The sequence below is a fragment of the Magallana gigas genome, chromosome 1 (assembly GCF_963853765.1).
Source record: "Magallana gigas chromosome 1, xbMagGiga1.1, whole genome shotgun sequence".
NCBI classification, from domain to species: domain Eukaryota; kingdom Metazoa; phylum Mollusca; class Bivalvia; order Ostreida; family Ostreidae; genus Magallana; species Magallana gigas.
Window position 1 is genome coordinate 10,132,972 of NC_088853.1, and position 72,089 is coordinate 10,205,060.

General features: G+C 33.7%; 3 protein-coding genes and 1 long non-coding RNA gene across 4 annotated transcripts in view; 1 reads left to right on the forward strand and 3 right to left on the reverse strand.

The window, feature by feature from the left end:
- LOC105333714 (ankyrin-1) overlaps positions 1 to 2,395 on the reverse strand; it is an 8,504-nt gene extending 6,109 nt beyond the window's left edge. Inside the window, exons 1-2 of the mRNA XM_066082549.1 lie at positions 2,251 to 2,395; positions 1 to 438 (exon numbers count right to left, since the gene is read on the reverse strand). The exon at positions 1 to 438 is cut by the window's left edge and continues 63 nt beyond it. The gene's annotated coding sequence lies outside the window, so the exon portion shown is untranslated. The remainder of the gene's footprint in view (positions 439 to 2,250) is intronic.
- Positions 2,396 to 8,267: 5,872 nt separating this feature from the next.
- On the reverse strand, positions 8,268 to 11,759 carry LOC136274847 (uncharacterized). The gene is made up of 3 exons (XR_010713271.1): positions 11,410 to 11,759; positions 10,918 to 11,017; positions 8,268 to 10,509 (listed from the first exon to the last, which is right to left on the reverse strand). It is a non-coding gene; the product is annotated as an uncharacterized lncRNA (long non-coding RNA).
- Positions 11,760 to 22,818: 11,059 nt separating this feature from the next.
- Positions 22,819 to 39,815, reverse strand: LOC105333716 (uncharacterized). The gene is made up of 23 exons (XM_034463470.2): positions 39,675 to 39,815; positions 39,153 to 39,241; positions 38,084 to 38,161; positions 37,748 to 37,831; positions 36,954 to 37,062; positions 36,340 to 36,460; positions 35,659 to 35,731; positions 35,085 to 35,279; positions 34,528 to 34,648; positions 33,871 to 33,996; positions 31,680 to 31,774; positions 30,452 to 30,573; positions 29,758 to 29,903; positions 29,141 to 29,257; positions 28,836 to 28,930; positions 28,342 to 28,474; positions 27,773 to 27,954; positions 27,021 to 27,093; positions 26,771 to 26,890; positions 26,092 to 26,189; positions 24,700 to 24,826; positions 23,591 to 23,766; positions 22,819 to 22,977 (listed from the first exon to the last, which is right to left on the reverse strand). Exons 1-23 carry the CDS (start codon positions 39,760 to 39,762, stop codon positions 22,876 to 22,878), a joined length of 2,670 nt encoding a protein of 889 aa, XP_034319361.2. The 5' UTR covers positions 39,763 to 39,815; the 3' UTR covers positions 22,819 to 22,875.
- Positions 39,816 to 53,651: 13,836 nt separating this feature from the next.
- Positions 53,652 to 57,794, forward strand: LOC117682327 (uncharacterized). Its single transcript, XM_034449632.2, has one exon. The coding sequence runs from the start codon at positions 53,652 to 53,654 to the stop codon at positions 57,792 to 57,794; it is 4,143 nt and encodes a 1,380-aa protein (XP_034305523.2).
- The last annotated feature ends 14,295 nt before the right edge of the window (positions 57,795 to 72,089 follow it).

Here is a 72,089-nt window from a genome sequence, read left to right on the forward strand (position 1 = left end):
AAAACAATACCAAAGTCGATTGTTTAAGCTACTTATGACAGTTTTAAGGTAAGGTTCACGTCTTGCACATTTAAATACTCTTATTTTGCATATCATATTCTTACCGTTACAAAGATATTTGTCAAAATGAATGAATGAATGTTATGTTTATAAGATATTATAGTTTTAAGCAAAATACCGGTATATATTTACTTATCAATTACCTCACCATTTTTCAGTATCATTTCACATTGTTGTATAAAATTTTAACTCGTATTTTTAAATATTACACTTCTTATGTTGGTGAAATTTTAAACAAAATATGTCAAGTTTTTATTAAAGTAAGCATCCCTTGCCATTGCTTGGTGTACAGTTGACCGAGGAACACTCTTTCAAACATGTGTCATTTCTCAAACACACTGGTAAATTTTCAAGAGAGTTGTAACCATCCATACGGTTCTGTAAGAATATGATAATCATCCTATAAATAATATGGATAATAAATAACTTTTACAGTGTATTGCTTTAATTAAACATGGAATGTTTATTTGTTGTTTTCGTTGGTCCTACGTTATACCAGGTTCAATTTGTCTCTGCGGTCTGGTGTGCAATAGGTACGACGATATTTTTTATGCTTCCATATATGTTTATTTAAATGTTTATTTAATCGTAAGAAATTGTTTAACGTGATGGTCGTTTACAGACTTTAGTTAACAGAACAATATTTATGTTTTTTCGGTTGATTTTTATGCAGTTTCATGTATATTATTTTTTGTTCTGTTTTGTTTTTTTGTTTTTTTTCTTCCCATTTTTTTTTCTTCTTTTTTTTGTGTACTCTTGTTCTTTGAACCTACAAGCCTTGAAAAAAGTCAGTAGATATATTAGTGTTTATACGGTCTAAACGTCTACCATGTAAAAAAGTTTTTTTTAAATTTCATTTTAACCACTGTTACATCGGATATCGTCTGTCCTCTAGGATACAATGTCATGCAGGTAAAACGTATTCCGTGCGTTATCTTTGTGTGAAAATTTTTCCGCACAGCCTTAATATTACAGGTCAGACGACAACCAAAAATAAGCGTATAATTATATTCTTATTGGTTTTTATTTGTATTGGCTAACGTCGCTTTAAATCCATTATATTTGCTTTTTATAAGGAGTTTAAATGAAAAATAGGACATCCATTCCGCTGTTAAAAATGAAGTGCAAAAACATTCCTAAAATTGTTTTTTTATGATTAAATCGATATGATTTAACAATTATTTTTGTCATGTTTCAATGATAGGTTCTCGTTTATAAATAAAGTTTTATGCTTTATTCCGAAAATTATGTCAAAAATTCAGGCAAAAGAAATTACTGGACCTTTCTCCGTCGAGATTATACATATTATCGATTTATGAATGTGGTCGTTTGGTAATTTGTAAATAGAAAAATATAGTACATTTGCAGCGCAATAAATCATATATGTATTTGGTACATGTAGGACGTCGATAAACATCACCCCGTTTCCCCAGATGCATTTACATTAATTTTTTTATAAGGGAAAATATCTATGCTTGTGCATCCAGTAATAAATAGATTGTGTGAAAACTCAAAAACAGATATTTACATAATACAAATTTATTCGAGGAATGGTTCAAACGGTCTAATGAATTATAATTACACCAACAGGGAATGTTCTGCTTTATTTAATAAGATGACGATTCGTAGAAACTGATAGAGCTACAATCTGCATAATCTAGTTCTAACCACTTTATCAATAGGTCGAAACTCCTATAAACCAAAAAAAAAAAATTAAAATAACGGACTGCACAAACTTCATGGAGATGTCAGACTCAAATCCCAATTGCCACAATATGGCTATTTCATTATTCTTATTTACATTATTTAGTTACCTTCACTTACTTTTTTAGATCATTCAATAAATAACATACAAAATATAAGCAAAAATATTTTCTTTACTAGTTCATGCGGGTAATAACGGTTGCGATCATTGCAAAATATTTTTCATAACCTACTCTACATGGTTATAATATATAAAAAAAAAATACAGGATCAGGAAAACAAACCTTTACAGCTTCAAAAAACTATGATGCAGTTTTGAAAAACATATACAAATTTATTTGTATATTATTTATTAGATAATATGTTATGACTCATTTAAGTTAAAATTTCTCTACAAGATAAGAGCAAGGAAAACACCCCAGTAAATTTCAAAAGCAGCATACTCATATATACGATTGTAACTATAGAAGTACATTTGATACTCACCAAGTCATATGTAAGGAATAGGAACATAAGTATCCCCAATAAAACTAGAAGGAAGAACCCCTTAAATACCATATTAAATTCATGGACAACACTGCCTGATATCAACAGAAAAATGACACACTTTCATTCACAGCAAAGTTTAAATGTTACACGTCTAAATATAACGCAAACCTCATAAACTTTACCACCAGAGTTTAATCGTAAATATTTCAATGCATCAAAGTGTATTAATAGCATCGTTGGGAATTTTAAAGTTTAATTTAAGACGTGACCTTTAATGTTTCATTGATAAAAAGGTGGATAAACCAAGTAGAATAACATGTATAACGGTAAATCCTTGACCGATTTTATGTCTCCAATTTAAACACGAGGGACAGTGCATCCGCCCTTCACGGTTGACTATTCTTCTGCTATTTTTAACAAAACACCCTACACCATAAAAGTGCGCAAAATTGAAACCGATGCAAACCACTAAGAAAAACACAAAATAACCCGAATTTGTATTTACCAAATTAGGTCTTAAAGTACGGAAAATCAATCAATATTCCTTTATTTGGATTTTTTTCTTATCAATAAGGATCAATCAGGTTTTATAGTTTCAGATCACTAGTTAATTCATCATATAGATAAATTAAATTCAATATGATATACACTTGTTTGTCTGCATTAAATATCAAATGCGTTTAAATATGCAATTTTGTGTGAAAGAAGTCGCGTAAAAACCATTTTGGTACATTTATTTATTGAAAAAGAATGTACTCTTTGCAAAGCATTGTCTGCTTTGACATAGTTAAGGTGGCATTGACAGATACACCGGTTTAAGTTGGTTTGGGTAACGATGAAATCATGCTAGTTTCCACGGGTCACCGATTTTCTATCTGTATAGCTGTCCATTTTTCCCTTTACAGAACGACCAACATCTGCCCAATATTTTTGTTCAATGTTCAAGTTTGCATAACATTAAATTCTTGCCTGTTTATATTTAATGCAACGTATAATCAAATATATCAGATGACAATTTGTTTACAGCTTACATTGAATAATTCGACCTTGATCTCTGGATAAGTTTTTAAGTTTCTTTGATGTCGTCGTTTAACTTTTAAGCTTTAACAATCGATGTGAAAGTTTTTTAAAGTAATGTATGCAATTCCTCAACAAATAATAAAACAGCCTGTCAAATAGTAAAATGTGTAAATATTCATAATGATTGCATCACTTTCCATATAAGGTATCATAATACAATAATTCTTTCGACCACAACTAGATGAAATCTTTGATAGAGAGGTGTTTTGCACATTCAAGTGTTAGAATTAAATAAGAGTAATATGCATAGAGACTTATTCATGTTGTTTTTTTTTTCACTTTTACACTTCCTTCGCCAGAGCGAAGGTCCTACACATTTAATGACACTTAGGTTGTAAAAATGCATTTACTGCATGATAAATAAAAATCATTTACATACATTAATCAGATGCTCATATTAATTCTGATAAATAATTTTGTACAAATATCCATAATTATTTTTTTATTCTGAAGATATGTATATGAAATCATGTTTACATAGTGACAACAATATAAGACATGGACAAATAGATATGAATTCCAATCCAAACCGTCCCTCAGCTATATGCAATGACAATGATGGCTAGTTACAAATAATCAAATCCACAATGTTGGTTAATTTGTTTTGACTGCGTTAACTGTCTTAGTCCAATATCTGTAATGATTAATTTACTTAAAAGTAAAAAAAAAACAACGTAGAATGATATTCGTTTTAGATTGGATTTACCAAGGGGAATACCTTGTATTTTTTGTGACTCAAATTCCATTGCCGACCTTCTTCAAATAACGACAGTATTGTGTTATTAGGTCTTTCCACCTTTCAGGTGAAAGACCTCTTGTTTTCTTTATGTTTTTTATTCTTCTTCTTTTTTTCTATTTAGCTCGGGGTGACTTTTTTATTATTAGAGTTATCCAAATAATTTAAACTTTAGGTAATTGCTCATTAAAAGTTATGGTACCAATTGACCCTGTGTCAAAGAACTCCCAGAACTTACAGAGTTATTGCCCTTTGAGAAGGAAATGCTTGTTATCGCTACTCCTCTGAAACCATAAGAGATAGAGTTTTGAAACTTTTACCAATGTCTTCATTACACTTAGAGGGTTCTTCAATCTATTCATACCAAACGGATTCGAGGCTCCAGTGTAGTAGTTATTGCCCCTGAAAGTATTTAAATTTCCATAAAATCACTTCCAACTTTTTTATTATTTATCATAGAGACTTCGGACCAATTGGGATGGAAGCGTCTACCTTGGCCGAACAAAATGACATAAAGGTCAAAGGTCAAGGTCATTTGACAAGCTGTTAATTAACGAGTTTTTATATCTCTTTTGTTTAGGGTGGTAGAGAAAAACATTTTTATGGATGTAGTAGGACATCTTAAGACATTTTAAAATATAGCCCCTTGGCTCATACCTTTGAATAATTACAGAGTTATAGCCCCTATTGTACGAAATGCTTGTTATCGCTACTTCTCTGAAACCATAAGAGATAAAGACTTGGAACTTTTACCAATGTATTCAGTACACTTGGAGGGTTCTTCAATCTATTCATACCGAAAGGATCTGAGGCCCTCTTCTAGTAGTTATTCCCTCTGAAAGTTTTTAATTTTCTATAAAATCATTTCCAACTTTTATATTATTTGTCGTACAGACTTCGGACCACTTGGAATAGAAGCGTCTACCTTGGCCAAACAAAATGTTATAAAGGTCAAAGGTCAACGTCATTTAGAAGTCTTTTAATTAATGAATTTTCATATCATTTGAAATACAGAATTATAGTAAGGGTTTCAATAGATTGCTGGATTGCGCAATAAGGTATTCAATTGGGTCAGCCAGGTATCACATCAAGTCCTGTGGTTACTCAAGTGGAACTTGTTATTCATTTCGTACAAAGACAGCTAGCCTGTAGAACACTCTCTTCTATTGTTAGCTTTACTGTTTATACGATTGTGTAAAGAATATTCACTTGGCTCAGTTTTGTTCATAGTAAGTGGAAAAAAATTCAGAAAAGTAATTAGATAAATCTTTACCGATATATACAACATGGAATTTTAAAAGAAATGGCTTGATAATAATAAAAATAAAAATTCTCTTTTAAAACCATTTATCAATTAATGGCCTTGTGGTTTTCCCATTTTATAGTACAACATATATCATAGGTATAGTAATGTTTTGTATATCTTATTGAGCAATCTAGCAATTCATTAAAATATTAGGTGGAAAGACCTCTAATTGTTCTCGAACAATTAGCCTACTAGTTAATGTCGTTCCTGTGATATCGCAGACAAAATGGGTTTTCACCAAACACAATATGTAGTTGTATTGGTTGGGTACAGGTATTCATATATCTGATATACCTAGATCATTTGAAATATGTTGACAAACTTACATCTTAAATATAATACGTTAATGTGATCTAAATATCCAAAATATGGTTCATATTGTGACACGTTAAGAAAAGCATCATGAATTACCCATCCGTGAGAGTCAAAATGATGTCTTTATATGATAATTACTTTTATGTTTGATTGTAATATGGGAATTTGATTCAGCGAGAGACTGTTTCTGAATAAATTTGACACTGCAAATTATTACATAATGGTTTGTAATGTGATAGGACTTATCAGATGTAATTCTTTTAAATCAGTTTGATGAATTGATAAGCCCCTTATACCGGTCCAGTAGACTATCGCTTCAGCAGTGTAAAGAATTCAGTGCAGAAGCGAACAAGGAAGTTTAAATACCCGCGAAAGTACATTTTAAAAGTGTAATAATCTATTACACTTAATATATCAAAACACAACCTGAACGCCCTACTTTCATACCAATGTTTTAATTACAATGAATAAACGTGCATTGGGTGTATTTCACAATAATGAGGGTGCCTCTTGAGAATGAGTTAACTGTTATTTTAATTAATTCAATGAAATGCATTGATTCAACACCCTAGCCATAATTTGCAAACTTCACAAAGTTAAAAATAAAGGTTTTTAATTAATACACTGGCTCGTGTAAAGGGTAGTATAAAGATTACATGAAATAAACATTTTATTAACTTTAAAAAAAAAGATTGAGGTTAAATTTAGTAAGCACTGATAGGCAAAATATTTTATGTACAATATGGAAATATCATGTAATAAAAGAACATAGAATGAATGCAATAATGTTAGAGTCCATCAGAGTGTTTTCTGATCTGCAGCTAATAATATAATTTATGAAATCTCAAGTCTACCAACTTTTTAAAATAATAATTTACTAATTGCAAAAATTAAAAAATAAATTGATCAAAATTATATTATATATAATATTATATGTACAATTTGTTTCATTTCATTTTGGAATTAAATGGGCGGACCTCTTACTTTTTATATTCTTTGCTGGAGTTTATTGTTCAGTCAAGTTAAAAAACAATTTTTCATAAGAAACGTCAGTACATTTTATACTTAGGGTTCGATGATTTTGATGTTTACAAGCAACGAAGCATCTACCCAATACACATATACATGTACACATGAAAAAAACGTTGTGTTACTCAAGTTTTCGTTAAAAACGCTACAGAAAAACAGGTTTTAAATGGATTGTCTGACATGAATGTTGTCGAACAAAAGCGATACAGAAAATGTCCACCGTGTATTTCAGCTGAAAAAAGTATTCAAAATGAATAGTCGATTCATTTTAGGAGTTAATACATCCTTGTTATCTTAAACTACGTTGCAGTTAGCATCAAATTGTCACAAGTTATACAGTTTATATAAGCTTCTTGCTTCCCTTTTAAAATAAGTTTCGAATTATGAATGAGACTAAGTCATTAAAATGCAATCCGTAAAGTAGTGAGGAAACACACGCATATCATTACGTACTTTCCTTCTATCAATTTTCTAATTTATTTTTTCACAATATTGATTTCCGATATGTAATTTAATAGCTTAAATCTTTATACATTTTATGCATCAAATGTTGAAAAAGACTATATGCATATCTCGCCGCCCCCCCCCCCCCCACCCCCCCCCCCCCCAAATTAAAGTTTCATAAAAAGCTTGAAAAATAAGGTGGAAGATAGTTGTAATCACATTGAAAATAAATATGTAAAAGGTTATGACCACAGTGACGTCATAATGTAGAAATGACGTCTTGAAGATTGTTTAATTTGATATATTTATATTTTGTAGCAAAATATGCGTGTTTTCCGATGGGTTTTCGACTTGGAGACATCGAGCGCAGGCTTCCTTTAGTACCATTTTTTAGTATGATGTGTATAATTATATGAACAAAAACAAGCGTTAAAATCGTACTTGAGTAGACATGCGCTCTATACTGCCGACTGCAAATTATAAAAAGAAAATGACGATATTTTCAAATGTTTGCAAAATTGCGGGAATAAGCTCATTTAGGTGACGTTATAGATAAACAGCAAATGAGCGATGCTGACTAAATTTAAGATTAAAGTGATAGGCATCCCCTGTATAATGAATAATAAGAAATGCATTTCTAATGATCAAATAAAATTTGAGAGTCATTCGTAGAAATGTAAGCAAGATACAGGGGTCACAATTTTTAGTTATGTAAACAAGGCTCGTGTCCTGTTTTTGTTTACATACGTGCAATATACCAGTAAAAATCTTTTTCCAGCATATTTGTCTATCTTTTTATTTATTTTAAGCATAAATTAACAAATTCTAATGTTTAAAACATTCGTTTTAGGTTTAAAACTGAAAATTTCACTTCAGCATTTAAAATGTAAACAAACGCTTTGTTTATATAGCGAAGAGTTTCAAGCTCTGTAACTCGCTTATAACTCAACAAATGACTATAACATTTCGGTTGCCTATTAAAAATGCCTTTCTGACACTGGATGAAATATCTGGTTTCAGCGCTGCGGAAACCCTTTGGAAACTCTGCGGAAACTTAAGGTTACTTTAAGTTTCCAACAGGTTTGAGCACGGAAACTTCAAGTTTCATTAAGTTTCCGCAGTGCTGAAACTTAGGCTGTCCATGAATCCAAATGGTTTCCGCAACGGAAACTTACTGAAACTTGAAGTTTCTGCATAGTTTCAATCTCCATATACGTTTGGGATACATATTGTTTACAAATGGTTTCCGCGACGGAAACTTACTGAAACTTGAAGTTTCTGCATAGTTTCAACCTCCATATACAATTGGGAAACATATTGTTTACAAAGGGTTTCCGCAACTGAAACTTACTGAAACTTTTTATATTTTTGCTTTCACAAAAGCTGAGCAAGGTTTCTACTTTATGTAAAAACAAAACAATTTCAAGCAGTTCCAAATTTATTTTGTTCAAAAATCTGAAATTGTTTCCAATAATAAATAAAATACAGCCAAGATACAATAATGGAGAAACATCCATATGGCAATTCCCTTATTAGGGACTTTTATTTAAAAAATGATAAAATTGCACAAGAAAAAAAACTCCCACAGAAATCTTTACATTTGTATTTTTTTTTCATTTCGATTAAATGCCTATCAAATCTCCCTTTAAAAATGCAACAAAGATCTTACTTTTTTAAAAATATGAATGCAATTTACAAAATAACTGCACGTACATGAATAAACAAAGAAAACTTCACTGTTACATGAACATGATACACATGTCTCAATTTGTTTTGAACTACAATGAATATGTACACCATAAAATATTTTTGAAAAGTCTAAAGTATCCATCTTTAAAAAAAAAAATACACTACAAGATAGTAGTTGACTATAGAGGTATGACCCAGATTTGATTTGAATATGTCAATAAATTCCAAAATGAGGTCAAAGTGACCCACTTACAAGTTGGGATAAACCTTTTCTTTGTTAGTAATATAATCTAATGTTTTACAATAGAACAGGATTTGATATCATTTTTTTGATAATCCATTAAGTCCAAAGTGAAATTTTCATTTCCACCCATGATGTACCAACTGATCAGATTTTAATATCATAAGCCTGTCAGTATTTAATAGATGACCCAGAGGGAGATATGAAAAGCTTGTTGACCAATAAAAAGCTAACAATGGAGCAGTCTGTCAAATCATGTGCAAAAATATGATGTACACATTTAATTAATTATGCTGATTGTAACACACTTCATTCCTGATGAATATTCTTCTTTACATACGGTTTACCTTCCTACATTTCACTACTTTACCTACATTAATATTTTTAAATCCAAGACATGAAGTAAAATATACATTGTTTATATATGACAAGTATTACTACATGTACATGTACTTGCTTTTTGTAGCATGAATGTATAAAATACAAAGTATCACACAGATCATTCACCTTACAATTCTCATCAATACCAGCATTTGACTTATGATATAAAAGCTAATTCCAATTATATATTAGTTACATAACACAGATTAAAATAAAACCCACATGGAAACAACTTTCCATCCAAGTAATTTTGTTATATAAAAATTGTAATACATGGGGTATATGTTGTCTTTATATACATGTATTTTCATATACGACATAATTGAATATTGTTTGGTGTATTTTATCATTTCTATGACCCATGCATTCATCTCCTAATGCAGTGTTTTTACATTTAAGATTGGTTTCTTAATTTTTCATATATTGCTGCAAATAAAAACTAAGTTATCAATAAATGTTTAAACAAAGAAAATGGAAAAAAAAAGTAGTTAACACTTATCAACTTGGAGGTGTGAGGATATATGTTACATGGAGTCTAATATTTTATGCAATATTTGCAAATATAACAAATTATTTAAGAAAATGAAAGTTAATATCTGCAAGGTCTAATCAATCATTTAATAAGTCAAAACCATGTGATTTTCTAAGATTCTAGCTTACAGACAGACATTGTAAAATACTGGTATTTGATCATATAAAAAAAGTTCTTTTATAGTTTATAGGTTTTTTGAAATGAGAATACTTTACAATTAAAAAGTCTTGTTCTGCAGAGGTTTAGTCGGGTCGTAGAGATGTGTCCATTCGAATCAATAAGGAGTGTCCTTGGCTGTTGTTGATGTAACCCGAGTCGTAGTTTATGGAAATAGGCCTTTTTGGGGGACTTTCGAGCATTGTCCAGACCGATGAAGCACTCATATGATCACATCATGGCTACAGCAGACTTAGTAGTTCTGGACAGTGGTAGCATTAAAATTCTTCTTCTTGCAATGAACTTGTTCCTTTCACTGGGCTGTACTTTATGTCTGTTTTATTTATCTTAAACATGAATAATAAAGTTTCATTTAGATTTTTAAACAATAAACATAAGTCATTCAGCCTAACATGTAATAAAAGCATTCTGAATAAAATTCTGAATACAGAAGCTACTATGCAGTTGCCAGTTGCTGTTTAAACTATGTCATATAATGACTACAGTAGTATCTGGTCTAAAATGTTTCATTTTATGTTTGAAGCTATGTTATTTTCATTTTGATTCAATTATTGTTTGTTGAACAATGGAAAAACTTATCAACAATAAGTGTGTTTCACCCACCCCCCCCCTCCCCCCATCAACCTCCTTTTCAAGAACTTAGACCTGGATTTCCCAAAAATTACTACAGTAAATTATAAACATCCAACACATGTATAAGTTAATGGTGAAAATAATCAATTTCAAAGCAATACCTTGCGTTCCCATCGTCCAGCTGGTCAAAACATTCACCCGAATCACCGAACAGAGGATGCAACTAATCACCGGAAACATTGACTTTATATGCTGTCAATGCTGAAAAAGAAAAACGTGAAAGATTTCATTTTCCGGATTTAATTAATAAAAAAATTTCGTTACATTTGGAGTTTGTAAATTGTATAATGTGCGAAAGATTCACTGTTCGTCTTGTTTACCAACCAAGCATTCATATATTAGGGACGTTTATATCATTATATATGTGTATACCCTGGATAATCTTGATTATCATGCATATAAATTTGGTTAATGGTTAACTTGGCCAAAACGTATATTTAACAGAGATACGGTAATAAAAATTAAAACGCCGAACCAAGTTTGAAAAAATGACGCCATCTTGATTTGATGGCGCGAGATCTCGTTTACAAATGAGAGATAAATTAGAGCCTTGAAAATGTTATTGGGAGTATCTATATTGTGAATTAAGTTACCTTGACATGAGTTCTTCGTTCCTGCATTATCTCCTTCTTGTAGAGGCTATTAATGCTTCTCAATTCTCCATTTTACAACAGCACCTTCTTGTCCATTTTAACCTTCGCTCGGAATCATAAAGTGCGCCAATACTGACCAATCAGAACCCGCTAAATCTTGGAAAAGTGCATCTTGGGATAGTTTAAAATGAATAATGTTTAATCAAAATTATCATTTTTTACCGAATAGTATACTTATACATGTATATTTATTTTAAATAAGAACTGTCGGAGTCAGTATTTCCTGGTTAAATACGACAAAGTATTGGCGTGTGTTTGTTACAATTGTATTTGTAACACGTGATTAACCAAAAAAAAAAATGGCCGACCGTTTGTTTACAAAAGTTTTAATGAGACATATGTATCAGATTTTGTCTTTAACTATATTTTATTTACATGTACTGATGATTTTGCCAAACTAAATATGATAGAGCCATATATAGTTTACTGACAAGTTAGTCTTGACTTGTCCAATTTTCACCGCGATTCTAAGCACGGTCATATTCTTATTCAAAATATAGAGGTGTGAAAATATTATGTTCATCACAAAGCAGGTTCTGCATGAACACACAGAAATCACAAATATAATTAGATGTCGATCAATTAACGGGGTCCGGTTAACAGCGTTCACCCGTACGGTGAATTTACAACTACGATGAATTGATGGCAATTATTTTACAGTTACACATGTGCACTGATTGGTCATGCGATGAACAGTACGTTAAGAATACTTATGAAATTAAAATACAAACGCGTTAAACAAGCCGGGAAGTAAGACGTACACGTCGGACTGATATATAAACAAAATATAATTTTAATTAATTTGGTATACTTTCTATATCAAATGTATACGAATGTATAATCAAATTTTAAAAATGGGATTAAAATCACGTGCTGGATTTTAAACTGATTTTGTAATATAACGTATAACTTCAGTAAAATTATAAATAATGCTTATTATATCTTATAACAGAAACATGTGCATGTTTCATAAACATGTATCAATATCTGTGTTTACAGTACAGAAAGTACATACAAAGTATAGAAATGCACGAATCACATAGGCGTCGAACCGGGGGGGGGGGGGGGGGCTTAGTGCAAAGTTAGACTTAACCAATAGGCATATAGCCCCCCCCCCCCCACACACACACACTTTTTCTCGCCGGAAATGTAATTGTTCGAAAGATTGAGAAGTTGGAGTAATAGGCATACTAGCCCCCCCCCCCCCCCCCCCCCCCCGACACGGATTAGGAATTTCATGATTTTGGGAAAAAAAATTTTGGTAGGGAAATTAATTCTCGGAAGTATATAGTATAGGTATAACCCCCCCCCCCCACGGATTAAGATATTTCTGAGGATTAGTCTAGCCCCCCCCCCCCCCCCTTTCAATTTGCTTCCGACGCCAGTGAATCATGATACAGTCATACATGTAGTAAAGTCTGAAATGCATGTAAATATTTAAACAATTATTATATCAGACTCAAACTCCAAGTGGGTTTTACTTGTTATTATCAACTGTAGAATTTTAAAAAAAAAATTCCTGTGTACATGTGTTGGCGTGGTATTAAAAAAGAAATGAATTAGCTCTAAACTTCAGGTTGTACGAATATTTGGTACGATTTGTAAAAATTTACAACGACTTTACCTTAATTTGTTTGCTTAATTAGTTACTGAACCTCAAGGTTCATGCAAATGATAACTAAATGATTTAAGAAGGAGTCTTACAAAATAGGTATATTAATTTATTTTACTAAATAATTATAATTTACTTATCAGTTTTACTAACTCAGGTACACACAAATTGAAAAAAAATTCCCGCCGGGCTCCAGTTATAAACTCACGCTTCGTACTGTGTATATGTTATGTAACAGTCTTTTGTTCACTCCTGACAGAAAAAACCCTGCAATCCACACAGAATATACAGGAAAATCACAGAGGAGGTCACCTGGACAAAGAATGTATACACATGTATACACGTGCACGAGTACCTAAGATTAATGATTTCATCATATGCATTAAACAAGATCAGACATCAGTTTTTCTTTTCAAATTCAATTAATTACTTAGTAAGGTTCTTAATCGCCTTATTTTCACATTTGAAGATAGTTACATGTATACAAATAGTTTCAGTCACGCTGAAACCTTACTATACATTTTAGTATGTACGGATTCATTATCATTAGGCTAGAATTAAACTTAAACCTGTTGAAAATAAATGATATCACTATTAAACTCAAATCAATTTTAGTAATAGTTTCAGCAATGCGTAAACCATTTGGAATCTTAACTTAAAGTTTCAGCATACTGAAACCTAGCGGAAATGTTCTGAAACTGATTAATATTTCCATAATAATTTACACAACTTTTCACATGATTCAAATTTAGTTTCCGCATTGCGGAAACCATCAGGAATCTTAACTTAAAGTTTCAGCATACTGAAACCTAGCGGAAATGTTCTGAAACTGATTGATATTTCCATAATAATTTACACAACTATTCACACGATTCAAATTTAGTTTCCGCATTGCGGAAACCATCAGGAATCTTAAACTAAAGTTTCTGCTGACTGAAACCTAACGGATACTTGCTGAATCGATATAATGGTTTCCGCATTGCGGAAACTATACATGAAACTTCAACTTCAAGTTTCAGCAAGGTTTCCATATAGTTTCAGTTTTGCTGAAACTTGATTTTTCATCCAGTGTGAAGCATTGTAAATATAAGAATTGGGGGAAAAAAATTGACCAAAAGCGTGACCATTTCCCTTTAAGTGGTTGTTTATAATACGGTTATCTTTCTTTATTTGAGAATAAAACTTCATTTCAGGTTTTAACATTTTCTTTCTGAATGATTTTCAGGACTAAGGGACAATGTCAACTTTACTTTCAGTTTAAAAAGATATGTGATCTCAAATTTCCAAAATAAAGCTACCCTTGGGCTATTTTTAAAACAAAAAGGTGTTGATCATTGTTTGAATACCAAAAAATGCTCAAACAAGAATTGTTTAAAGCGCTTTTGTTTTCATAACAACATTAAATCTAGCCGTAATTAACTGTAATAGCAACATTTACTATATGGGTCAGCCTCCGTCATCCAATTGATTGTTTTTTACGTCACAAAGGAAAACGCGACGTATTTTTTTTTTGTCCGATGCAATTCATGGATAAAGTCAAACGTTACGAATTCGACGTATTTTGCGACGATTGATTGAAATACCGGTATTTCTTTTGTGCAGATTGGTATCTTCACAGATTCATGTAATGATATGATTTGTTAATAAAATAAGAAGTTACACAATCAAAATGAATCCCAAAGAATATTTTTAGTTGAAATTCGGTTATTTAGCGCCTAATGCCACAAAAGTTAAATTTATTGCACATGTTTATTGTGTAAAATAATACCAACCTACAATATTGATCCTCATTGTAATATCAAATGCATCATTCTCTTACCTAATTTTCGTTTTTAAATCGCAATGGAGCATGTTCTAATATTTTTTTCTCAAAATTTATTAGAATTTGTGGAATTTAAGGCATTAAATGATCTAAGGACCATCTTCGATTTCGTCATGACAGCTGTGTCTAAACCTCAAAGGGTAAAGCTGAAAGTATTTGCACATAAAGCTCTGCAAACTTTAACGTACGCTAATATTATACGAAAACGGAAATACTTATTTATGAGTTCAGAGTATTTGTAAAGCAAACAGCTTATTCATGTATTTTGAAAAACATTGACAAATACATGTTCATGCGTTTAATTACCAGTTGCAGTATTTTTCGGTATAATTGTACATATGTAGAAGGAGCATTAAAACATTTTCTTCAATTGTCTTAATTTCATAATTATCAAGTGATCATATAAGTAACATGTATCGAACGTCTTGTCCCAGATGAACGTTAACTCTAAACAAAAAATTGAAATACGTTCATTGGAATGGTATGAGACAACTATATGTTATTGAACAATGCTTAAAATCCGTGCTTGGTTAAGTTTTTAGAAAAAGGTTAATTGTTAGAGCTAGTTTTATCAGGCGGTGCAATCATTTTTTTTTATAGGTCTTGTAAATCCTTCATTTCGTTTACAATAACATTCATTTTTTTGTTCTAGAAATTTTCTACTTTACAAAACAACATTTCATTTAACATGCTCCAAGAAAAACACATTCACTTTGCATTTCTATGGTTTAATAAAAGTTACAAATGATCTGCTGATTCAAAATGAAAGACCTGTATTACATTTTGTCTAACGTCCATCTTCCCAAAAAGTGTCTTTAAAAATTCTTTCACATTTTTTTCGTCAATTTCCATAGGTCAGCGGTTTTTTTTTACTTGATGGTATCACATTTGACTTTTTTATGTTGCATGACAACTAATTCAAACAGAACAATAATTATTCTCAATGATTAACCTGAAAATGACCTAGTTGCTTCAAGATCTTTGTAAAAAAAATATTAGTTATTACTGTTGCGCTGAATGCGCCGTTTCTAACGCGGGCATCGCCAATTTATACAATACAATCAGATATGTCGTAAAAACGTGTAATAATTCTTTTCTTTCCTTAAGGTCAGGCAATAAAGCCCCAAAATAAAAGACCGGCGAGTACTTAAAATATGATATTTTCATACCTGTTAACCTTTCAAAGCTGCTATGTGGGAGAATCTCCCCCTTACCAACTTGGCTAAGGGGGAGATTTTGGGTAAAAGACGTTTTTTCACGTGAAATGCAAATATATATTAAAAATACTGTTAAATACCTTATTTTACCATTGTAATTAATGCATTTGCAATCATTTTAAATTTTATTATTTCTATGACTACCAGTGTGCAATTACAACTTGTGTTGCTGTACATGTTCAGAAAACTATTATTTTGTTTGCAAGGTACAATACAAGAAGTCAATAGTGCCTTTTTTATATTAAGTCTTCTTATTGTTCAGTATTGAACCATCACTGCATGCTGACATCTAGGGTAATTAAACACAGAAAATTTATTTTGCTTATTTTGAATTTGCAGAGAAATGCAGTTAAGAAAATACCAGAAAATAATATTCATTAAAATTATTTTTTGCCTTATATATAGGATAGATTTTTAATTCACAAAACAAGATGTATTTCTCCAGTATCATTTTAAAAATGACCTCTGTTGTAATGTCTATAGCATCCCTGTAATTCATAGTACCGGTACTATAAACTTTAAAAACTCTTGTGAAATGCTTTTACACTTTTGCCTCGGGCTTCACTTTATTGGTAGCTTGTATAAACACTCAGTGTTCCAAACTCACTTTGATTTTTACCGACCGTGCTGGCCAGACAGAATTAGTCACGACTCACTGCACGTGGCTTGGGTGCTTTACCTGTGCACCTGTTAAGTGACACCACTGGCTGTTATTGTTTTCTTTGGTGTTACAGAGTAAAATCAAGATGTTTTAAGCTTTCACTTATTTTTTTTCATAAGGCCTATGCATAACTATTTAAATTAAGTCAAAACCGGAAGTAATCGTAAAAAGTAAACTGGGCTATAACATGTCATACTATGATCACGGTAGACAGTACTTGGATGGATTTTGATATATTCAAGCAACACAGCAGCTTTTTGAGATCAAAATCAGAGAAAATCCCGCAGTGGTTGTTAGAATTTGCATGTAAAGATTCAGAAGGGGGGGGGGGGGGGGTATGGGGAAGACAATACGATTGAGGGAGAAATTTGTCTCCCGCGCGGTAGATAGGTTGGATGCGGGGGATCTTAGATTTTTAGGTCGTTTTGCGGGAGTCTCCCGCGCAATGCGGGAGGGTTAACAGGTATGTATTTTTTTCTTTTTATATGTATTTATTAATTACTTTTATACTTAGTTAAATAAATCGAGGCTTAAGTTGAACGATAGAGAGTTCTCGTTCATTTAGCCGAACTTTTAAAAATATATACAATGTTACTGGCACATTTAACATGACAATAGTTTTGAATACGAACTTACCTGTACCAAGTAGAGTAAGTCTTTATTTTATCTAATATTTCTTACGAAATCGCTATTATAATTATCACATAGGTCCCCGCATATGTTCTTAGTAGATCATCTATGTCTTATAAACAGTTTTTTTTTTTTTAAAGCAAACAATTTGATGTCCTGAATAATATGGTGATTGAAACAAAGTTCCAACGTTTTACAGAATAAGCAATTTTGTCAAGATATAAAAAAAAATTATTAACTCATACACACATTTACCTGTACGATTTAATATATTTTTTTTTCCGAACTATCAGTTGATCTACAATATTAGAGGAAATTTTAAATGTCAATAAACTACATGCTATAAAAAACACTTACGACCCCCCCCCCTTCCCCACCCTTTGTATGTAACAGGCTGAAACATATGGACAGATGATGTCGGGAAGCAAACAATTTATATTTCAATTATATTTCAATGTTTAACCGGTTTATAGCAATAGTGTACTCATTAGAACAATGTTTACCATAGATAACTAAGAATAATCTACAGTTTAGTTTAATTGTCCATACAATCACAACCAACAGGTCACAACCAATATATTAAGGATCTAATGACAGTTGTAAAAACAAGTAAAGCATCGGTCTAAATTAAAATTATGTTTTTGTGAGTCTGATAGAATGCTTAGCTTTCAAACAATATAATAAATATATCATAATATCATTGATTAAAACATTTGTCACACTTTCCAAAGTATAATTTTAGACAAATTTACAGCTCAAAATAAAAAAAGCAATTGAAACTATACATTCCATAATAAGTCAAAAATGCTCTTAATTTACAAACATACATTTAAGTGAGTTTTGCCTATAGTATAAACTTAAAATTAGGTATTTTAAAAGGACATCGACCTCCTTTTTACTAGCTCAATTTAACGCGTACATTTAAACCCTGTGGTGATTCTTTCATTCATATTTGATGTTTTATGGCCCAAACAGTCTTTTTATCTTCGACCTGGTTATTGTCAAAAAGATAGTAATTGCCATTTTTATTGTTATGTGTTGCTAATAAAATTTCACATATTAACATCTTCATTATTGCATCTCATTAGATACAAAAGAACACATATTTTGTCGGTCACCCTCTGATCCTATCATTGATGTTTTTATTTACAAAGAGTTAAGCCACAACAGGGTAGAATATGGATATATCTTGTGATAATAAAAAGAGAGAGAGAGAGAGTTACATCAAAGAGAGTGGAGGTGTTTTCGTAATCTGAAAGCTGACTTTTGAAACGTAACAAACGTTACCTCTTGGTAAGTTAACATTACTAATTCTAATAATTTTGATTAATAATTCAACATTTCATTAACAGTGAATTCTATAATTTTGCCAAATTAAAACAATAGCTCATGCACAGTAAGAGTGAATGATTTTGTGAGATATCAACTTTTTAATAGATAAGAATAACATGAATATGTTCACTGTTTTTATCCCTTTATATTGTGAACATAAGTACAAGTTTATTAATGTAAACTTTACTATAATTTGTAGTTGCCATACCAGATAGTACACTGTACATACCATAGAGTTATAATACTGTACAAGAGCGCATTCCCATAGAATGGTATGTTTAACTGTGGTTTATGATTTAGAATAATATAGTGATGTCTTTATCTGTTTATAGACATTACAGATGAATACCATTGTAAACCTACTTTTAGATACATGAATTAATACATAATGTAATTCATACCTGTGTAATGGATTAATGTAAAGAGTTGTTCCCCTTTAGCGCAACTTGCTCCTATTGTAATATTTTTATGCCGTATATTTATATTGTTGTTATTCAATGTAGGGCTATTCATTTGTTTATTATCTATACGAATAAGTACTGGAGATGCCCAAAACCCGAACAGGCGTTGTTTGATTTCTATAATTTTCAACAAATATACCCCCTGTTACATTTGTTTATCTCATACGTGTGTACAGTATATTTTCTGTCTATGTTTACATTTAATTTTGTTCAAACAATTAATAAATTTTCTATCATTTAAATTGTGTGCTTCATCAAATACTGATTCCGATTACCTTGAAGTCATTAATTTTCCATTGGCTATTGACAAAAAAAGAGATGCCTGACCATCCAATGGGCTCAGCCAGTTGCAGGTCTCACCCGATGTCCGAGGTTATGTGTGCTGCTTTTACACAGCCGAATGGTCTCAGTGAGAGTTACCGAGTTAAATAAATAAAAAAAAATGCTTATCAAAACATGATCGTGTAAGTTTAAGTTTATTTAGGTTTGGTACGTAAAGTTGAAACTTGTATGGAAGCTTCATCAGGTAGTGTAAATTCAAAGTTGTGAAAATCATGATCCCCGGGGGCACATGTAGGTTGGGGCCACAATGGGGGGTCGAAGTTTTACATAGGAATATATAGAGTAAATCTTTACAAATCTTCTCGGAAACTAATTAGCCAGGAAAGCTGAAACTTGTATGGAAGCATTCTCAGGTAGAGTAGATTCACAGTTGTGAACATTTTGACCTCCGGATATAGGATGGGGCCACAATGGGGGACAACGTTTTACATAGGAGTATATAGAGTAAATCTTTAAAAATCTTCTTCTCAGAAACTAATAAGCCAGATGATTCTTTATAATTGTTAAGACTTCGACTCCAGGACAATTCTTCGGCCTCACAAGAAGGTTCAGAGTTTAATGTAGCTTTATATTCCATATATAAACAATTGTTAAGGATCTTTTTGAGAACTGCAATACTCAACATGTTATATGACTATAAAATCATCCTGTTAGAAAAGGGACTAATGATTATAAACATAAGAATATCCAGGGGGGAATGGATTTTTATTTATACAGGATCTACATGTTGTACATTGTCCAGATAGTTTGTATCATGACTCCATTAAGCTGGTTTTATCATACCTATTGTTCCTCAGGTGAGCGATGTGGCCCATGGGCCTCTTGTTTAAAGAATATTTGAAACTATTACATAAACTGTGTTCAACAAATATTTTCCAAAAACATTTTCTTCCTTTCTTTTTCAAAAAACGTTTTATATACAGGCTGTCAATCACAACACGTTTTTATAACAAGGCAGAACTGAAAGTTTAGTCATTATAATCGTTTGACACCACATCACATATATTTTCAACTCGCAGCAACAACGGAAGATCTACTCGTGTCTTTGCCACGAGCTTTGCTCCAGTTTATATACTTATATTGATACTTAATTTCAAACACTCAATTAAATACTAATGAAATGCATACATTATTTTGCAGTTTTTAAGTGGAACAAAAGATTGACCGATAAGTGCAGATTTGACATAATTTACAAATTTACAAAATTTACGATGTACTGTTGAGTTTCGGTGGGATCTCAAATTTAGAATGAGCTTTTGATCTAGTTGTAGGCTATTGCGAGGTGGCTTACAGGTGCGTCTAATTTCGTTAATTAATGTTATTCTTGTTGAAAAATCCGAACTATTGTATCAAAATTTTCAAATAATTGACAATACCTACTTAAGAATCATATTTCTGAAATATTGCCTCAGAGTCTCAAGCGATTCAGTACGATATTGCACCATTAGATACAATACAATATTACATCATTATCACATCATTCATAACAATATATTGATTATCATACGATGAAATACAACTCAATTAAATATGACACATGTAACAATGTCATTTTATACGTTACGAGGGTTGTCCCAAAATAGCGTAGACAAGTGGCGTTATTCAGTTAATCGAAGACAAAGGAAGATGAAATTTGTGCCACAAAGGGTTCAAGAAATTTGCATTCAAATAATGTTTTAAAATCAAATATTGTTTGAGATTAAATAAGTGAAATAAAAACATGTTAGATCAGAAATTCGACATGCGGCGCAATGTCAAAAACAAAAAGGTAATATCAACATAATGTGATGAAAATTGCGAGGAAAAGAACTTTTCGAATGAAAAAATTCAAATAAAACATACATTGATATTTGATAATAATTCTATTATCTACTTCGAAAATGTTTTGGCTAAAACAAAACTTTTAAATATTTTATAGCACGTTTTGTGACAAGTTGAAAAGTTAACTCGTAATAAAATGACGATGTCAGCGTTTAAGGCGGCGCAGCAGTAACTGATACAATTTTGTAAATACCATCAAAGAAATCCTAAGTGGCTTTGGAAGTAAACGAAATTAACAAAATCGATTAAAAATGCGTTTTGTGAATGAATAGTTAATCAACATTGAAATTATTTGAACAAGTATGATAACAATAAGTGGAAAAAAGAAACCCCGAAAGATATCAATGGACGTCAAATGCTGAACGACACACTTCGGCAATACGGACGTTAGACAACAAGTAATACAGGGCAAGTTTGATGCCAACAGATCGTTTGTACTAAGAAAATATTTAAAAAAAAAAACAACCTAGAAATACATGTTGAATGTGCACTCAGGTTTTCTTGTTCAAAGATAATATATATATAAGACTTTTTCGGAAATAAAACGTAAATGTTATCGTAAACGATGTGGAGGGCTTAGCAACAACGTAAAACTGGAAATTTTCGACGTCGCACATAGCGCCGCCAGACAAAACTTGTTGTTACTTATTATTCATTTTCTCGAGAAATAAATAAAGTACAGATTTGAATTTTTCAGTATCGTTTGCCAAAGAGTAATTGAAGAAAACATAGAAGTCTAATAAAATTGCAGTGAACAGATTATAAATTATGTGTCCTGTCTACGCTATTTTGGGACAACCCTCGTACAATGCATTATTATCGAAATAGAATTCATATTTAAATCACGAAAATCTAAAAACAAAAGGTTTAACTATGTATTCTTAGCGTCGATACTAATAAATATCAACCTCTGTATCTGAAGATAACTTTTAAAGTGAACGTGATATGGTGCATTACAGTTCGCTAGGACAGCACTTTCATCCAGTATTTAAACCTGTTAAGTAGTTTGAATTACCCAAAAGGCAGTATTACCATCATGCAGATAAATCAATATCAAGTTGTGTATCTCTATATTACACATTAATAACTGTGTAACCGTACTAATCTGATTTGGTTTTAAAAGGATTTAATTTATAATGTACTCTAAATAAAAGATCACTACCTGATTTCAATTGCATGTAACAAGAGTAAATATTCACTTAACAAATAGAAAAATGAATTCTAAACAATATTTCTTCTAAACGGATAAGAGTGAAAGTCATATTTTGTAATGCAGTATTTTATTGTTTTTTAAAACTACACAGAACACTAGTTTAACCAAATACTAAATGACATCGTTGTATTTTTTGGAATATCTTCATTAAAGCAATAAGAAATTGAAATCTTTATATTAACTGTTTTTTAAAGGCTTCTTAAGTTTGCTTTGATTTTGTAAAAAAAAAACCGGAAAAAAGATGACAAATGAAATGAGCATATTTATTTCAAACAGATTACTCGAATACAGACATTCAATTCGAGCACGGCCCAAACTTCAATTCGACGTTGTCTATAGCCACGTCACCCTTGTCGTGCTCTTCTTTCTTCCCTCCTCTCACAGCTTTTATCATTATCTATTCATAAATAAAATGAAAAATGTGTATCTTCTTATACATGACCACACATGATCAATTAAACTTTCAGTCTTGTAAGTTTGAGGTTTTATATACTTAAATTTTTTTGGGTACATTTTCATGTACTTAGAAATACAATTTATCACATGTGTATAATTTAAAAAAATCTGTATTGTAAAGAGAAATTCCGATACAATGTTAAAAACAATGACATATTTTTGATTATCCTTATGTAATTTACAATGATAGTAAAGTCATCATGAACTTGTTTGTGCATAAGGTTTTACTGAACTCAATTATATCATTTTCCTTTTTTCTACCATTTCTCATTGACTGTTTTATTTGAAGTCATTGGTGTATCATTATACTTAATCTATTAATAGCCGAATTAACTTAATTTAAACTATTTAGCTCCTTGCTTAAACTCAAAGTCTATAAACTAAGAATTATACTTGAAATTTAGTAAAATCACTCACGCATGGTTATTACTAAACTTGACATGCCAATCCATGTTATAAAATCTGGCTTGATATACATGTGTAACCTAATAAATTTGTGTCTTATAAAAAGCTCAGAAAAAAATGTGCTTTAGCTAATGACTAACTTAAAATACCTTAGTGAAGGGCGTAAGATCCATCTCTGTAGAAGCCCTAAACCAGCCGACGGTTTGTTCTCCGCTATATTGAGTTTGAAGGACTGCATTCTCAGTGCCTTCTTGTGTCAAAATGGAGAGCGATCCACTCTCTTTGCCTTCCATGTGAATAGAGAGACTAAGGCAGTATGTTCCAACTATTCAAAAAAAATATTAATCATATTGTGCATATAAATATAACAAACTTAAACGTTTAGTGGGAAACATAAAGCATCAACGTTGACGCTACTGACATGATAAAGTATAATACATCTATCAAAATATTATCCTTTTCGTGAATCATTTTCTTTAGTTTAATAGGTGACTTTTTTATCAATCGATTTTATTCAGAAAAAAACATCTTTTCTTTAAAAATACATTTAAATCAATATAAGCTGTATGTTAGAATTCTATTTTGCTGTAAAAACCTGCTATAATGCTTAGTCTCCATGTCACTTAACCTTTTATCATAAATGTGGAATTAAGAATTTTTTTTATTAATTTATGAGCATTTAGTGATTTATTCTATGATCATGATGACATGAAAGGCATATCGATAAATAACTATACTATTTGCTAATTAGTCAGATAAAACAGGCATTGATACTAAAACGCCTCTTTACCTCTACTTAATGTCTTTAAAATTTAATGCTTTTACATTTTCTGCCATTAACATTAACACAGTTTTCGATTCCGTTTAGTATTAAGCTCCAAAACAAAGATGTCTCATTAATGAATGGTTTTTCATGACACCAGAAAATAATAAAATATTATTAAGACACTACATTATAAATGTTATAAGATGTTTGATATACAAAATTTGTCAAATAAACTTTTGTGACCACATCAGTTTATATTTCTTAAAATAATTAACTACCCCAAATCTTTTTACATAAACTTTTCTTTCACACAATGTGCAATCCAGTTTACTGAATACTAACCATATGGTCTGGAATAATTGCCACAAGCAGAAACCATTTCGTCAAATTTAAATCAACTGTGAGTCTTATATTAGTTGACTAAATGACAGAGTTTTAACCCGTGTCTATTCTGATATTTTTTTCGCTCATAAACACAAGAAAACGACTTACAAGCAAAAGGGACGTTGCTCTGTAGGATAGCTTCGTCGCCAGGATGGTGACCACTCGCCTCAGCGTACTTGTAATAACTGCCCAGTGCAGCGGATGTAGGTCCTGTGTTCGACGTAGGTGTTTCCCCCTTAAATGATAACCCGTTAAATATTAATGGGATCGATATATGGCTTCAGGATCATAAAACAATCTTAGATTCTAGTCAAATATTGTGCACTGTCTTTAACGCGGGGGTGTTAAGGAAGCATACGGGCAATATGCCGTCTTATTTAGATTGTTGTATTCAAAATCGTGAAATTAAATCATTATTTTGAATAAGATCAAAAACTTAGTATTATCCTTTAAAATAGATGTCAATGCAATAAAATCGGGTAGTACATCACTGCCACATTGGTGCATTATCACGTGACAACTATAAATAGCTTACGTATATTCCTTAACATAAAATGAGATAGAACAACACTACCCCGCGGTTACCAAAATAAAATAAACATACCAAGTGAAGGCAAAACATCTCAGTTTAATCAAAACCGCTGCTAGAATCCTATGTTTTTCCTTATTAAAAAGTTATTCATCCGGTTCTAGTAAAACCTTCCCAACTTTTATAAAGTTTGCACGGAAAACGGCAAATTGCATTAAAACAACACACAACGTGTGATTCTAGCAGCACTTTTCAATTCAAGCATTGATCAAACTAACGATACGTATAAAATTTCAAGTTCAATATACACGGGGTAGTGTTGTTCTAGCCGGATTTTTATATCGTAAACAACGACAGAGGAAAGCCTGGCCGAGAAATAAAAGCAAATTTACATACCTTTTAGCAAATGATTGATAAAACTAACATCTCCTCCAGTATTCTTATGTTCAATTCTCAATAAATCACACCACAATACTTTATTAGAGTTCTTAGATTAGTTATATTTTGAATATGTTTACAATGCTTTCCGATCAAATTCACACGACATTCAACTTTTAGTCATGACGTCATCAATGTGTAAATCTACGTAATACAAACTAATTTCTGGCAAAAATTGTCTTCAGTATTTTTTATTTGTTTTTGGTCTACGTTTCTTTGCTTATATATTTGAATATGTACATAATAACTAAGATTTGTGATTTCACGGAATTACATGTAACTCAGATTCCATATGCTTCCTTAACACCCCCGCGAAGTCTCTAGATTGAAAACATTGACGAAATTGAATGCTACTTAAAGTGTCTTGATATAAAGTTGTTAATTACAAATTTCCGTTATCATATTATGATACACAATAATTTTATGACTGACTGAAATTTGGACATAAATCTGAAATTCTCCATGATCTTGAGGTATGGTTTCAAAAAACCTATAATTTAAATTCATCAAACTGTTACTAGAAGAAATCGTACAGTTTTCCTCGTGAAGTCGAACTGATCGGAGTTACTCTCTTCCAGGAAACAAAATGGTTCGTTAATGGTCTCAAAGTCACAAGTAAAAAACATGTCATCTGCAAGGAAACAGACATAATAAAAACAATGATACCTGATTAAAAAAATGATAAACTAGTTTATAACCAATATTGAAGAAAGGTATCCAGTCATTTTATGCTGATTCTCCCCGTCATATAGAAATAAGAGATATCAAATAAGCATTAAATTTATTTTGTATTTGACAAATAACAAATATTAACAATGAAACATTGCTTGAAAAAAAGGTTTCAATCGATACAAAGTTCAAGAAAAGGGGCTTAAAGAATTGTCCATAATCTTTTTACAAGTTAATACTGTTGTTTCATTAATATTCAAGGGTATCCATTTTCGTGGATGAAGTGAAAATCACAGTTTCCAGGATACGTAAATTTGTGGCCGATGACCATATCAATATTAAACATTAGTTGAAATTGCAGTTCAATGTTTATTTAATTTCAAGGATAAACTTAACAACGAAATCAACGAAAATTAGTATCCAACGAATATTGATGAAACCACAGTAGTATAATGAGAAGCCTTAAGAATCAAAACTAAATTATTCCAATTTCTGAAACCAAACATCATGATCCATTGATACATGATGAAGTTTGTTCCTTACTATTTCCAGGGCTATCGCCACAGACACCTGCCGGACATCTACATTGGTATGTAGTTGTTGAGGTAGCTTGACAGACTCTGCCATCTGGGCATTCAACACCGTCACAGGGGGTTGGTACATCTGAAACATGTTCATTAAATTATTACACACATTTCTTACAGGTATGTATAAACCAATTGCCATGATAGTTTAGCTGTTTATACATATGTATATGTTATAACTATGTTGGTATATTATTTCATATACTTACTACACAGAAAGGGCGATATCCTTATATTATCCAAAACTAATTGTTGGAAACCAAACACGCAACGAATTGAGATCTACAAAGGAAAGACAAGCTGAACTTACTAATTATATACTTCTATGTTCTTAACACAAGACAAGGTAAAGTTCATCAGCATCTCCAACCATCATGATGTGGATCTGCCTTCTCGAACTATTTCAAAACACACACAATAACACTCTCTCTCTGTCTCTCTTTATCGATCGATTGATCGAATTACCACCGGTGGTGAGCTCCGTTTGTCCAGTGTGAGACAGCAGAATGGTTTTTTTCTGTCTAACACTTTGTATGACTACGCCGCAGTAAAATGTAAACAAACATTATATGCCGTAAAAAATGATAAGTGATAAAATTAGTTAATTCAATGAGTATTTTTTTCCTTAATGGATTACAATTTAGGTTTTTTTTTTCAATAAAAAAAGCTGTTGTATGCATTCTTCTTGACTTGCACCATTTGTAGCACCCGGAATAAATCGAACATAAACTTGAAGGTTATATGAAAAAAAAAATCTCATGAGATACTCGTGTGTGATAATAAAATTCTATCTCGGGACCAAGATTTACGGTCAGTGACTCGGCAGATTTTCATCTTAGACCGTAATTATTGTCCCCTCGGTTGAATTCCACAATCAAACATTCGTAATAGTGAATGATTCTATTGTTTCTCTCTTTTGTTCTCAAAAAAATAAATTATTCCAAAACAAAGATTAACTAACTTTCAAATCATCAGCCGCTTCCAGAGACATCTCAAAACTTCTCCAGACATTGGCAGTACTACCAAGTGTTTCAGTTATTGTTGTTGATCCCATGACGGCGGTCACTGTTAGACTTGTGGTGTAAGCACCACCAATGTTTCTGTCAGAGATTGCGTAATCAAAGCGGAGACATCGATCAGCCCCTAGAATCGTATTTCAACGATTTAAACGCATTTATACCAAAAATCATATTTTTGCTTTACTTTGTAAAATTTCATACTCTGTATTATTATTTCTAAATTATAAGAAAAATAAAACGTTTTCAAACATTATTTTATTTTCCTGTCCCAAAGAATATATTGATCATTTGTTTCCTGGATTGTATTACTGAATGGAATTATCAGATCTCGAAAATCAATCAAATGTAACTTAATTAAAATATTGTATATATTCTCTAAAATTTTCTTTAAATACTTTTGAATTTACAAATAACATAGTTATAAGTGTCGATTAACAATATAGTACTACCCATAGTTTCGTTAAGTAGATAATAAAAAAAACAATTAAACGAAATGTATTTAATGACGTACTTTCGAATTTTACAGTTGTTTCCATTCTAGCTTTATATGTATAGTAAAATGTAGTTCTGAAGAAATGATTCGCCATTATTGCCATCAAATGCCCGTCTGTCGGTCGAATTAAATTCCCATTGAGGTTATGATACTAATAAAGCAAACGAAAACATCAAAGAAATAAAAGAAGTTTTTTGAACAACTAGCAACTTAAAAGGAAGTTCATCAGTAAAAACGTCCCGATGGTCGTGGTTATTTTTCAAGCTGTATTGATCTTCTTTATAGGAATTGCTTTATTAAAAAAATATAAATTTAAACGTTAAATTTACAGATGCTCTTTTTCAAATAAATGTTTATCTGATATGTTGACCGTCGACCCTCTTAAACTTAAATGGCATTTAAATCCGGTGAAGTATTTCCTATATATCTTCTATCTCTAATCAAGTAATTTTACAGTAAGGCTTGTTGAGGAAGCATCATAAATATTGTTTTGCAGAAAGGTAAATCCCTACCATCCCTGTAGACCACTTGAAGTCTGTGTTAACTGTAGTGTGTTTCATCAATGTCAAAAAATCGTCCTCAAAACTGTCTGTTACATAACCAAAGGCTGGAAGAAAATTGTATTTGTTCTGATACAAATAAAAAATACAAATCATTACACGTAAACAATTCGATGCATTTCATTTCTACATTGGGCACCTCCTTTTACTAAAATACTTAATTTATATTAAAAAAATTAATAGAGTTTACAGCCAAATCAAATTATTTTATGTTTTTGGCGTAATACTTTAACAAAAATATCAAATATAACACCTACCAGGTACGGTGTCACAGTTAGTACCAGAATACCCCTCAGTACAGGTACAAGTGTATTCATCAGTAGTGGCGCCATCTACACACGTAGCAGGATATTTACACGGGGAGCTACTGCAAGCTAAAACAAGACCTTTACTGGTTTAAAACAGGATTGGTTCATGCACATTTTCGGTTTTTTTTATTTTTTAAATGTGACAAAGTCAAGCAACAAATCCAATCAATCCACAAAGATACCTTTTACGTTGTTCTATAAATATTTGGCATTTGTAACTATCATTCGCCTTCATTGATTAATTTAATGAGGTAAAAATAAAAGCAATGAATACTTTTTAAAGTTTGGTTGTCATTATTTCAGACGTTTAGAAGTCTTGATTCCTGCTTTCAAAAGTGTATAAGTGTTAACTCTGCTTTATTCATTTTTAATTCATTTATATATTTCAGACATATAATTCATCTAACATGGTATTTATTTTATTTTTTGCATTTCATTGTGACGTACAATTTATATACTTTTTGTCAGCTCTGTTTTATTTCTGGGTTTATGATGAAAGTACATAATTGTTGTATGTTCTCCACATTTTTATCATATATAAGAATATATTAATATGTATGAATCACCCGAAGGAGCCGCGGTCACCGTCAGTGAGAACCCCTTCCCTGGAGTAACAGTCTCGTATTGATCACTGTCAAACCGGACTATCATTATGTTTGTAGGACCCAGATTCTTCTTTGTAAATTCTCCACCGTCAGAATTCCCACAGATTCTAAAAAAAAAGGAAGTTAAATATTGAAAACTACAACTCTTCTTTCTTGATCGTCATATTTTCAGCAATATAAAAAAGAACAAAGCATAACAATAATCATGACTGTTCTAAATACGATTTCCACGGTTTGTTTGGTAAACGACTATTTGCGGTATTATGCATTTTTTGCTCTTAAAATTAAAGTTTTGTAAAGAGGTTTAAAAATAAAGTGAAATATAGTTAAAATCATATTGCAAATAAGGGTGTAAAAGGTTATCACTACAATGACGTGTTAATGTAGAAATTACGTCATAAGGATTGTCTTATTTTGATTAAATTATGTTTTGTAACACAATATGGTTGTTTTCAGATGGGTTTTCGACCGGAAAACATCGAGCGCAGGCTTGCTCAAGTGCCATTTTTTAGCATAATGTGTATAAAAAGGTTAAAATTGTACCTGAGCAGACCTACGCTCTAAACTTCCGAACGCAAATTATAAAGCAAAAATGAGAATATATAGATCATTGTGTGTCATTGTATTATGTAAATATAGTTGCCATAAGACTTACAGCTTCCCCGGAGCTCCCGTGAGGTAATCCCTGATCTCTAAGTAATGGTAACAGTTTCCCATGTCACTGGTCGGCAGATCTAGACTGTCTATTTTCACTTGGATTTTGGTTTTGGGTGTTCCCTTTTGTTAGATTATGAAAATAAATAAATATAAATAAAATAAATAAATATTATCGATGATATTCAGTATTGGATTTAAGCCCTTTTCACAATTGGCGCACGAGCACTTTACAACATTTTGCAAGCGAAACCTTCGAGCTTCGCACGAATTATTGCGTATGTTGCACGAGCTCTCGCATCCATTGCATGCATTTGTGTGGTCGCATCAAGTCACCTCAAAACAGTGGACATGAACACTATTCAGACGCGACTGTATGCGATCCAAGTTATTACAATGCAACGCATTTACATTATTTCGAACGTTTTACAACGTTTTGTGTATTTGCAAGCGTGATGCACGATTTTCAAAGATCGTAAGGTATATCGCACCTGTATATGCGTGTGTTGTACGACCATGAGACTGTTGTTCAACTGGTGTGTCATATAATCTTGCAACGTTTTACTATCATTGCGAGATTTTTTTGGTTTCAGTTTCCATGCTTTGCCACTAGTATATACTGGGTACAGGGTCATATTTGCCCTGTCATGTTTTCGCTTCTACTTACGTTTTTGTCTCGTCTTTTTACGAAAGTTCGTAAAATGAAACGCAAGATCGGACGAGCGGATTGTCGTTTGCGATTGCACGTTCACTCGTCCGGTCATCTGGTCTTTCGAGCGTTCCTATCGCATTATTCTACAACGCTCACTTTCAATGTACAGTCGCATATAGACGCAATATATCTCACAAAAGCAATACATTTACATTGCACAACGATCGCTCTGAATCAAGCCAGTTTTGTACGAGTACTTTTTTCATATGCGATTTCTTTAGCAACAGTTAGCAAATCTTATATAACTTTGATTTCAGTTTAAAAATAATAAAAAGGAAACTAAAATATGACCAAATGACATTACCCAGCCATGTCGTTTCTTTTGACAGACAGACATGCAGACAAACGGATTCCAGACAAAAATTGATAAGAAAAACTCACCGGAGTTTTCAGCACAGGTGAGCAAATACATGTAATGTATGAATCTAAGTTGTGTGTTTCAATTCTTTGAATTACTTGATTATTGAAGTCGTTATTATTACTAACATATGTTTTATCTCGACATTAATGATCATACCTTAATAAGCCAGGTACATTTCAACCCGCCATTATAATTGAACATAGTTATCTTTTCGGGCTTCCCTTCTTCGAGATTGATTATGTTCCCACATTCTATAAAAGAGTACAATAGCATTAACAGTCACGTGAGTACCAACACCAAAACACAAACTTAAAAGATCATATTGAGTGCATGACGTCATATTGAAAAAGTCAAGACTCAAAACTCTGAAAAAATATATGACTATGTGGCTCCGCTTTTAAGTCAGAACCCCTTGGGGGACATGAATACATACTTTTGGTATAGGGCTTCCTTGTCTAACATTATGAATTCAGTTTTCCATTCAGGTTTGTGGGAGTAGAGAAGATTATGTTTAAAAGTGAAATATATATTTCCTAAAATAGAGACATTCAATCAATTTTACCAGGTGACACAATTTACCAAGTAGTTTTTTAGATGAAGCTAAAATAGAGTGACAAACAACAATTTCAACAAATAAATAATTATACATGTTCAATATATAAAGAATAAAACATACCCTTTTCCATATCACAGCCTGTATCAGCCCAAGACTCCAATATCAGGCCGAGGGCCGAAGGCCCGAGGGATGATATTGGTCGAGGGCTGATACAGGCTGTGATATGGAAAAAGGGTATTTATTATTATATTTATTACATACTTAGTAATTATTAAATAAAACAATGAGATCCTATTGTTTTACCAACATGTTGCTACAGAACTGGAATTTCCTCGTGTTTTAAAATTAAATGTTCCAAAACTGAAGTTATTAACTGCATTTGAAAATGTCGACTGCAAGAAATGTTTCATTTTTCATCTGTAAACATGCACAAATGCCGAAACGGAAAAAAGGCAGAGGAGTTCCGCAAGGGGTGTGATATGGATCCGTATCAGCCCTAGGGCTGATAACCTGTATCAGCCCCGGAGGCCGATATGAGTTGTGTGATGTCATCTGTATCACATATGCCAAAAACCTGTATTTATTACTAAGTATGTAATAAATGGTCATATTTGGGTTGGCATTGGGATCACAGATATCACTATTTAACATTAGGACTTTATAAACATTATTTCATTCCATGACTGTAATTGATTGTACAGAAGAAAATACTTAATCAATACAAGTTCACTATGTGGCCACATTGGCCCAACACTTCGACACACACTGAACCCTAGAGTAGAGAAGATTTTCTAAGATATAATATATTTTTACTATATGGCTATAATGGTCAAACTCTAGGGCCTAAATCCCTGTCACGCGGACCATGAATTTCATAACTTAAGTAGAGGGCTTCATGGAAATCAAAATCATGCATTTCGTTTTATCTCAAATGTATAAGGGAGTAGGGAAAAAGCTTTTCTACGATTTAATACATTTTAATATATGGTCATATGGACCCAACCTTAGAGACTGAACCCCTGACCCAGTGGCCATGAATTTTACAACTGTGGTAGAGGGCTTCGTGGACATCATTTAGGTTCTTCCTCACATGTGTGAAAGTAGATAAGGAGGTGTTTTAAAATTTGGCTTTTTCGTTAATTTTTACCCTGCCTATGGCGTTCCGGGGGTGGTTGAGCCATGCCTATCACAGTTAAAATTCCTCATACCATAGAGATGTTTAACATCAAATAGGTTAAGCATTAATCTTGCTGTTTTCATTAAGAAGTTAAAATTTTTAAATTGTTGACGGATGATGCACGAAGACGGACGCAGACTAATTGCAAAAAAATCAATATTGAATATTATAAATATCAAATGCTTCATACGACATTAAACGATTTTTTCCCAGCCGATTTAACCAATTATGGATTGTAATCATAAAATTTGTATGTACACAAAATGAACTTTTAATATGTGGCGCAAGAAAATTACAAAATTTTTAATAGGTTTTTGTTATTATTTTGTGTGAAGAAACGACTGCGATGTTACAAACATTACAAGCATTTTAAGATTGTTTAATGCTGTATAAAACCCCTACATTACTCGTAATATCCATTACTAATCAGTACAGACATAGTTTTTATCACATAGATACTAGAATATGTGTTTAAGTGTGGTTTTTTTTTTTACCGAATAACTATATCTTTTTCAGTTTCACCGGTGGGGGCATATTAAACAAAGAAATTTTAACAAATCAGCGTTGCTTTTTAATTCAACTCTTTTTTTCTTATGGTGGCATGATATACTTACTAGGGCTAGTGTCTAACTGTGTACAGTCTGGTCCCGTCAATCCCTCTACACATTGACAGCTACATTCGCCATTAACTTGCTTCACAAATCCCTCGTTTTGACAAACTGGAGGATTCGTACAGTCATCTGAAATGTTGATGTTTTTATAATTGTTCATAGGACGATGCAACTAATCCAGAATGAAGAGTACACTCACTAAGAACTCAATACAGGTATCGAATAGAAAACATCAATCATTTTACATGTAGTTATGTATAAGCCTCAGGATTGGACCGAATGTCCCATTAATAAGAAATGAGAATATATACTATCCGAAGATTGTTGAAATTATTTTCTGTAAATGTTTCTTTAAAACTTGAAGTTCTCATTGAACCCCAATGTTTGTGCGAGGGTAATGGTTTTAACTACTAACTCACCAAATATTCACTGATTTGTGATTGACCCCCATTTAAATATTTTCACAGTTTGTTTTCAAAAAATGTAGAAATCGCAACCGTAGGAACTCTTTCTAGCAAGTTCAGTTTAATTTGGTCCAGTTGTTCTGAACAAGTCAAAAATGTAGACATTTCTTCAAATGTCATTATAATAAAAAAAAACTGGTGAATTCCACCAAATTCTTTTTGAGGCAAATATGAGATAAATGATAGATAACCATACCAGTACATTGGTAGAAGGCATTCAGTTCTGCCTTGTCATAGAATGACAAGTCCGTCTTCATATTCTCAGTCAGATATGCTAGATCAGGGTCGCTGGCATACATTAATCTAATGGTCCCATACTGCAAAAGAGAAAATATTAGCACTTTTATGGAAAAGATATGCATTGCCAATAATTTTACAAGCATGACACTCTTTTTGAAACTATAAAATTTCAATTTTTAACAAAGGTGGGCTAATTTACGGAAATTTTGAAAGTTTCTCACTGTCATACTCCAACATTCAACAAGTAAAAATTCATTTATTTTTTTATTACTTTTTAAGCTATCTTATGAAATATCTTCAACTTAAATCTTTGGTAACAGTCATGATATATGGAAAGAATTATCAAATAATTTTATTAAATCATTTGTAAATTAGTGGTAGTTTTGAGATTTTTTGAAAACCGTGCATTGAAATTTTGAATCGATGATTATCTAGAAACGTGATATAAACATTTAAATTTCGAACATGGAACATATTTTCAAATCCTTAGCTCTTTTGACATGAAATTCGTACCTTTAACGGGTACTGAAGCACTGAGCCGAGATCATACTCCCTGGCATTGGCTGTTTTGTAGCCCCGGTAGTTCATTTCTAATTGTCTGGGAATCGAGTCCCAGTTCAAGGTGATTGTCTTGTCTCTATCATCTTCTCTGCTTTGTTCATGCATAGCTCCGGCTGCGTGCAACATCTCATGAAGAGCAACGTCCAACTGCAATCAAATTTGTTTCTTTTCCTTCAAGACCTTTTACGGTTATGTGAGGTGTCACGAATTCCATTATAAAGACGTAGAATAATGGATCGTCGTTTGAAATTGTTATATTTTATTTTGTTTCTCAAATCAACATAAATAAGATATAGCATATCATATAATATTTTTATACCCCCCCCCCCCCCCACACACACACAAAACCAACAACGACAGACAAAAAAACAAAACCAATGATGTTGAAATAATATTCATTCAGTAACAAATAATAATTTAATTGAATTTGAATAATTGAATTTCTTTTCCCAATTAAAGTAATTTATTAAAGATGTATAGACTTACGTTTTAATAAGTTGTAGTACATGAATGTGGATATACTTACAAAAACACATCCATATTCGTATAACCATAACTTCTGACCACTTACACCAAGATGACCGACGAAGGAGGAACATCTTTTAAAACAAAATGCCTCGCAATGATCTGTATACATGAAGTATTTTTTGTGATTTCTTAAACACCTCTCACAAGTTTACACAGGAAAGATCAACCTCACTCTGTCAACTGATAGGTCACTGCATTAAGGTCAGACGAGCATTTGAATCTCATCGAAATTAAAGATTTTAACCAAATTTGTTTTCAAAAATTATACTTGATTATGCCCCTTTCTGTGCTCTTTTACGATTGGAGAAAAAAGGAGTAAAATGGACGTTTCATACTCCAGTATCTCGCAACAATTTTATTTCAAGAAAGCTTCTCAAAGTACTAAAAATTAATAACAAATTTCTGAAGAAAAATGTATAAAATTTAGGAAAGTATCGTCTGACTTTGTTACTGAATGGAAAAGCTCTGGAAATAAGTCACCATTAAAGACCATTCAGTCAGCATACATGTGTAAACGTTTTCGGACGTCCTTTTTCATAAAGTTAATACAAATTACTAATATTTTACATAACACTTTAAAGATTTCAGATCTACAAAAGGTATACAATTCTTTTATAGAAATTGCATTGCAAACTATAGATACCCTTGCAAAACAAAAATTTAATTGGTACAAACTTACTTTAGTTGATTTCCGATCACTGAAATATAGTCCTCTTCTGACGTTCTGGGCACCCATTTGACGCACCCTGCTTCATTGAACAAACTAACCGCTTCCTGAAATACGGCGGTGATATTTGTTTCTGAAAAAAAGTCAACAAACACTGATTTACAAAGTCAGGTATGAACAATACTATGCAAAACAACATTAAAACACGCTTCAATACCATTTGAATTAGGTTTACACGGAATCATTTTCATTTTAAGGTTTAAGGGTTCTTAACATCATGGCTCACGAGACCATAATAAGAATAGTTCTGCATTTAAAAATGTAAAACCTATTTTGCAAAACCAATACCTTTTTTTTTATTCATCAAAGGTTTGTAATTAAATTGTATTTATATATTTGCTATTAAAACAAGAACTCTATGATCTTTGCCTTTGTCAATGACCTTAAATCAAAACCATAGCAACAACACGTTAGTTTTGTCAGGTATAGACTTCCAATGTCTGGATCAGAGAAATGCTAAATTAAACATAACAGACTAACAGAGGGACAAACAATTTGAAAGAGCAATATAATACATGAATATCTTCAAATTACATGAAACGAACATCTTTGATTTGCCCACTTACGACTGTTAAACGTCGATGTCTCGATCTGGTATGGGATAATTTTGTGTGGCCACTTCACGTTTTCCTCGGCAATAAAATGTCGCTTCCTTCTTGTTCCTACAGGTGGTTGCTAAAATGTAGGTCAGTTAAGGTTTAATCTATTTTATAAAGTCGTTTTATCTGTCCTCTTCGTATACAGTACACCATGTATAAGGATAATTACGAAATAAACTTGCGTAATTATACTAATACATGGTGTATAATCAACAGTTATTTGATGGTCTAAAAAAATTGGTAAATGAATAGTGTTTATATCTGTATAGTAACCTTTTAATTTGATATTGTCTCCCTCTAGACATGTGCAGAAAAACGTATCTAACTGTTTACTGTCTCCCTCTAGACAAGTGTAGAGTAACGTATCTAATTGTTTATTGTCTCCCTCTAGACAAGTGCAGAATAACGAATCTAACTATTTATTGTTTCCCTCTAGACTTGTGTAGAGTAACGTATCTGTTTATTGTCTCATTCTAGACAAGTGCAGAGTAACGTATCTGTTTATTGTCTCCCTCTAGACATGTGTAGAGTAACGTATCTAATTGTTTATTGTCTCCCTCTAGACAAGTGCAGAATAACGAATCTAACTATTTATTGTTTCCCTCTAGACTTGTGTAGAGTAACGTATCTGTTTATTGTCTCCCTCTAGACATGTGTAGAGTAACGTATCTGTTTATTGTCTCCCTCTAGACAAGTGCAGAGTAACGTATCTAACTGTTTATTGTCATTCTCTAGACAAGTGCAGGGTAATGGTATCTTACCGGGTCGTTGCCGAGTGAAGGTGGATGTCGGTCTAGCTGGGATGATACTTGTGATTCTTTTGGCTTTGAGTTAATGTTCTTCGGCTTAAGCATAAGAAAACGAAGGAAATGTCTATGATTTGGTGATCGTTATGCAATATTTAGATGTTTGGAATATTATTTGAGATTGATTTTTTTTTTATTAAAAGATTATGGAATTATATTTAAAGGTTTAAATTGTTATGAGCATTTTTAATCAATCTTCGTTATTGAGTCCAAAAATCCTTTATCGTTTCTTAAATAAATTATAGCTTTAAAAATGGTAACTTTGTATAAATAAATATTCTCGTAACCGACCTTTGTTTTCTTTCCATCTAGGTAGACGACCATCCTCTCGGCATAGTTCTCCTCAAGAGAGTTCTCATCTAGCAGTGGCTTAGCAAAGAAATATGAAAATGACAAGCTTTATTGAAAGGTTTAATACACACTTATATAATATCATTCAAGCATGGAAAGTGAAATCCCTTTATTACATTAACGTGTTTTGAATGAAAAAGTTTTGCATAAAAGGTTACAAAGTTAAAGTCTTTATTTCTTAAATTTAATTCAAGCTTGTGCTGCGTAAATGTGTTAATAAAATCAGTTTTGTACTTAAGGAGCCTAACTGGTAATATTTTAGCAATATTTGTTATTTAATTGTTATCTTTTTTTTAAAATATTCATTATCAACATACTGATATTCCCGTGTGAACAATAAATTAATTTTTTTACTGTAAAAAGTTTCATGCCTAAGTGACCTCTGTCTGTATCTCTCATGTTATCCGATACAAAACAGATACACATATGTATTTGCTATTAACAAAAAAGCAATAAATTATCATAAATATTTTTTTATTGACTATACCGGCCCCTTTTTTATACAATATTTGTTTTACTGATTAGACATTATTATGGATAGTGTTTAACATCTGTAATTCTCATTAATAAGCTATTTTTTATGGAGTAGGTTCCTAACAGATACATAGTTATAGATGCAGTTTAAGCATACATAAAACTTTTCAGGTTTGTAAACAAAAATATTACAAGAATAAAAATGGGGGAAAATGTATAATTCATAAGAGTATGAAAGGTTTATCAATATAAACGGCCGCACTACTGATGACAATATGATTGGTACTGTAAATTCCTTATTTTACGCGAGTAATTATTACCACGATTATGCTGTTTTGTATCAAATCGCATGAATATAAAATTGCGGTCACAATTTTTTTTATAATTTCCTATACTTCGAAACTGTCTGAAAAATTAAAGCAAAACTTTTAATTCTGCGAGTGTTTCATCTTGCAATTAAACGCCGAAATTTATTCCTCTCGTTTATATAGGGATCTACAGTAATTGAGACTCTGAAAAAAAATAATTTTCCAACCTTATTGAGCTCTTTGGGATCAAATTTCTTCTCCTTGGTCGCTCTGTTGTGTCGAACTTCATTCTGTGTCCCTTGAGATCCTCGGACATCTAAACACATCAAAATACAACAACTCCATTAATCATATCTTATTGATTACTGCAAAAAAAAAAAAACTTCCAAAATACCATATTTTTTGGCATTTTGTAGTACTTTGATATGAATAAAAAAATTAAAAAGTATATTAAGATCTACAATAAATATGACATAGTTATATATAAGAATAATCCTAATTCTAAAAGGTGTCTAATGAACCACAGTGATTAACGTTTTAAATCCATTATAATACCAATAGAAAACGTTGGCAAAATGTTTAAAAAGTATATATTGTTATTGTCTAAAAGCACCGTAGAAGCACTTAAAAAAATGCTTGCTTATGTTTTAATCTCATTAATTTTTCAGATGCTTGGTTTCCTTCTACTATCTCTAAAGGCTTGTTTAGAAATTGATTCTCTCAACTTAAAATTAGTTTGCAGAACTTACCGTGTATGGCTGATGCAGAACATCTCTGTAGAAGGACCCCAGTCAAAATGATCACAATGATACTTTGTATCTTCATCTCAAACAACATGTTGCTGTGTCTCGGATCTTAATTGCGATTTCATTTATATATCTTTTATGGCATTGATTTGCGTTAATAGGTTTCAATTTGATTGGTCGGCGACTAAATATCATACAAATCGATATTATTTTACAGGTATACATACACTAGTTGATTTTGATTGGTATAAACTTGCTTTGAACGTATTAAGATATATTGATTTGTAATCGAATTCATAATAATCCAAATCAAATCAGAAAAAAGGTTTATTTGAGGTATCAGTTTGTTCGTCCGGGAAACCTGTTTTGTTTTTTAACCTTGTAAGTTTTAGAATTTTAAATTATCTATGGTGTTAGTCGTGGCCCCCTAACCAAACCTACCCCTTTCTTTCTTAGATCCATCTCAACTTAACAATTTATAAAGTGATTGTTTTGAATTTGGATATTAAGTTGAAAAAAGGACAATAATCAATTTAAATTGGCAATCTAGAGCAAGAGCTATGTTCATTACTCTTTAAAAATAACGAGTTATAGAGTATTTTAAATGCCATTGCCAAACTGATAAGAGTTTCAATTATTACAGATGTAATCGCATTACCAAATCTACCCAAATAATTTATTTTCAATGTTTCTAATATTTTATTACAAGAGTTTGTTTAGATGTCCACTATAAAACAATTCAGTTATATTGAGCAACATTTTATGAAAGAAATAAACATTAAACTTAACTGATTTGTTTTATGATATTCATGGTTGAAAGGTTGTGACCTTTTCATGTATTAAACGTTACTTTTATAAAAGACATAATTGTTTTATGTCCATTAAAGCTGAATCGATGGGATTAAATTTAAAATAGAAAGTTTAGTTTTTCTTTGGAATTTAAAAGAATATTAGTAAGCCGCAATTTTTAAATGTTCAAAACTTCGCAAAGAATAAACGTGTAGTCGTAAATACATTTTCCCACTATTGCTATCAAAACGCGGGAAATTGTTTTTCAAAATATCTGCGGAAAATAATTCATTTTTTTCATATTTCAAAAAAATACATATATTTACTAAGCGTTTTGTATGAAATTCAAGTTCATTTCACAATATTTCAATAAAACATGCGCAACACGTTGATTATGTAAAATTTGAGCTGCAATTTATTGGATATAATAATTTATAACCCCCTTCAAATATATGCCATGATTTTAAATATCGGATAATTCATTTCATTTGGTCGTTATACAATTAATACCTTAAACCAAAATGTTGGTACATGTAGGTGGTATGTGTTACATGCATGAAGTACTTAGAAATCTCTATTGACAAGTTTCTTTAATGTGATGGAACATATTGTTTTAACAGTATACAAGTAGTAAATATTAGACTTAAATTCTAATACTGAAATGCATCCTGTCTTAGTGCACAGTCCAAATTTATCCTAATTTCTGCCTTGATATAATGTTAATTTGACTATGCTAGTTGGTATTGTGTGAAAAAATGACAACAAACCGTCAACCATCTCAAAAATGAACAAACAACTTGAGCATACATTGCAATGAACCCGGAACGGATTCGTTCCAGAGTCAGTACCTTTTAAGCTTTTTAAAATTATGATATGTTGAGAGTTAAGTAAGGAGTTGTCCAATTAAGAAACATGTTTTAATATATCTTAATGACCATTTTGTACTGAATAACAATATTACAAGAAGTGAAACCAAAAAGAATTTTATTATACATATACATAAGATAAGAAGTAAAGAGTATTTATGTTTTTTTTCTACAATGCTATTGAAGACTGGAATGCATTGCCTTTGGATGTCAAGGAAACAAACTGTAAACGTTATCTTTAGAAAGCTGTAAAATCTTTCGTGTCTACAAATACAACTAATACTATATGACCATATGACAGCTTTCCATTCTAATCTTAACTATTGTTAATACATTTAAGTTATAAAAAATAACTAAGGAAGCATGTTATTTTTCAAAGAATCATGCTAAATTCCTTTCCAGTATCCTGCCTAAATCCCTAAATTTGTTTTATTATCAATTTAATTGATGTACATATATAAGAACTTTATTGGAAATAAGATATTTAACAAACCGTTTATTGGCTATACTTAGTATTTATTGACAAAAGACGTTTATTGGCTATACTTAGTATTAATTGTCATTCTTTTGTCATGTCCTTTATATAATAATAATTGAACAAATTGTTCCATGTGAAGTTACATAGTGTTTTTCTATCAGATGTATTTTATATGTGTAAGCATCGTTTTCTGTGATATATTTACCAAATTAAAATGAAATGAAATTAAATACAACGTGCCCATGAAATGTCTTTAAAGAAATCATTCACATTTTATCATATCCAATTGAACACAAATAAGAGCGATAATAAGCTATACCAATAAAAATAGGGAGAATCTGAAAGTAAGCTTATTTGGATCACAAACATATATTTTTTATAAATTGTTTTCCCTCATGACTATTAGGGAGATATTGTAAAGGTTATCTTTAGGTTATCATCCCATAAAAGAATGGGCGAATCACCATATAAATTGAATCTTTTAATCTATGAAACAGCTTGGGCAGGTATAAAAAGGACTTTAGCCTACAATATAAGAGGTCTTTGACCTGGTTTATATGGAAGTCGGTGAATTAAGGACAGATGAACCAAACGCACTTACATTTTGAACTCTATTTATTTTTTCAGCTTTTTTAAACATTTTTTTTTCGTTTAAGGGTGTTATTTACTCAGGGTTTGAGTTGAAATTCGGATTGTTATAAAGTTAAATGTAATGAGTAAAATTTGTTCTAAACACAAAAAGTTTTTTATGACATGAACTGTTATTGATATAACATTCGATATGTTTTCCTTAATTATGGAATTAGGCAAAAAAAAAAAACTTAGCCAAAGAGAGGAAATTCGATCTAAATTTTGCAGATTTTTACGCTAAAACCTTTTGGCAGTACCTTTATAAAAAGTATAAAAAGGTAAGATTTTATATTTTAGTGCTAATAATTTTGCATATTTTCTGTTGGTTTGACCCAACTTATTCGTAAAAAGTAATTGTGTGTTTAGAATTGCATAAATATTAAAATATGCTTAAAAACAATGAAAAGCACCATATTTCAGAATTTTGATTTGACGTCATATAAATCTTTTGCCAACAGAATAAGGTCAATATAAGTAGTTCAGTATAATGAATGTTTTGTATTTTCATCATTGAAGTTTTTTTTGTAAAATTGGATCAAAAATAGGTATAGATTAAAAAAATGATAGGGGAAATAAGAAGGTACAGTTTCTTTTAATATTTGCCCTAAAATCAAAAGTTGCGGAAATATCATATAATACACATATAATATCTTGAAAATGTGTGTATATAAAATGCCAAGTTAAACACTTTTATCTAGTTTCATAAAATAATTACGACTTCAACATTTTGGCACATTTCAATGATAGTCAAGAATGGTGAAAAATGGCCCGTTTGCATATAGTTTTTTGAGGAGGAAAATGTGTTCACAGCTGTCGCCCACACCAAAATTAATATATTTTATGTGTTTTAACATGATAAAGTTATAATGTGAGTTTCATCGTGGGCGATGGCTGCGGACATAGTTTTCTGTTAAATAAAACCACAGAGGAATCGGTGTCCTCTGCTCAGTTTTATGAAAATTACGGAAAATGCACTGTTTGTGACGTCACAATTACCCTTGTGAAAGTCTCAGCAGGTAACTTTTTATAGATTCCTAGTTAATGAGTATTTTTGTGTAGATAAATGTTTCATTTCTATTTTAGTTGATACTTTTAAAAATCACGCTAAAACAGGACAAAATATGACTGAAACTGTACCTAGTTCTTTAGACTATAATATTTTTTTTTAATATTGTTGCTGAAATCTTAATGCTTTGTAGATATCTATTTAGTGTCACCATCATTCATAAACTGTATTTAATTTTTTGATGTGTTTTATTATTTGTAATACATTTGTAATAAATTTTTAGAATTACGAAAATCTCAATCGTAGCGGTCGATACAACAACTTGTCAGTAAATACAATCTTAAGCTAGGTCGTATACTGATTTACGTAAATCATTGTTACTGCTCATTATCCACCTAATTGTCTTTGGAAACTGAATATACATTAGATTACAAAACATATATTATAATTAACTTTTTTGCACTATGATTATGGAGACATTATCATGGTTATCATTCGTTAAAACATTCAAGAAATGGGCTAATTACCATCTAATTTAAATCTATCAATATATGAAACAGATTTTCCACAAAAAAGATTTAAGACTACAATCCTACAGGCATGTAACTTGGTCTTAAAAGAAGTCGGTGGACTAAGGACAAATAAGTCAAACTCGCCTACATATTGAACTTTATAAACCTAAATGTTATCATCCAATAAATCTTTTAAATATGAAACAGCTTTTGCACAAATAAAAAGGACTTTTGCCTACAATATTAAAGGCTTTAACCTGGTCTAAATCAGTGAATTACGCACAAACAAAAAAAATTGACTTACATTTTGAACTTTTTTTTGTTATCATCCCATAAAAAAAGGCGAATTACCATCTAGTTTGAATCTATCAATGTATGAAACAGTTTATGCACAAATAAAAGAAGAGTTTAGCCTATATATGTGTATTTAGCTACAATGTTAGAGGATTTAACCTGGTCTGAATGGAAGTCTATGAATAACAGACAGATGAACCAAACTCGCTTATATTTCAAAACTTTTTAAAGTTTTATTTTTTGCAACTTTATCCATCGTAGTGTTTCATGTTGGAAATAATCAGAATCTATGTCTCTAAAACTAGTTTCGTTAGTTCTTCTTCCACACATGTGATCCCAGTAGAAGACTTACATTTTTCTAGCCACCGAACAATAAAGAAAAACGTTTTTGTATTTTAATTGCGTATGCATTGAGAAAACAGGTTTTGCTGTACAATGTTTTAGTTTCTCCTGCATTAATATTGGCCAATGTTTGATACTATGATTATTTTCATGATCGTGGTTTAGGTTGGCCTATTGTTAAACATAGATTTGTTTATTCTTACATATAAGTTGTACAACTAAAAGCTTTAAACAAGTGTCAACGCTATGAATTTATATACTAATACGAGTATATTACTTCGTGAATGATGTTATAAAAAGCAAGACCAATGTTTGTGTTAAATTAAGACATCAATGTATATTTTAGAAAATGGCATAATTTAAAATGTGGAATATTAATGCATGTGTGCTCTTGTATTGTTTACGTATTGTAACAATGTCATTATTTGTTTACAGTTTTCACTCTCTACGAGGTGGCATTAACAACCTTTGGCAACACCTTTCACTTGTTACTGCACAGTCCAAATTCTCGGTTCATCATGGTAAGTGGATTCCACATGGTACATGTAAGTGGATGCAGCAAAATTTTACGGCCCGGGAACACTTACATCAAATTTAGCGTTAACTAAACTTACCAAAAACTGTCGTCTATATGATCTGGTGAGTCCACGACCGGCAGCTTGAGACGACAACAGAGTACCTTACTTGCAGTAGCCATGGTGGAACTACAGTTTGCTAAAATAAAACCAGAGTTGATTCGGAAACAAGCTTGTATCAAAGCAGAGGAAACTATATTGAAGAAGAGAAAGGCCTTAGCCGAAACGCAGACAACATTTAAAGCGGTGGGGCTGGCTTTGAATGGTGAATGCGGAATCAGATAAGAGGAATCGACATAGTAGACTTTGTAGCTGAAAAAAGTGATCTTGTTGCAAAGCAAAGCAAAGCAACCTGAAGAGGTTGACAAGCATGTTGGGGTACATCTGTAATGATAGTAGACGTTGCGAATTGCGTAGGAAGAATTCGATCCTTAAGCAAACCTAGCCTCACAGTGACATGATATCACACTATGCATTATCTTTAAGAATGTAAGGTTAATGTAATTCTAAACATTTACTACCAAATATATAGTAAAGAGGCTGAACTATTTTAAGGAGTCAAATAAAATTAAAGGCAAAGTATTAGGAATTATATATTAAGTTTAAATTAACTCAAATTCTCACATTGCACATTTGAAATGAAATGTACACTCATATAATCAGAAGAATTTTTACCTATTTATAAATATGTTGTGCATGTGAAAACCGTGGAAAGTGCAAATGTTGTAAATGTCGTCGAAGACGATGCAATAACTGTGCTAATCCTTCCTGTCAATTCAAGATTACGGCATCTACAAACCTGGTAAATAACCAATTCCTTTAATTTTCAAAAACAAATAATTAAGTTGATCCTCTGTTCTTTATTTCACGGTCCCGCATTCATACCTACGCAGGAAATAGTGCACGCAATCAGCTTCAAGATGACCAGGAAGCAAGCAAGACGTGGCTGCAAGTGGCTGCTATACATGCAAATGAGCAAATAAAGAAGAAAAAGCTTCAATGACGGTAGGGGGAAAATGAATAACTGAAAATTTCTTATTTCATTTCTTTTTTTTTTATCCAGATAGAACATGAAAAGTTGATTATTAAAACTTAAAAAAAAATTATTAATATATTTTATGAAATATTCATCTGTGCCGTTTTCACAATGCAGGCTGTAGTGAAAAGGATGTACGCAGGTGTCTTAGAGCAGCTACAATAGCAGAGCCTGAGGTGATGCGAAACTTCATTGCTGGAAAGCAGAGAGTAGAATCTGGAGTTTGTGATCCTGATGATGCCGGTAGCTCCAATACAAATGTTCAAAGATGATAAAATGGAATATCTGTTCAATCAGGAATCCAACTTCAGGAATTCAACATAGAAACGAGGCCAATAGGAATTTTATTCTTTGGCAGCATGGTTGTTTAGGAGCAAGGAGACGGCTGGTAGTCCCTGTCTGTATGTGTAGAACAGTGCTGGAACGATTTCCGGAAAGAAATGAACAGTAAAGACGATACCATTCTGCAAATTTGTATTCTGAATAAAAATACATTAATTGCAAATACATGTTTCCTTCTACTTTTCATGATCCCCAATATCTTTTTTAATACGGCTTACCAGACTAATTCTAGGCAACTGCATCCAAAGCATCAGCTGTATTGCTTTGTTTGTATGTTGACAGGTATTTTCCATATGTTTTAAGCATAAATGTTACCTTGAGTTCTACAAATATGATAAAATTATAATTTTTGGCAATTACTTTTATAACGAATCAAATATATGGGTCAGGGTAATTTATACACATTTTTGTTCAAATGAAAAGCAACCTGTCTGAAAGAAAAAGATGCCACAGTACCTATTAAAAAGTTTTTGATGTTATCTTTCGTATCACTGGTAGAGGATTTGTAAATTAGCAGTCATTTAAAAAGTATCTATTTCACAATATATGTATTCTTTTGGTTTCTTCCTTTCATAGACCACTCATTGCTGGAAACCTGACATTTGGCACTTACAATGCAAACCATTGTTGTCTTTGTTGCAAAAAGCGGAACGGAAAATGGAAAGCAGAACGGAATAACAAGAGGAATATGGGCTACATCGCTCACATGAGGAACAATAGGTATGATAAAATCAGCTTAATGGAGACATAATACAAACTATCTGGACAATGTAGAATAATACATGTATATTCAATTTCACTCCTTGTTTCCTTATTTTCATACCAGTTTTTTTCATACTCCATGATAATTCAATTTTTATATGCAAATTTCACAAAAGATTAGTTGCTGCGAGAAAAAGTGCCCCACCCCCTGATGCTATGTGCCTGATCTTGACCATTTTTGAAGTGAAATTCAACGATACCGTCCAGCCTTCTTGATCCTGCACATCGGAGGAAACGACCTGGATAAAAATGATGACTTCACAGAGCTTGCAGTTCTTAAACTAGTGGCATTTCTAACACACGTTCGAGGAATTTTCCAGATTCGTAAAATAACAATCTTGACATTCAGCCCCCGCATGTCCACGAGATACATTAATTATGAACTGTACAATAGTAGAGTGATTCAAGCCAACCAACTATTAAAACACCATTGTGCTTTTCGTTTTTCGTGAAGGAGCCTTCGTCCAGGGAGTTCGAGCTGAATAAGAAGACGTAGAGTCTGGAGAGAGAAGTGGAGAGGCAACGACGAGTCATCGCAGAACACCTGACTACTATTTCGGCTTTGAGGAGGGGTGAGGATGAGTCACCCAAATCGTTTCATTATGGTCCTGGAGAAGGTGAGCTATACAACCCTCGTCCGCAGAAGTCTTCGGCTCCTGGCAGGAGGCCCCCTAGGAAGCTGCAATCAGTAGTGCGTGTGATTCCTAGACCGATTCGTCCTAGGCATTAGGGAGGTGTTAAATATGTAATTAGATATGTTTGTACATCAAGATTAGTTATGTAGGTATTTGTTTATGTTAATTTTGAGCCAGTATTTTTCATTTTTGATATTTTAAATGTATGTTTTGAAATTTTAAATAATTTATCTTAAGTATTGGTACCCTTACCCGTTGGGAGTCATTTCCAGTTTAAAATAGTTTGTAACGACAGACAGTGGTCTTCCTGTAGTTCTTCTTTACTTTCCCACACATGCCTTGGTTGTTTACGTTGCGGCCATTTTGCTTATTCATCTTGTAATAACCCATAGTTCCGTATTTTATTTTAATAACGAAGTACCTCTCGGCGGATAAATTTAATTTACTTGTTTATATCGATTATAAAAGAATTGATCAAGTGATCAATTCTGTTCAAAGTGTGTCCATCGTGTATCGTCATTGTAATAAAATAATGTTTCAAAAAAGTTTGAAATTTTTAAATCGCACATTTTTTAAAACCAGATGCATCTTCACAATGTAAAGGCTTTGTGATTACGGAACTCAACACAAACCCTTGACATAAGGTGCTATTTAAAAGTCGGGCTCACGTTCACCAATACGTAATAGTTCTAAAAATATATTGTCCAAAGAAATAACGCTTCCTTTTAAAACGTAGTTTGTGTTGCGCACAAAGATGGCGCATCACGAGCGGAGAATTAGCGAAAATTTCAATATTCATTGTCTAACTGAAAATCAAAGGCTGACTATATAATGTTTGAAAGAAAATCGGGATGTATTCATTGTAACTCAGACAGGAAGTAGAAAATCGTTGACGTATGAACTTGTGTTCGGTGAAACTGAGGTAACTGTAGTTACTCCGTTAGAAAACATAATGAAAGAGCAATTAGAACGGTTGTCCAGCTAGGGATATAGAGCAGTATACATTGAAGTGAAAGAGTTACAAGCGGCTACTACAACTCTGTTTGTGATAGCCCGGAGGTCCTAGTTGGAGAAGCTGAATAGAGGGATGCTGTGAAGAACCCAGAGTAATTCGATAGAGACATCGTTTGATAGTTGTTGATGAGGCGCATACCATCATCCATTGGTAAGATAATACATTTAACAAATAATTTACACACATAAAAATATATATTTATCAAGTTCAGAAGTTCTTATCTCTTGCTATCTACACTGGCCCTAAACCCAGACTAGCTACTAGTACTGTATTTTTGTCTTTAAAAATGCTGCATTAATGATTATGCCCGTATAATGTTTGAAAACCACATATGACATAAAATCTGATACGAACAAATCTGCATGACATCTCAATTATTTTCTTAAATGTGAGATTAAATAAAGGCACAACAAGAAGTCAGATTTTTGACAGTCATAAAAACTCTTTAAATTCTTTTCAAAATAGTGCGATCAAAATCAAATTCCAACTGTTATCTTAAAACATATTCATAAGTGATATTTGTTTTGGGCCAAAAAGTTTTTCATCACAGAAGAAAAATCATGACAAAATTGTGCTTTGGAAAAAAACTGACACCCCTGATAGAAGAAACATTAATATGAGTGTTATTAAAGTAAAACAAAACAAAGACCCTTTATGTCATTTTTTCATGGATATTTGAATAACTTGAAAAGGAAAAAAAAAATTCAAAGACATATACTATTTTGCAATACTATAAAAGACTGTTCATTGATATATAATACTTAAATTACGGAAAAAGTCATCTTTTTAATATGTTTCATAGTGAAACAACAAATACTGTGAAGGATTAAATCAGAGATGATATGAACAATCCGAATGAACAGCTGAGGGTACAAATATGTACAAATGCTGCTGGCATGGGGGTGAACTGTCAATGTTTTTGAAAATTAGTGACAGGTGCTGTTTGATGAGATATGAATGAAGTAATTATCAGATACATGTCCTGTATAACAGAGTGCTTGCTGAAAAAAAATTGTGCAATATGTATGTGTCACTATGATGCTTAGGATATATATAGATGCAAATGCGAAACTAATATATGCTGTGAGATGCCGAGAAAATTCCGTTGGTAAGCGGTAGGGTTTAAGAATGAGAGTACCAATGCACCGGATGTTGACATCAGACCAGTGTTAATACAAGATTGAGCCGAGCAGAAAAAGGTAGGGCTTAGGTGATTGGCTGAATAAGTTGTTGAAATAATGATCATTTTAAAGTAAAATTATCAGTGTTTAAATTAAATGATGAAATGAGGAAGTACTGCAGAGAGTAAAGAAATTAGAGGGGTTAAAGTAGGAGGTGGGTGTCATTTTAGAGACTAGGGTTAATTTGCTGCGGATCACTGTAAGTTGTAAACAAGTTCAACTTTGACCTATAAACGCCATAGGACCAAATATATTTCTTGTGATTTTCTGTCAGTGCTTGGAATGAACTTTCAGATTTTACGAAGGATATGTCTGTAAGTAATATAACAAAGTAGCTAGGGGTGTTTAGGTTAACATTAAGTCCTATGGGAAATTAATTGGTACTCTTTTTCCTATAGAGAGCCTATTGTCCCCTTGTCATGTGATTTTTTAAGAAGAAATAGTTCCATAGGAAGTTTAGTTCTGTTGATATTTGATCATGGAAGATTTCTTTGAACAGTTGAGGCTTAGAATTATGGAAAAAAGTGAAATTCAGGGGCGACCAGGGGGTGTTTTGTATGGAAAGGCGCCACCACTACCCATGGGTATGGAGTGTTAAGAGTGAGATGGCCAGAGGAGGGACCAAAGTTTGAGAGGGTTCATATGGCTATATTCATGGCACAGATGCGCTTGACCCGATCATAGTTTCCAGGTGGAAACCTGGAGGTCAGCCATCTGTGCCATAAGAAGCTTTGCGTTCAACGCCGCCCACCTCGTCCTGGAGACGCATGAAGTGAACCAGGAGAGAAACCACTGTAGCGCACAGGGGTTTTGTTGCAGGGCCCACCATCCCCATTGCATTCTACCATGTAATAAGTTAATATGTATTGTAATACACAATTTAATCATATTTTGAATAATTATGCTCAGAATGCCTCTTCATTTTGTCTCGGGCTCGGGATCCAGAGAGCATCATATTTTTCTGGTATTTTATTTCCCTTTTGATGCTTGTCATATAACTTGTAGAGTTTTTTACGTTAAACCACCCTTTTTGTTTTGTATAGAGTTGATTTTTGATATTTTTACTGGTTTTATGGTTATTTTGAATGTCTTGTAGAGACTTGTCCACCGAGCATCCACTGGGGATGGCACAACCCACACCTGCACATAAGCTGCGGATGGTGTCACCTGGACCATTATTGGAAGAGTGAGCAGCACTATGAGCCCTACCAGTTGCGAGTAAAGGTGACATTACGAGGTTAAGATCGCCGAAGAGTGCGATTGAAGCTTTCGACCTTCTGAGAGTTGCTGTTCTTGATAGTTTTGTCCAGAACAGCTGGAGACAACCTCTTTGATATGCAAGCACGAAGCAAGTTCTCGTTTTCCGAAGAGTGAGGTATTTCAAAAGTTGAACCTAGATATGTACTTTTTTGCTTACCTAATCAACTATTCCCCCATTACACACTAAAGAATGTTTCCTGCATAGAGCATGATCACCCATGTAACACTGCACAATTGCATCCACAGCATATGAGAGCTTGTTTTTCATCTTATGGCTATCACCAGCATACAAGTCATACGCTTGATTGATCTCGGCCGTGCATCAATCTACTGCATCGAGGGCAAAATTATGCAAAAGTTTGGTTTTCTCAGCTTTCGTTCTGCAGGGCATGTCCTGTAAGAGCTTTCCATCTCTCTTTATAGATTTCCTGATACTTTCGGAGAGATGCCGAGTATCCAGGTAATGCATTGGCTTGACCTTGTACATCCCATCCTTGAAGAGGGAGTCTGCAGCCCGACCAGCTGAGCTGTCTGGATCAGTTGTTACCCCCCTTAACCTCGATACCGTCTTCACAGAGAAGTTCGGCCATCCCCTCCCTAGCCCACCTAAACTCATCCCCTATAGTATGCTGCATGGGGAGGTTAGCGCCGCACTCCCCCGGACTACAAGAATGGTTAGCAGATGCCGCATCCCGTAAGTGACCGTGCTTTGAGCAAATTTTTATTTTTCGTTATCAATTTGATAATTTGATGTTTTGCAGTTACATTTTCAGCAACAGAGTAGACAGTCTGTGTTGCCGGCTGGAATGGCGTCTCACCGACCCCGAGTACAAGGGGTTGTTGTACATGCCGTCGCACTGCAGGTCTATAGACTGCGGCGACACTTGTCCCCTAATGGTGTTGACGTCAACCAACTGGCGACATCTGCGACTCATGTCAGCTGTATTTAGGGTCTCAATTTTAGGCAAAACTTTGTTACTGGTCTTTTGCAGGGACTTACGGGAAGGAGCAGGAGTGTTAGTGGAAAGCAGTATTTTTCTCATTCCATCATTACCAAGGGGTGTTTGGCTTAGCCCGACCTGAAGGGAGTAATTTAAAGAAGCTGGTGTTCTGCCGGGTGCACTGGTCTTTACTTCTGTAAAGAGGTTGTGTCTCTTAGATGTGAAGGGACACGCGCCGCATTTGAGCCCCATCCTTGTGGCAAGCCCTCGCCTTTCCTCGGTGGCCAGGTTCAAGGTCAGGGATCCATTGCAGCCTGGATTCTGCTCCTGATGGCTCCGAAAGGCTTGGTTCCACAATGCACCGGTCTTCCCCAAGTGCAGTAATCTGTTCGAATCTGTCTCTGCTCTACAATAATTGTAACTAATGTTTACATAGTGTGTAACTGTGTGTGTTGTGAAGATGGGGAACATTTATTTTAGAGTTACCCCCACCCCCCCCCCCCCCCCCCCCCCCTTAGACTAGTTGTAAATTTTGTAGATTTTTGAAATTAATGTAATTTTACATAAACTGCTCTGAAACCAATTTTTCTGATAGACGCCCCCCCCCCCCTTAGACTAGTTGTAAATTTTGTAGATTTTTGAAATTAATGTAATTTTACATAAACTGCTCTGAAACCAATTTTTCTGATAGACGTGAGGTGAATGATTTATAAATACATTTTTAATCACCCCAGATTACATGTAGTGACTTGTAAAACCTGAAAAAATGGACCTTCTGTCCGAGAGCCCCATTTTATTGGCCATTGTTAAAAGTAAATTGTAACCTTAATTTCATTGTAGTAAGAATTCTACAAATTCTTGTAAGGTCAGCAAATGATGTAAATTATGAATGGGGGAGAGGCTTTGACAGTTCTCCCCGCTATCTTTCACACCTTATCGCTCAAATCGTGGGACTTGGCAGATTTGGTTCCAATTAAATTTTAGATTATAAACAGGCTAGGCATTTTCACATTAATCTCTGTTTTAACTTTTAATTATCTCCGTCCTGTCCGTGGGAATTTGACATTTATTTCTATTTAAAAGATATTGTATAAGAAAATTCTGTCAGTCTTTGTTCAACCTCGCATTGATACACACATGGAATAAACTGATGAGAAATCATTTGATTGGGTTCAGTTTTATGCGTGTAACAATTTGGTGGCAGCGGTGGGATACTTTCACTCATAGTCGTGGTGTAACGATTGAAGTAAAAGTGTATTTTACTAATTATTGTGGGGAAACAATTTTTAGTTAAAGTGAACCAATACCTATTAAATATGTCGGACACGGAGGTTGATGACACAGGAAGGCCAAGGCGAGCTACAACCCAAAAACTAATCGAGTTTACAGAAGATGAGCTTGTAGAAGAACAACCGCAATTGTTTAGGCAACCTAAAAATCCGCCGTTAAAGAAAAAAACAACAAAGAAGGATCAAAATTTGGAAATCGAGTTGGAAAGAGAAAAAATTGCCTTGGAACGCGAAAAACTTAAGATAGAAATGGAAAAATTGGCTTTAGAAAGGGAAAAAATTCAACTGCAAAAACAGGAAAATGAACCATCAGCAAAAGCTGTGCCGTTTAAGATCAAATTACAACCGTTTGACCCGAAATGTGATGACATACTAACATTTCTATCGGAATTTGAGGCTATCGGGGAGCAAGCTGAATGGAATGAGAAACAAAAAGTCTTACAATTAAGAACTCTTTTAACAGGTGAGACTCGTCAAATTTCATCACAGTCATCATCTACATTCGATGATTTAAGAAAGGCACTTGTTGATCGATATGGAAAACGCCCACATGAGTACTTTAATGAACTAGTAAACGTAAAACGTGAAGGAAATGAAACGTACAGAGGGTTGTTTTCAAGAATAGATAAGTACCTACGGAGATCCATTGAGGACAAGGATCCAATAGAAATTTTGCGAGAAGAATTTTTTCTAAAAGCATTACCGCCAGCACAAGCACAATGGGTAAGAAGAAACAAGGGATCATCTACTGTCGTGGAAGCCGCCGAGGACTACATACCGCCAAAAGGACCAAGGGAAGTTGGACCATCCCAGGGGTTTACCGGGAATGGCAAAGGAACTGGACCATCTCAGGGATTTACTAGGAATGGCAAAGGATCGGGACCAGGAAATGGTCAAAACCAAGGAAATCACAGGAAGGATGTGATATGTTTTAAATGCAATGGCAAAGGGCATTTTGCTAATAAATGTCCTAAAATTTCATTAGTGTCTAAAATAATTAAACATGAATGTGATGGATTAATCTACATTCCAGGACACGTGAATGACAGGGAAGTTTCCTTTGTGAAGGATACGGGAGCGTCAATGACTTTAATCAAGGAGGACCTTGTAGATTCCTCATGCATTTTGGAGGGACAGAGGACCACACTGTACACAGCCATCGGGCAGCCATTTGAGGCCAAAATTGGGATAGTGAAACTCGACACTCCGTACTTTAAAGGACATGCACAGGTTGGTCTTGTTCCTTCTCTGGTAGCAGATGCGCTACTAGGAAATGATGTCATTAGCAGGAAGAATGTTAATGTTGTGACGAGAGCACAAGTGCGTCAAGAAACAAATGAAGAAGTATTGTTTGACCGAAAAATGAATGAATCTGATGTAAAACCAAAAGAGATTGAAGCAATTAAGGACAGTGAAACAACAGAGACTGTAAACATCGAGAACCTACATGGAATCAATGCAGAAAAACTTGCAGAACTTCAGAGGAATGACCCAAAGTTAAAATCATGTCGGGATAAGGCTGTATCGACAGAGACAGCCTGCACAATACCACTCGCATTTTATTGGGAAAATGGAATCTTAAAACGAAAATGGACATCGGCAAACCAACAAAAGCAGGGATATCAAATTGTCCTACCAAAAACTCTCCGACAATCGATCATAAAACTTGCACATAACCAACCACTTGCAGGACACCTTGGAACAGAGAAAACAAAAGAACGCATTTTGAAATCTTTCTATTGGCCAGGGATGTTCCATGAAATCAGCGATTACTGTTCTTCATGTGACGTATGTCAGAAAGTGGCAAAAAGAACCAATGTGAAAGTCCCAATGATCAATACGCCAATTATATCTACTCCGTTTTTCAAAATATCAATGGATATCGTAGGCCCTTTGGCTAAAACAAAGAAAGGAAACAGATTCATTCTCACCATTGTTGATGACGCAACGCGTTACCCAGAAGCATTCGCATTGAAAAGCTGTGATGCTGAGAGTGTGGCAAACGCTCTCATTGAACTCTTTAGCCGGGTAGGCATTCCGAAAGTTATCTTGACGGATCAAGGAACTAACTTTACGAGTAAACTCATCAAGGAGTTATTCACATTGTTGAAAGTGAAGGGAGTGACAACTTCACCATATCATCCTCAAGCAAATGGAAAAACTGAACGTTTCAATGGGACATTGAAATCGATATTAAAGAAGCTTTGCACTACTGAGGAGCTAGAGTGGGATACTCTACTCCCATATGCATTGTTCGCGTACCGTGAAGTCCCTCATCAGGAGACGGGATTCGCACCATTTGACCTACTTTACGGGTGGCCAATCAGAGGACCAACGGAAGTAATAAAAGAATTTATGGCAGGAGAAGAGGAAATCCAAATGTCAACCATCGAGCATATAATCAAGATTCGACAAAGGTTACAGGATGTTACGTCAGTGGTAAAAGAAAATCTGACAAAAAGGAAGGAATTCGTTAAAAAATGGTATGACAAAACAGCGTCAAGGCGAGAATTCCAACCTGGAGATGAAGTTCTCATCCTGTTACCATCAGAATCATCACGAATGGAGGCTCAGTGGAAAGGACCCTACCGTGTGACAGAACGCATCAATGATGTCAATTACAAAGTCAACGTAGGAGGACGCCGAGGAGTGGCAGTATATCATATAAACCTCTTGAGAGAGTACAAAAGATCCATACTCTTTGTTGCTGAGAAAACAGAAGACACTGATGGACTAGAAGAAGCGACTCCATGCACTGAAAACAACGAAACCATAAGTGATTTAAACTTAGGCGAAAATTTAGACCATTGTCAAAAACAGGAAGTCCGCAAAATATTCTTGAAATATGAAAATGTTTTCACCAACAAACCTGGTCATTGTACCCTGACAGAACATAGCATCAGAACAACAACAGAAACACCAATATTTCAAAGACCGTATAGAATTCCTGAAGCAAAACAAGCAGCCGTGAAGGACGCAATTGAAGAAATGTTGAAGCAGAGACAAATTCAACCATCAAATAGCCCTTGGAGTTCGCCAGTTGTCCTTGTAAACAAACCAGATGGAACTATCAGAATCTGCATTGACTACCGAAAACTCAATGAAATAACAGTGTCAGATGCATACCCAGTCCCAAGAATCAGCGACATCCTGGAAAAAGTTGGAAATGCCAAATTTCTAAGTCATTTCGATCTGACCAAGGGATACTGGCAAGTTCCGTTGTCAGAAGATTCCAGAGAAAAATCAGCCTTTGTGACCCCATATGGACTTTACGAATTTTTAGTTATGCCATTTGGAATGAAAACCTCACCTGCAACATTCATACGCCTAATGGACAAGGTGTTACATGACGAGAAAAATGTTGTTACATATTTTGATGATATAGTGATTTTCTCAGATTCCTGGGAATCTCACCTTGAGGATATCGAGAATGTTGTCAAGAAATTGCAGGAAGCTAACTTGACCGTTCGCCCTTCAAAGTGTAAGATAGGAGCTACACAATTGAAATGTCTGGGACACATTGTCGGGAATGGAAGCGTTACACCAGATCCATCTAAAGTACAGGCGATTCAGGACTTTCCTCTTCCGGTGACGAAGAAAAACCTGAAGTCGTTCTTGGGATTGACGGGCTACTACCGTGCATACATAGCGAAATACGCCGAAATTTCCGTATTGCTAACCAACATGTTGAAGAAATCTGAACCGACAAAATTAAAGTGGAACTCGGAACAAGTGACGGCATTCAAACTCTTGAAGGAGGCCTTGATGACAGCACCAGTCCTAATTACACCAAAATTTGAAAACCCATTTATTGTCCAAACTGATGCAAGTCAATACGCAATAGGAGCCGTTCTCAGCCAAGAAATGATAGATGGTGACCATCCAGTATCCTACATCAGTAGAAAACTATTGCCGCGAGAACAAAACTATTCAACAATTGAAAAGGAACTTTTGGCAATTGTTTGGGCCATCGGTTCTTTCTCCTATTACCTGGACGGCAGGAAGTTCTTTGTGGAGACAGACCATAATCCACTTAGCTGGCTTCATCGCATGAAAGACAGAAATCAAAGACTCTTACGCTGGGCCCTTTCATTACAACCGTTTGATTTCGAAGTAAGATACCGCAGAGGCAGTAAAAATCAAAATGCAGACAGTTTATCGCGTATATAAACTAACTATCCGAGTGTATTATGAATAGTGACAGTGAATTTGAAAAATATGGACTGTTAACTATTGCTTTTACATTGAATATAATTTGTGACTTCTGGACTGTAATCTGTTAATGGATTGTTAATGGACAATTTTTGTTCAATGTAAAACAGTGAATTTTATTGTTTTGAAATATGTATTCTTTCCTAATTTTAATTACCCTTACAATTTTAATTTTGAAAAAATTCAACTTTTCTAGTTAAATTTTTATCTTAAGGACGGAGGTGTTAAAAGTAAATTGTAACCTTAATTTCATTGTAGTAAGAATTCTACAAATTCTTGTAAGGTCAGCAAATGATGTAAATTATGAATGGGGGAGAGGCTTTGACAGTTCTCCCCGCTATCTTTCACACCTTATCGCTCAAATCGTGGGACTTGGCAGATTTGGTTCCAATTAAATTTTAGATTATAAACAGGCTAGGCATTTTCACATTAATCTCTGTTTTAACTTTTAATTATCTCCGTCCTGTCCGTGGGAATTTGACATTTATTTCTATTTAAAAGATATTGTATAAGAAAATTCTGTCAGTCTTTGTTCAACCTCGCATTGATACACACATGGAATAAACTGATGAGAAATCATTTGATTGGGTTCAGTTTTATGCGTGTAACAGCCATAAATGCTCTTATTTGTAAAAAAAATGTTAATTTCACAAAAGTTTATGTAAAATTGTGATTTCTATTCATTTTAGCTGACAAAAGATGACTTACTGCTCAAAGTTCTGGTCTTGATGATTTTCCACTTCACTTTTTCAGGCATCCCCCCTTCGTCTCAGGAAAGGGTAGATTCCGGGACGCTGGGCCATTTCCTCCCTCTCTGATGCAGATGGGGGGTTCCTAACCAGATCTGTCATCTCAGAAGATTTTTATATGTAGCTGGTATGTAAGCCTCCTGGCGACTTTTTGGGCTTTGAATCCATAGGAATGTCCTTTTTGAAATTTTGGCATGGTGCAAATTAAGCCTTTTCTGAATGCAAATTCTAAATTCCTAATTAATTGTTGATGCTGTTTCGCACTAGGGAGATTAAGCTGTTAAACTGTATCCAAAAATTGAATGATTTATGTAGCAAAAGATGGGGGCACCTGCTATTATTTTAAGCTCTGCAATGTAGGGGGGTGGTACAAGTTTTATCCCCTATATTAACTGCAGGGGGTCAGAGATAAGGGATGATTTGCTCATCAGCTTTCCAAATAGTAAACAATTCATAAGAATACAAATTTTTACTAATTTACTCAATGTAAAATTCTTAATTTTGCATCTTAAATTGAAATTTCAGTCATTTCATCATTTCTTGAAATCTGGGTAGAATCCACCCTTATTGCAAAATCATATCCAATTTGTTCATAACACCCTTCAGTACAAACGAACAAACACATTCATTCAAATTTTACATGTATTTTATTTGTTACAGACATCAAAAAGCAGTTGATTCAATCTAGATTTCACTGTCGGTCCATTCTCATCACAGCATTTGCCGAGGGAGAGAGCTTCGTACTCGGATGAGCACAGCATACATGTCTCTGAAGATCCAGGACTCATGTTTCACACACAATAAGAGGTATGTATAAGGTTCATGAAAAACACAAATTTGCCTAATTCTGAGGTGAGTAAAATTAAGTGTATAGGAATGAGAGTACCAATGCACCGGATGTTGACATCAGACCAGTGTTAATACAAGATTGAGCCGAGCAGAAAAAAGTAGGGCTTATGTGATTGTCTGAATAAGTTATTGAAATAATGCTCATTTTAAAGTAAAATTATCAGTGTATAAATTAAATGATGAAATGAGGAAGTACTGCAGAGAGTAAAGAAATTAGAGGGGTTAAAGTAGGAGGTGGGTGTCATTTTAGAGACTTGGGTTAATTTGCTGCGGATCACTGGAAGTTGTAAACAAGTTCAATTTTGACCTATATACGCCATGGGACCATATATATTTCTTGTGATTTTCTGTCAGTGCTTGGAATGAACTTTCAGATTTTACCAAGGATATGTCTGTAAGTAATATAGCAAAGTAGCTAGGGGTGTTTAGGTTAACATTGAGTTCTATGGGAAATTAATTGGTACTCTTTTTCCTTTAAGGAGAGGGTCTGTATCTCAGAACGAAGGTGATTGACCCCAGATTGATTGGTGAAATTTCATCAGGGCATACAATTATCTACCAAATGCTTTGTAATTTATCTCCCTCGCTCGAGACTGGGAGGGGCTGTAGGGATGCGGATGAGGCCAACATTTTGAGAAATCAAGCCGAAATCTTGCTGCGCCCCCAGTCTGTTTTTAGTGTATCTGCACTGCAATATGTGTAGATTACATGCTCTTGGTGAGTCAATTATTTAAGCTAGGAGTATATGAAGTGTAATTAACCAGCCCTCATGAAACTGTCCCATCTTATTTATATCAACATTGACCTCAAGTATATGTCTACCCCCTCGGTACATTTTAGGCACTCAAAAAACTGTCCCCTACCACCTTATTTTAACATTAAAAAGACATATTTTATGTGAGAGGTTGTTCCTTAAACGTACATTTAACAATGCGAGTATTTTCTGTAGGGTTTATTAAAATGTATCGATTTATAGTAGTTGTTAGTTTATACCATAACATATGCAATAGAAATACACACATTTTCTGTAAAAAAAAATTAATATTCTACGAGATAGGGTGACTCTCATTGAATATTAAATGTCTTCTAAATTAACTATTTTTCCAACGAACATAGATTCACAATAGTGAATTTGATTTCTTCCCGATTTCATAGAACGAACTAGTTATGACACGACCTAATAATTTGCACTTCTACCTACATTTGTTAACACTTCCCAAAAATTCCTTTCACTATCGTATGACTGGCGCTAGACAGACAATAGCACATTCAAAGAGCAGCGATAAAGTTAACTCTTTATATATTAACGCTTCAAAAAGAGTATAATTGTAAAATATTAACCGCTATAGCCGTATCTAAAGGACAACTGTTTAAATTTGTATAAGATATAATACACGTATTTGCTCTTTGCCATTGACTTAAATGTAAACACATTACGTACTAAAATCGAACTGCGTTCTTTTAAAACTTGTTGCGAGGGGGGATAAAGCATTGCTTCTGTACGTGTGTACGTATGTATGTGAGTGTCCATTTCTGCCTTTATAGCAAGACTCAAAGAAAACCCGCGCATGCATGTTTATTAAACTTCGTACACTTCATTATCATGCTAAAAGGACAAACCCTATTTATTTTCAAGGAATTCAATGGTATAGTTTTTAAAATATCGTTAAAATGACAACACTTAGGAGTTATATGTGCGACTTAATTCCGGTTCGCTAAAGTAAAGATTTATAAATCAACAACTCGATATTTTGCCGGATGTAGGCCCTGTAAAGGCAAACGTTTTTGAGAAATGGGGAGTTGGAAGGATGTCCAAAGTGACTCAAAGTACTGAAAGTACTCCTAGGAGTTGAAGTTGCATAAATCTATTTTCAGTCGTATGTTTGCATCTCAAAATGCGCTGCTTAAATAATGGACAATATAATGAAAAGAATTTCAAAGAACTTTGCTTTGACATTGACCCATAAGTCAGAATTTTTCCAGCTGGCTAAGAACGTTTCTTTACAAATAAAGATCCCTGTTCAAGACAATTCACCAAAACATAAATATAGCCGAATCTAGGGACAGAAAAGGACCATTTTCCACAAACGATTCACTTACATTGTCTGAGAAAGCATCTTAGCAATGTGTTTTTAAATTAAAAATAATTTGGCAGATCACATGGATTTAAATAAACATGTGTAGCATAGTGACAAACGTGCTGATACAGCTCATCTTCATTTCTAAGGTCACCTGAGTAAACTCAATCACTGTAAAAAAAAATATTTCATTAAAATCGAGATTCAATGCACTCAAGACCTCAATTATAATAACTTTCAGCTTCTCGGACTAACAAAACACCCTAAATATAAAACACACCACCCAGGACAAACGTATTTTGTCAGATTCATTCTAAATTGTTCATATAATAGATTCTTATATCACAGACTTAAACGTAATCAGAAGATTTTACATTGGCCTTATTCTACCTAAACTACAAAAACGAAAACACGTGAACATCAAACATCGGCTTCAACATATACAGCTCTAATCTAACGGTATTGCGGACTTATGGTGAAAATACGAATTCGTGCAGTAAAACGTTATTTCAGCATTTACCTTGACTCACAGGGTCCAAGCCCGTTTTAACATTAATTTCAATGTAACCATAATTAAATAAAGAAAGGGGTCGAACTCTTACCCGGATAAAAAAAACTACCAGCTCGCTTCAAAAGCCTAATAAATCAATTATTTTTACAATACTTGCAAAATGCAGGTATTTTTTTCAGAAAAGTAATGTCCAAGATACACTTATGCCGAATTTCAAGTTGATGGGTCTTATAATACCGGAGATATACGTCATGTTCTCTAGAAGTCGCCAGTTTATTATCCCCCCGCAAACAAAGTTTGGGGGGGGGGGGTATATAGGAATCACCTTGTCCGTCCGTCCGTCTGTCCGTCCGTCTGTCTGTGCAATCATGTCCGGTCCATATCTTTCTTATGGAGAAACATTGGAAGTTCTTACTTCACACAAAGATTGCTTATGACCTAAGGGTGTGTCATGACCTTGACCCAAGGTCATTCGGGCAAGGTCAAGGTCACTGGCAGAAAAAGTGCAAAAGTCGTGTCCGGTCCATATCTTTCTTATGGAGAAACATTTGGAAGTTCTTACTTCACACAAAGATTGCTTATGACCTAAGGGTGTGTCATGACCTTGACCCAAGGTCATTCGGGCAAGGTCAAGGGCAGAAAAAGTGCAAAATTCGTGTCCGGTCCATATATTTCTTATGGTGAAACATTGGAAGTTCATACTTCACACAAAGATTGTTTATGACCTAAGGGTGTGTCATGACCTTGACCCAAGGTCATAAGGGCAAGGTCACTGGCAGAAAAAGTGCAAAATTCGTGTCCGGTCCATATCTTTCTTATGGTGAAACATTGGAAGTTCATACTTCACACAAAGATTGTTTATGACCTAAGGGTGTGTCATGACCTTGACCCAAGGTCATAAGGGCAAGGTCACTGGCAGAAAAAGTGCAAAATTCGTGTCCGGTCCATATCTTTCTTATGGGGAAACATTGGAAGTTCTTACTTCACACAAAGATTGCTTATGATTAAAGGGTGTGTCATTACCTTGACCCAAGGTCAATTGAGAAAGTTCAAGGTCATTGTTTCGAAAAAACTAAATTCTGTCTGTGTCATGTCTTGTATTAATGGAAATATTAGAAGCTAAAAATTAACAGTTTTCAAAAATAAAGCAGTTGTTATTTATAGAAAATGGACAGTGAAATAGATTCATCCAATATTTTCTATAGTAGCAGAAATACATGCGTTATGATTTTTTTCTTAGCGGGGGGGGGGGGGTATCAATTGTGAGCTTGCCCACAGTACCTCTAGTTTTTACTCGAACATTTACCGGTCCAGGGCTCACGATGGGATTTTGCCTATGACAACAGCAGTATTGCAAGAAGTCGAAAAACATTCGCACTAATCTTTTAAAATCTCACATCAAACGCACGCTACTTACATCCTTAAATTCCGATAAAATTCCTTAAATACTCTCCAAACTGAACTTTTATTCTGCAGCTACATTAACTTCTGACAGGGTCAGTCATTTTGACGTCTTCGAGAAAGACTGATTTTGATTGGACTATTAACATTTTCTATCACAATGGGCGGTCTGAGCTACATTTGGGAACAAGAACTCTATGGCCTTTTTGTGGAAATGACGCAGAATTTATTGTTGTATTTGAATATCGAATAAATGGTTTCCACAAGTACAGCTAGGTGATCAAGTATATCGGCAGTATAAACTAATAGATAATAGTCGGGTTGACAAGCTATGAAGCTGAGTATTCAACCGTCTGTCTTGGCTTGCGTCGTGATATTAAATCAAAGTTCTAGCTAAAATTTGGATTATACAAACGGACATGCGCACTCGCACCCGAAAAACCAGTCTAACATACCAATTCATTCACTGATCCACCCGCCAAACGTAACCACGTGACCTCTCGTACTTCTGTCATACTATGAATGATTGTATGAATGAATAAAGCGGCGCGAATGTAAATAAATGAACAATGAGAAATATAAACATGAAATGTTGAAATAAATGAATGCAAATATGATTACTAATTAACTAAAATAATTAATCCTGTGACATTAACAGAACTTAATGACGCTATCGTGTATAAATATTTTAGTGTTCAAAAAGTATAACTAATGAACTCTCATACGAAAACTTCCGAGGTATTCTTATACAAACTGTTCTAATATACTCATGATATCTAATAGTTAAAAGGTATAAAACAATGAACTATTTTTCATTACACTCTATATATTGCTGAGCTGTTTCGCGCCACAGTGTCCGTCTCCTCAAGAGCACTACTTTTAAAAGCACGTTTCGTTACAAAACATAAACAAAATCAATAATTCATTATACTCCAAATATCAATCTAAAATTTAATAAGAATTTGAATAGGAACTTGATATTATTAACATCATATTTATCTGTTTATGTATTTTATCAACATCGATTAACACGGATTATTTGAACGGGGAATACAAAATTGACATTATATTGAGTAGTTTGCTCCACACAAATTATTCTTGCGCTGAGTTTGCGTGACAGTTTAGGGAGTTTGAACATAGTTCAACTCACAAACACTGCGGCAAGCAGGAGATTAAGTTTAGCCTAATTTAATAAAAATCAAGTAACCGTCTAATATTGGGCTATATTTAACGAATTACTTATAGAGAAGAATAGGTTCATAATTTAAGAGACGTTGACGAATTTCATCTACACGATAACCCGGGAACTTATTCCATGTTAATCGCTAGTAGAGAGGCACCCCATACCCCAGGGCCGTCTGAAGTCACCACTCAAAGGGTAGTCTGAGGGCACTTTAGAGGCACCCGCCACTCCTAGGGCCGTCTAGGGTCACTACCTCTCGGACCGTTTGAAGTCTAGGGTCACCACCCTAGTGCTGTTTGAGGTCACACACCGATCTCATTAAACCGTCTGGGGTCAACCTAGTCTACGCATAGAACCCAGGATATTTCCAAGACATCGATGCTACATGAAATCCAGGGTTTTTTTTTTTTGGTTTTTTTTTACACTTTCTCATAGGAAAAAAACCGTTTTCAGTCATATCGGAATTCATAAGAAAACACACCTGCTTGTCTCAGTAAGTCATACATTATGACAGCTTATTTCTTTTTGCTTCATTGATAAACTTGAATACCAATAGTAAACATTAAAAAAAAAATGAAAACGTTGCTGACAATTTTTTTTAATTTGTTATATCAATAATCAAACACACATTATTTTAAAATATATAATTATTGATCTCGGCACATCTTTAATAAGTTTTGGGTACAAAAAAAGATATGTTCGAGAAAATAAAAAAAAATGTTCCAAAAGCGCCCTAATTCGTTTTTTTTTTAAATAACAATTGCTCTTTTTGTTATTGCTAAGATGAGTTCATGCACACTAGCCAATTCGTAATTTTTAATATAAGGTCTTCTGATTACCAATCGGTCTTTGTTGGTAGAATCTAGAGAGGATTGAATGCCAAATTTCAAATCCAAGCTGGCCTCTGGTTCGAAAAGATAAGGCTGTGTGCCTAAGGGAACAATGTCATCCATCTCTTCAAAACTGTACGACCCGGATTTGAGTCTGATTATCATCGGTTACAGTTCAACTCTGCATGGTGTTTTCGTATTTCCTTGTTTCATCAGTTTATAAAGTGGTACCATTTTTATTTCACAACGTTTGCGAGATCTGTTTCTGTGCTACACACAGCTTTCTGTCAATAATGACATCAACTTTGGTTCTCCTCGGTAGCTGATTAGGTATCTTGCCCCACAGTTCAGCAACTTTTATACTGACTAGCTACTCTCAAATCTGTTAAATTCATGATGCATTAAACAGCCTCATTGTTACATAGATATAGTTGATAATCATTACCATCCTCAAGGATTTGTTCTAGGTTTCGCACACTTGTTTCTAATTCACTACTCGTTTTATTAAGATCTTGGTTTTCAGTTTCTTTTTTCCAAAAAGCTTTCTTGACCCTTTCTTCCAACTTTATTTCAGCTTTTTGTCAAACGTGTTGGTTCCAATATGGCCAGATTTTAATGTTTGAACCCTTTTGGACATAGATTTGGACGTTTGGTGTATCACTACATTCTATATCACGTGACGTTGCATAAGCAACTGACCTCGTACACAAATCATATGACTTTTCATTGATATATTTTTTTTCAAATAACAAATGGCAATACTATATACCTGTTCTGACAGAGGTCGTCTTTGTTTGAGTTGTGGAGGTGTCAATAGTCTCCAAACAAGAGGCACATGGGCCAAATCGCTTACCAGAGCACCCTTGGTAATCCCCTCTGATCCCAAGAAAACAAGAGGCATATTGGCCTTGTACGTCACTTGAGTATCATGTATCAATTTTTCAATAATTAGAGTACGTTCGTTATAAGTAGAATACGTTTTGGACTGTAGAGAAATTGAATAATGTCATGAAGGACATGGGTTAATTGTTTTGTTGGGTTTTTTTTTGTTGAAGCATTAAGTATTTTATCTTCAGTCACTTTGACCTTGCAAGGGTTAATCTACTCTTTATGTACATGGTTTGATTGAAATTCGTCAAGTGAAAAGGTATTGAGTAGTCGGTTAATTCCTACATGAATGTTCAGATTGTCTCTTAAATTTGCAATTTTATTACATGTACCTACAGTGCTCATCTACTCCTAAATGATTAACATGAACCAATGTTTACTTTTTTAAAGAAAAGAATTTTTAACTTATTTTAAATAGGCAAGATCATTCAGTGTCCAGTTTAACCTTATCCTTCAACTTGGTTATCTGTTTCAGCTTAAAGATTTTGAGCAGACAACACGTGGTCTACTGACCAACTGTCCTGCGAACCAATGTCCTTTCTGAGCAGGACCATTAGAGAAAACGGAAGAGCAAATGTATTTCATTTTTTCAATTACAAAACGTTTACATTACAAATACTGATCCAACAATAGTGTTTACCTGTATGTGCTACCTGTACTGATGTTATCAAACTCTTACAGCAATACACACATTAAATATATTGATCCAAAGTATTATTACTATAACAAATGTGTTAACTTGAATGTGCAACCTGTACTGATGTAATCGAACTCTTGCTTCAATACACACCTTAAGTGCATTGGTCCAAAAGTACTATTACTACAACAAATGTGTTTACCTGAATGTGCTACCTGTACTGATGTAATTGAACACCTACAGCAAACCACACTTGTAGTACATTTATCCAAAAGTATCATTACTACAACAAGTATGTTAACCTAAATGTTCTAAATGTACTGGTGTATTTTAACAATATATAATTTTTAACGCCACAAGGCGCTCGTGCAATAAAAATGAAGAAAGACTTAAAAACAGATTAAAATTGAATGTAAAAAAAACAGATTAAAATTTATATTTTAAACAATCACAAAGTGCTCTTACTTGGAGCAAACCAAAAATATGATTACCGCAACAAACACCTAACAATTAATACATGCATTCATGTTACGGAACAATTTAGGCAATGTGTAAGTATACCTTGGCAACTAACAAAAAAGTTCTGACAAGATGTTGCAGTTAATCAATTTTTTTCTATCTTTGTGATGACATCGTTGCCATTTCTATGGGTAATCTTCACATTTTTGATTTCCAAGAAGAAGTCTTCGGGGTCATCAGCATCATTAATTAGGCTTTCTTTGCTACATGACTGACTGCAGGAACTCAATCAGAACTTTTGAAAAAAGAAGACATCAATCAACCAAACTTGTTGTAAATTCATTAAGACCCGACACTCTAGACCACATTATGAGTACACGTTATACACTTTTATTGTTATTATGGATGCATAGTGTTTCGGCGGTTTTCGTAAGAGTTATGGTTTTAACTCTTAAGGCCCGCCTCATTAGGGGTCTACCTATTATGATTTTCACATTTTTGTAATCGTGATTGAATTATCATTTCGCCGATATTCTAGTGTTTACTGTAGGAAATTATAGATTCAATGGTAAATAGTTCTTTATATATTTCATCATTTTTAAGGACATCTAAGTATTTCAGGATGCGCTTTATGAGACCCTCCAAGTGTGGGTTGTACTTGGTTATCATGACATTTGGTTGTCGTTGTTTGCATTTTAGATCTGTTTTCACCAAGTACTTTTTTCTATTTGTGTTTTCCATTGTACGAATAATGGGATCTATTTCCTTATCAGAGTAACCTCTCTTTGATAGGTGTGTTTTGGAATCTGTTAGGATTGTAGATAAGAGTGCAAAGATTACTGGTATTCCTTGTATGTCTGATGCATTCGCCTTTTATAAACCCTTTAAAAAACAGAAGGGCTGTGGGTGCTTTTTCTGTATAGATATTGAACATTGTTTGTTGGTTTTACATATGATTTAATATCAAGTATGTTATTTTCCTGAAACCTCACGCCTTTGTATATAGAATGTCCAGAAAATTGACGCTTTTTTTCTGAGATTTCATACGTGAATTTCAGGTGTTCGTGACATGAATTGCCGATGTCAAAAAAATCTAGAATTTCATTTTGTGTGCCGTTAAAGGCTATGAAACCATCGTCTCTAAATCGCCCGTGGTAAAGAACTTGATTGGCGAATTTGAATGACATTATATAGTTGGTGAGTTGATACATTCTTGTATCTGAAATTTCTGGAAATGGTATTGCACCCATATTGCATCCTATGATTTGTTTAAAATATTTTACATTGCACTCAAAGTATTTGTTTTCTAAGACACATTTCAATAAGAAGATAAGATCTTCACTCTTTGGATTAGGAATGTCGATTTGTGGTTTGTTTGCGTTTTTAACCAGGTTTTCCAACGGAAAAATACGGTTATTAAAATGGTGAAAATGGCGGGCGGGCGGCTGCCAAAAGGGTTCCCTCATTGTACGGATAACTCCTACAGTTTTCAAGATAGGAAGTTGTTCTTTTGCAGATCAATTGTACATATATCAGAGGTGTGCATATTGCTAGAATTTTGATTTCTGATAATTTATCGAAAAAATACCAGCTTATGAACTTAGTCATTTTTTGGCAAAATATTGCATATAGGGTACCCTCATTGTACGGATAACTCCTACCACAGTTCTCAAGATAGGAAGTTGTTCTTTTGCAGATCAATTGTACATATATCAGAAATGTGCATATTGCTAGAATTTTGATTTCCGATAATTTATCAAAAAAATACCAGCTTTTGAACTTAGTCATTTTTTTGGCAAAATATTGCATATAGGGTACCCACATTGTACGGATAAGTCCTCCTACAGTTTTCAAGATAGGAAGTTCTTTTGCAGATTAATTGTACATATATGAGAAATGTGCATATTGCTAGGATTTTGATTTCTGATTATTTATGAAAAAAATACTAGCTTTTGAACTTAGTCATTTTTTGGCAAACTGTTGCATATTGGGGAACTCCATTTCACTGGATACGGGTTGACATGGATTATGGATACAGTTTACATAAAAGAAAACCCGGTTTGCTGTCACATTGACAGCTTTTCACTTGTTGTAAGTATTATTGACGGCGCTGAGTAATTCACCGAATTCCATGTTGGTATACATACTAGTTACATCATATGTAATTAGTAACACTTCTGCTGGAAGTTCGAGAGTCTCAATTTTATTGATAAAATCAGCGGTGTCCTTAATATAATTTGATTAATTTTGTACTATGGGAATGAGAAAGTAATCTCAATATGCGCCGATTTTCCGTGTTGGCAATAATCGGGCGGCGAGGTGGTAATTGTCTGATGCTGCATAGGTCGTTTTAAAGGGCATATCGGACTTCATCTGGTCCCGCGTTTTGGAGTTAGATTGTGTTACTGTTGCTAGCCTACTTCTGAATTCCTGGATTTCCGATATCTGTTCTCGGTTGATTTTGGTAATGTTTTCGTCAAAGCGACGCTTTGCACTTTCAAAATCGACAGACTTGCGCCTTACTGCCTGGGGAGTCTGATTTCGGATTTGGTTACTCTCCATTTCCTTGGTTTTTATTTCGGCCTGTACATAGTCAAGGACTAATTGGGCTGTTTGTTTATTCTGGGATTCGGCCAAGTCTCGCCAGAATTTTTCAAACTTCTCATTTCCTTCGCCGTCCAAGTAAAGCGCACAGTAAGACCGGGTATGGAACCAAGTCGGACATTTTCCTGTCTGGATGCCATAACGTAAACTTTCTTTCCTCTTTGCCAGGGTCAGGCGGTTTTGAAGTGTTTTGCGGATTTCTCACAGTCCTTCAGAAATTATAGTAGAGGAATTATCACTTCCCTCTGGAAGGGTGATCGTCAGATCAAGGTCTGGGTTTGCGAATAAGGCTTCCTGGTTTGATAGAACCAAATCGTCATCCATTCTGTTTTCATAACTTGTTCTGCATATTACTAATAGTAGATTCTTTCTTAAGGGAGAGTCTGTTGAATCTGTGGAACATATTATAGGAATGAGAAGCGTGTAGTTGGTACATTGCCTTATAGTTTGTCGTGGGGAACATATTTTATTTGTGATGATCACTGTAAGCTGGGAAATATGTTTGAAGTAACGTTCATTTGAATAGATGAGCGGATGTGACAATTGTTAGAGAGATGCAAATTGACGTTTTTGAGTTTGCGGATCTTTATCACTCAAGGTGGTCTGAGGGAGAAACCCTAATAAATCGTAACAAGCTGATCGCTGTCACTGGTAGGTGATACACGGGAAGATGCCGGTGGGACATTGTCCCTGATCACAAGTTTTGAAAAAAGACGACATCAATCAACCAAACTTGTTGTAAATTTATAAAGACCCGACACTCTAGACCACATTATGAGGACACGTAATACACTGATATTGTTATAATGGATGCATAGAGTGTTTCGGCGGTTATTGTAAGAGTTATGGTTTTAACTCTTAAGGCCCGTCTCATCAGAGTCTACCTAATATGATTTTCACATTATTGTAATCGTGATTGAATTATCATTTCGCCGATATTCACTTAATCACTGACAGTCCTATATTACAACGTTAAAACGTGTGATGGACGGAACTTGAACTACAGCTTACAGTATGAGAATAAATTGTCATGGGGTTCAACCAACACTTCAGCATTATGTTTTTGCCTTGACATCTTGATGTTAACATTCATTTCTGGCCTTTGGGGTATTGTAATAGGCTTTGTTAATCTTCCTAACCCTGTATTTGTACTAATCGTGCACAGATTTGGGGAACCATTCTTATCTGGGATGTGCATAGTGTTAGTACATGAAAAAGTTAGCGTTGTGTTAGTAGCATAGAAAAAATCTACACCTAGTATAAATGAGTGGTGTAAGCCATCAACAACATGCACACAGAATGAATATTTAGCACCATTGATATTAAATTATAAGTCTGTTTTGCCAAGAACACGCAGTTCCTTACCACTAGCACCTATTACATTTGAAAAATTTCGCTTTTGCAATTTTGGACCATAATATGCAGTTTTCTAAAAAAATTGCTTGGTAAGAATTGTTACCGCAGCACCAGAATCTACAAGTGCACTAGACTTTTTTGACCCAATACATTGACAGAAATTGTATTCTTTGACTTGTGAGCTACTAGATTGATTTCAGGACAATTGTCATTGTGCCCATCTTTACACTTCCTAAAGACAGGCGCGATTTCCTATGCTGAATTATTTGTTTGTTTCACCCAATTTTGAATATCAGCCTGACTAACTTTACCCATTTTAAGATCATTAGTTAACCTACGACAACACATCCATAAATGATTTGGTTTTTTACAGTTTAAACAATTTTCATTTCTGGCTCTACAATTGTAAAAAAGAATCACAAGACTCACCACATCGATGACAACTTCCACTGGAGTGCTGATTTTGAAGTTGATTGTTGAACAAGGGCCGGGACCTCTGCTGGTACTGCGCTGGTTGCATCGCAGGATACTGGGCATGTTGCATCTGAGGTTGAGAAGGGGGATACTGCGCAGGCATCTGGTGGTACACTGTAGTTTGCCGGGATGAACGATGGTTTGGTCGAGGTCCGTGGTTAATGAAATGGGGCTTATTAACCATATTCATCATGTTCATGTTGTTTGTCTCTACATTCTGTATCCGTTCCTCCA

Bases quoted from the DNA above. Each gene is read 5' to 3' on its own strand.
- LOC105333716 (XM_034463470.2), bottom strand. From the start codon at position 39,762: ATGTTGTTTGAGATGAAGATACAAAGTATCATTGTGATCATTTTGACT. The intron at 38,162-39,152 runs GTTGGAAAATTA...TTCTTTGCTAAG, and splicing joins ATCCCAAAGAGCTCAATAAG to CCACTGCTAGATGAGAACTC. The intron at 23,767-24,699 runs GTAAGTCGTTTT...TTTTTTGAATAG, and splicing joins GAGCAACGTCCCTTTTGCTT to TTGGAACATACTGCCTTAGT.
- LOC117682327 (XM_034449632.2), top strand. From the start codon at position 53,652: ATGTCGGACACGGAGGTTGATGACACAGGAAGGCCAAGGCGAGCTACA.